Below are 72089 nucleotides of genomic sequence, written 5' to 3'. Positions count from 1 at the left end.
GGATTTGGATCTGATTTGGTACGAAAATACGAAGATTTGGAGACAAAATATGTCTCCCCCAAAGTCAGAAGCTTGGCACGGCCCGTGCTAGAATTGGCACGGCCCGTGCTAGAATTGGGACGGCCGTGCCACCCTCCAGAGTCACTTTTGCTGCTTTTGCTTAGATTTTAAGCTACTCTATTTTTAGCCCGCAGTTTCTTGTGGAACATTCTAGTAATGTAATTGCTTAGATTTTAAGTCGAATGTATGCTATAAATAGAGTAGCTAGCCATCACAAATATTCATCTTTACTTGGAATTCAATAAGTGACAGTTGCTTTTCTAATTAAAGTTCTTTTCATTTCCTTTATTTTCTTGTCATTTACTTTTATGCTTTCTCTCTTCTCCCCTATGTCTACGATGAACATGAGTGAGTAGACTTCTCCTTGTCTTGGGATTGTTGGATAAGTCTAAATGACATAATCCTAATCAAGCCAAGCTCTAAGCCTTAATCTTATGTAACCCTAATTTCTTATCTAAATTCACCGCTTTAACATGGATCAACCATTATCAAACTGTGGAAACGAAAGTGGAGGGTTTGATAATTGTTTATCCATTATTCCAAATATCAATTCATAAAACGAAAGTGGAGCTTTGATATTCGAACAAGTGAATTTAGACAAGGATTACAAAGGCAGCGAAATAGTCTTTGCAATCTTTGAGACATATAGTTTCGATCTTCAAGGGAACTAATAATAATCAAGTCAGCGAAATAGACTTGGTTGTTAGAGGAACCAGAATCTAATAGTAATCAAGTCAGCGAAATAGGCTTGGTTGCTAGAGGAACATAAGAGAAACTGTCTTGAGAAATTAGGTCTAACATAACATTATAAGCTTTTAGTTTGGTTTGTGAAGGACTTGTTATTTAGATGAAACCAACGATCCCAAGGCTCCTTTTATTATTATTATCTTTCAAACGCTTGAAAACCCCAACTTGCAATTCTTTTCTTCTCTAATCATTTCCAAAGGTTAATTGAATTAAACTATTCCTTGTCGGAACGATACTCTTTTCATACTACTTCGGTAAGACCGTGCACTTGCGGTTTTATCTCATCAAGTTTTTGGCGCCGCTGCCGGGGAGTAAACTAATTTAATTAACTCTTTCTTTGTGATTAGAACTCCTTCTTCTTCCTCTTTTCTTCTACTTCTTTCTTTGTATTACCACTAACTTCTTGGGTTCTCGATTTCTTATGCGAAGAAGTAAAAGTCTCGGAGAATTTATTCCTGAGATCGAAAGATATTTGCATAAGAAAAAGAGAGAGGCATAAAATAATACTGCTATGGATGAACGCACTCTCAAAGAGTATGCTACTCCTTCAACGGAAGAGCCACAAGCTATTATCGTGTACCCAACGGTTGAGGGTAACAACTTCGAGATCAAGCTTGCACTACTCAATTTGGTGCAGCAAAATCAGTTTTCTGGATCACCCACTGAGGATCCAAATATCCATATTTCTTCCTTCCTTAGACTCAGTGGCACTATAAAAGTGAACCAAGAGACTTCATCTCTTTCCCTTTTCCTTAAGGGATAGAGCTAGCGCTTGGTTCCATTCCCTAGAAGTCGGTTCCATCACTTCATGGATCAAATGAGGCGAGCATTCCTTGCCTGATTCTTTCCCCCTTCTAAAACCGCCAAACTAAGAGACCAGATCACGCGGTTCAACCAAAAAGATGGGGAGTCTCTCTATGATGCGTGGGAGCGTTTCAAGGAAATGCTTAGACTTTGTCCCCACCATGGTTTGGAAAAGTGGCTCATAGTCCACACTTTTTATAATGGCCTAACATATACCACTAAGATGTCTGTTGATGCAGCTGCAGGTGGAGCACTAATGAACAAGAATTATACGGAGGCTTACGCATTGATTGAAGATATGGCTCAGAATCACTACCAATGGACCAACGAAAGAGCCATTACCGCCTCTACTCCCTCCAAAAAGGAGGCAGGTATGTACGAGGTCTCCAATTATGATCACCTCGCTGCTAAGGTTGATGCCTTAACTCAAAAATTTGAAAAACTTAATGTTAATGCTGTCACACCTTCTCCTACATCTCCTCCTTGTGAAATATGTGGTATATTTGGTCATATTGGTGTTGATTGTCAGTTAGGTAGTGCTACTAACAGTATTGAGCAATTAAACTATGCTCAATACAACGAAGGAACGAGGCCAAATCAAAACTTTTATAAAAACCCTCAAGGTTCCTATGGGCAAGTAGCACCACCTGGCTATACAAACAACCAGAGGGTGGCTCAGAAGTATAGTTTGGAAATCCTGTTGGAAAATTGCATGATGAATCAAAATAAACAACTTCAAGAACTGAAAAACCAAACGGGATTTCTGAATGACTCTCTCTCCAAACTCACTACCAAGGTTGATTCTATCGCCACACACACTAAAATGCTTGAGACCCAAATCTCCCTAGTGGCCCAACAAGTAGCCACCTCTTCCCAAACTTCGGGAGTATTTCCCGGTCAACCCGAAACAAACCCCAAAGCTCATGTCAATGCTATTTCTCTTGGGGGTAGTAAGTTAGAAGAGACCGTTGCTAAAGCCAAAAGTGTCAAGGGAGAGAGTGTTAAGCTTCTAGGTGAGAAGGATGCGATAGAGAAACCACTTGACGAGAACAAAGCCCTTTCCCCATTAAGGCTCGTTAAGCTTAACTTGGAGGCTCGATTTAATAAATTCTTAAACATACTTAAAAAGATTTGCATTCAGATTCCCTTTGCTGAAGCTTTGTCTCGTATGCCTCTATATGCCAAGTTTTTAAAAGACATCTTTTCAAAGAAAAAGGCTATAGAGCAAAATGAGATAATAGCTTTAACAAGAGAAAAAAGTGCAATCATCAAGAAGCCACCTCCAAAGCTTAGAGATCCAGGAAGTTTTGCCATCCCTTGTGTGATAGGGAGTGAAACCTTAAACCGAGCCTTATGTGATTTAGGAGCTAATGTTAGTCTGTTGCCCTTACCCCTCTTTAAAAGGTTGGGGATGGGGGAGCTAAAGCCTACCGAAACAACATTGAAGTTAATTAGCCGATCGTTCTGATATCCAACCTGTCGGATATGTTGAGGACATCCCCGTTAAAATAGAAGGGATATACATCCCAACTGATTTCATGGTGCTTGACATAGATGAGGACAATGAGTGCCCTATAATTTTAGGACGACCCTTTCTCGCCACTGCGGGTGTTATAGTAGATGTTCAGAATGGTAGGATTGTTTTTCAAGTGAGTGATGAGCTGATAGGCTTTGAGTTGGAGAATTTTATGAAAGGTCCCGCTCTCTATTATTGTAACATGATTAAAGGTCATGATGTGAAAGAACGCTCATTAGCGTCATCTACACAATATGACCTCTTTGATCCATTCTAAGGACACTTTCTTAACGTCAAGCTAATGACTATAAAGAAGCGCTTCGTGGGAGGCAACCCACGCATTTAACTGCTTTTGTTTTGTTGTTTTGTTTTTTTTTATTGTTTTGTAGGTAATTGTCCAAGAACGATTCAAGAAAATGAAATTTTTTGAAGCCCCGGAGCTTAGAACCTTGGCACGGCCCGTGCTCACACTGGCACGGCCGTGCCAGACCTTGCCTCTCCAAAACCAAGCCAAACTCCAGGAACTTGGCACGGCCCGTGCCAACCTCAGCACGGCCGTGCCCGACCCCAGGTAAGGTTAAACCTCATTTTTCTTCCCTCATTTACCAAACCAAACATCTCTCATCCTTCCATCTTCTCTCTAAAACCTTCATAACCACAAAAATCATTCCAACCACAACCTTTCTTTCAAAAACAACTTTCATCCACCCAATCCAAAAATCATCCAAATTCATAGCCCCCATTAACCTCACCCAAAACCCAAAAATTCATCCCCAATTTCCACAACCCAACCCCTAAAACTCACTTAAACCTTCTCCCCATCACTAAACCAACCACTTCCACCAAAAACATTCACTAAACCCAACCTTCACCAAAACCACACCAAGTCCAACCAAGGTCAAGGCTATGGCTTCCAAAAGAAGTGGAAAAGAAGTTGCAACATCTTCAAGAGGACCTCCCCCAAAGAAGCAAGTACCGGCAAAGAATCATGGCATAATATTCAAGGATAACAAGCAAAGGGATAAGTATAAAAATCTCATCTCTAAACCTTTACATCCTTGCAGGTACCCTGATAATTATGACTTGGTTACACTAGGCCTTAGTGACAATGTGTTTAAATTTCTAGGACGATTAGGGTGGGTTGCTATGTTAAGACCTATGCGGGGTTATGAAAATTTCACCTATGAGTTTTTAAGTTCTATCGTTTTTACAAAGGATATGATGAATTTTGATAACCCTAATCATATAATCTCTTTCCGGCTTATAAACATTGATTATGAGATGTCTCTCCAACACTTTTGTGATGAAATGGGCTTCGCTAACGCGGGGTTAATCCACGACTCTTGGGATCAAAGTCTTAAGCCGGTTGACTATCAACCCGCCACCTTTTGGGAACATATCACCGGCCTTAGGCAATTTAACACACGTTCAAACAAAGCTAGCAATATTCACCACCCGGTGCTTAGGTACCTTCAAAGGGTAATGACTTGCACTATTTGGGGTAGGACCGAATTGGGGAACTCTAGGACGGATGAAATCTTCATGTCGTGGGCCATGCTTAACAACCACCCCGTTAACACTTGTTTTTACTTGCTTGATTACCTTTCCCATGTCGGTAATAGGTCTGATAGTAGGGGAGAGATAGTTGTGGGTGGTATCATCACATACATAGCTAGGCAATTGGGAGTAGGTGAGGACCAAGGGATTACCAAAATTGAGGGAAACAATAGGCTTAACATAGAGACCCTTATCTTTATGAACTTCATTAAGCCCCGTCCACCCATGTCCTACACACTTAAACTCAATGTGCCTATTTTGATTATAGTTTCTAACCCATCTCGAACTAACACCGAGGTGGAAGAAAATTTGTTGTATGTTGTTGATGATCCACAGGTACATGAGAACACGATGATGAAGGCTAGGAAGATGCACATTTGCACCAAGAAGAGGAAGGTGCACAATTGCACCATGATGAGGAGCACCATGACCATGAAAATGCAAGATGGACATGGATGCATACCGAGGTCGAGAGGATAAGCACCGAGCAACTAAGGCAAGGTGTTGAATTGTCGGGACTAAGGAATGATGTCCTAAGGGGCAACTGCATATCCGAAGAAAATAACAAAATGCTTCGGAACATGATGCACCATTTTCACCTCCAAGGTCCTCCCTATAGAACTCAATGAAAAATGTGAGCTTTCCTCTTCCTCTCTTCTCTTACTCCTCCTCCTTCTTCTTCTTCTTGTTCTTCTTCTTCTTCTTCTTCTTCTTCTTCTTCTTCTTCTTCTTCTTCTTTATTTCTCTTATTTTGAATCATTGAGGACAATGCTTCTCCTAAGTGTGGGGGGAGCCTAATAAAGTGTCTTTAGTCGTAGTGTTTCCAAACTCCCTTGAACTTTATTCTTTTGTTTTGTTTTATTGTAAAAGGCATGAATAAGCAACTTGTTTTTCTTCTTTTATTATGACATAAATTTTTTGTTGTCTCTTCAATGGTCGTTTCTTGTACATGAAAGTGATTTCTCGTGTTGTAAGTGTTCTTGCTATACCCACATCAAGTTTTATTGTGAAAATTCTCCAATGAGAAAAGCACCTAGTTGCAATCCTTGAGTAAGTGTATGAATAGGTATTTTAAGGAACACGTTCTAACTTTAATGGTAACTTGGACCCTTAAAAATCCTCAAAGTAAAAGTAGTATAAGTTTGTGTGGGAATAATTCTAATGTGCTGTAATGTGTAAATCAAAATGGGGCAGAAGAATATCACCAGCACGTGGAGGAAAGGATACCCCCTCACTGACTTCCTAAATGTGGTGATGACTTCTCAAACAAATTGTGCTTTAATTAAACCCTCTAAAAAGAGGAACTTCCTAAGTGAAGATGAATAAGTTGTAGCACTACTTAGGGTGATCATGGAAACTTGGAGGAAAGGATACCCCCTCGCGGACTTCCAATGTGAAATGATAGCCCCTAGGCATCTACAAGCCCCCAAGTATCTAAATTGACAAATCTATCTAAACTCTCCCATCTCTCTTATATGAAATGAAGAAAGGATTTTTCTCGGTCACTTTAGTGTTAAGGTTAGAACATGTTCCTCATAATATCTATCTTATACATGAGCAAGAAAAGGGTTGGACTACACACACACACTCACTTAAGACTTGTTGTTGGGTTGAATAAGTTCACAAGGAATACTTGAAGTTGTGATTAGTGTACATTGAAATGAAACCTCGAGAGAGACATAAGCTTTTATTTGAATTGTCATATATTAATCTTTTTGTGCTACCGTGTTTATGCCTTTTGCTTGAGGACAAGCAAAGATTCAAGTGTGGGGGAGTTTGATGAGTCATTTATTATCTATTTTAATATGTTATTTAGTTTCGTTTTAATTAGATTTAAGTTTATTTTATATTTATATTATTTCCTTTTTGAACTATTTTACTTTAATTCCATATTGTTATATTTCAGGAACGGATATTTGATAGATTGAGTCTTGGAGCAAAAGAAAGGAATTTGGATCTGATTTGGTACGAAAATACGAAGATTTGGAGACAAAATATGTCTCCCCCAAAGTCAGAAGCTTGGCACGGCCCGTGCTAGAATTGGCACGGCCGTGCCACCCTCCAGAGTCACTTTTGCTGCTTTTGCTTAGATTTTAAGCTACTCTATTTTTAGCCCGCAGTTTCTTAAGGAACATTCTAGTAATGTAATTGCTTAGATTTTAAGTTGAATGTATGCTATAAATAGAGTAGCTAGCCATCACAAATATTCATCTTTACTTGGAATTCAATAAGTGACAATTGCTTTTCTAATTAAAGTTCTTTTCGTTTCCTTTATTTTCTTGTCATTTACTTTTATGCTTTCTCTCTTCTCCCCCATGTCTACGATGAACATGAGTGAGTAGACTTCTCCTTGTCTTGGGATTTTTGGATAAGTCTAAATGACATAATCCTAATCAAGCCAAGCTCTAAGCCTTAATCTTATGTAACCCTAATTTCTTATCTAAATTCACCGCTTTAACATGGATCAACCATTATCAAACTGTGGAAACGAAAGTGGAGGGTTTGATAATTGTTTATCCATTATTCCAAATATCAATTCATAAAACAAAAGTGGAGCTTTGATATTCGAACAAGTGAATTTAGACAAGGATTGCAAAGGCAGCGAAATAGTCTTTGCAATCTTTGAGACATATAGTTTCGATCTTCAAGGGAACTAATAATAATCAAGTCAGCGAAATAGACTTGGTTGTTAGAGGAACCAGAATCTAATAGTAATCAAGTCAGCGAAATAGGCTTGGTTGCTAGAGGAACATAAGAGAAACTGTCTTGAGAAATTAGGTCTAACATAACATTATAAGCTTTTAGTTTGGTTTGTGAAGGACTTGTTATTTAGATGAAACCAACGATCCCAAGGCTCCTTTTATTATTATTATCTTTCAAACGCTTGAAAACCCCAACTTGCAATTCTTTTCTTCTCTAATCATTTCCAAAGGTTAATTGAATTAAACTACTCCTTGTCGGAACGATACTCTTTTCATACTACTTCGGTAAGACCGTGCACTTGCGTTTTTATCTCATCAACCTGTTGGTGTTTGATTAAATCTTTAAAGATATTTTATGTTTAGGACATGTGCCACAATTTATTGGAAGTTGTTTTAATGTTGAAAATATTCTGCTACAATGAATTATTATGTTTTTCCGAAGACTATTATTTAATAAATAGTATTTTATTCTATTTATGGATTTTTGAAAAGCAGTGTAACATTCCGTTTGTTGATTACTCTGATTATTTAAAAGAAATTTTTATGTTGGGAAAACGGGGTGTTACAACAGTGAGTGATAACCACTCACGACAGCAACTCCAGCTACATAAACTTGATCATCTGCAAGTTACTCATACGAAGAGCAACATTTCCAAGCAGAAGGAGTGAGATTTCACAAAACAATAATATGAAGCATATAATTCAACAATTATATTTAACAACATTAAACCATCATAATATTCATCATAGATAATAATGTATCATTTATCACTTGATTCATAGTTCATATAAACAATCACAACTTCACAACTTATCATCTTTGACTCGACAAATGCGACTATGCAACTTAGACCTCTTATATGCATGTGGTACCAATCCAGGGCATCAGCCCCTCAACGTAATAAGTATTAATATACTTCCAGGGCATCAAGCCCCCAACTTAATTTAGCTAAAGCTCTAGGGCATCAAGCCCCCGACGTGGTGAGCAAGGCTCCAAGGCATCAAGCCCCCAACAATGGATGCTAATGCATGGACACAACATCTTAACAACTTAGAACAACATCATCTTATAAGTCCAATAATTTGGAACAAGATCATCATCAACTTAGACCGACTCATGCAGCTTAGTTAAATAACAAACAACAACATAGGCAGTATGCAAATCATCATGATATAACAATATCGAATGCAATCAACAACATCTCAATTATCAACATAATCCATTTAATGTATATACAACATTATAAACAACATCAATTCATATGCATCAGTCTTACTGGAACAATGACAGCAAGATAAACAACTTAGTTTCTAACCTCTGAGATCAACTCACATCAACTCGTGCGACAAGGATCACATTTAACCTAACAAGGCAGTCTGTAAAACAAGTACTCGCGAGGCGAGAGCCTCTGCTCGCCATGGCGAGTTCAGGTTCAGTTCACAAAATTCATTCTAAAGTCTTCCCAGGTTCAATCTCTTTCTCCAATCTTTCCTAATCATTATTAGACATGTTCAGGCACTCAAAAACATCTAAGGATCAACTCAAAAGTCAAAAATACGAAATCTGGATAGCTCTCTAGTCATGCTCGCTATGGCGAGTGTAACGCCCTAGTCGTTATTTTATTTATTTATGATTTATTTAGAGTCTTTTATATGATTTTAAATAATTATTGTTGATTATGTGGTGTGTTATATTTTATTATATGATTTATTTTGATATTAATTAGAATAAGTGGGAATTATTATTATTTTGGAGTTTGGGGATTTAATTAGAATTAATAGAATTAAGAGGGAGTTAAGTGAAATAAAGGGGGGGGGGGGGGGGGGGGGGTTAAGTGTTTGGAGTTAGGAAAAGAGAAAGTCAGAAACTGTTTTACGTACAACAGAGTTTTGGGAGAAAAACCAAGAGCAAGGGAGAAGAGCCAAGAGAATCAGATTTTATGTAGAGATTGTTCATCCGAATTAAGGTAAGGGTGAGGTTTACTTTCAATATGTAGATTGTAATTCTGATTTTGGATTTAACACGTTTCTGGTAGAAAATTAGGAATTTGGGTCTAGATTTGATTCTTTTATTTTTGGGTGAATTGAGTGTAGGAATCATTGTTTTAGTGTTAGAAATATGTTCTGGTCGCATACAACATTTCATTGCACATCTGTAAACTGTTTTGGGGAGTGAAATTGAGAAAATTGGGATTTTTCGGAAAAACCTGCATTCTGCCCGTACAGACCTTCATCGCTCGCCCCCGCGAGTAACTTGTCTAGCCTCGCGAGCAGAACCACTCGCCATGGCGAGTTAGTGAGTGAGAACCTTGATTTTTAAATTGTTGTTATAAGGTGTAATTTGGTTAAGTCATATTTACATATATGCATTGATGAGTAGTGGTTATCGTTGTATGCATTGTCGAGTTGTATGTAGATATACACAGGTGGAGTGATTGCATAATCATATAAAGTGGGAGGGCTCATGCTCTGGAACGCTTTGTCGGTCAAAGCGGGAGGGCTCATGCCCTGGAACACCTTGTTGTTCAAATTGGTGAGGGCTTATGCCTTGTGAATGCTTTAACCATTCATATTCGGTGAGGGCTTCTGCCCTGTAAAATGGTACCACATGCATGTGTATAGTTGCATTTGTTGAGGAGTCTTAGTGGTGTCGTCATGTTAGTGCATGAGTCGTTGTTGGTGATTGAGTAATACTTCTTACTACTGATTGAAGACGGGTATGATGATAATGATGTGATCATGAAATATATATATATATTAATATATATATATATATATATATATATGTATAATGATGTATTGAGATATTTAGGGTGTTAGATTCAATTGATGGATTATTTATATATTAATATTGTTTGTGAATCTCACCCCTTCTGCTTGAAAATGTTGCCCTTCCTATGGGTAACTTGTAGGTGATCCTGAGTAGTAGATGGTGGCTCAAGTGTCTAGGGCTCTGATACGTAACGGGATGGAAAATAGTTGTTTAATTTTCATTCCTTATGTATCAATTTTGGAACATGATTGTGGAGCCTCTTTATGGTTGTTTGAAACATATGTTGAAGAATAATTATGTTAAGGCCTTTGTGCCAGAATTTATCATTGGAGAATTAGTTGTTGGATGTTGATGTTATTTATTATTGAAAAATATTCCGCTGCAAAGTTTTGGTGAAACTATTAAAGTTGATGTTTATTAAATAGTATTTTATTCTATTTAAGAAATTTTGAAAAGTAGTGTGACATGTCCGTTTGGTGATAAACTCTGATATTATATTTATTATTTAATTGTTTGGGATAACGGGGTGTTACAATTGGTATCAGAGCAGGTTGGTCCGTCCGGCCAAGTAGTAGAGTCGTGTTGAGCCACATAGGATAGAGTGTCAACTTTAAGTTGTCTTTTGTTGTTCTGATTGTTGTTTCTTATGTAGAATTTTGAGATGGCTGGGAGAAACGATGCTGCTGCACTTAAGGCTATTGCTCAAGCTGTAGGACAGCAACCGAATGCTGGTGCTGGTAATGATGGTGTGAGGATGTTGGAGACCTTTCTGAGGAACCATCCACCAACATTCAAAGGGAGGTATGACCCAGATGGAGCTCAGAAGTGGCTCAAAGAGGTTGAGAGGATTTTCAGAGTCATGCAATGCAGTGAGGTGCAGAAGGTGCGGTTCGGTACACACATGTTAGCTGAAGAGGCAGATGACTGGTGGGTGAGTCTGTTACCCATTCTTGAGCAGGATGGTGCTGCTGTGACTTGGGTTGTGTTCAGGAGGGAATTTCTGAACATGTACTTTCCGGAGGATGTCCGAGGTAAGAAAGAGATTGAGTTTCTGGAAATGAAACAAGGTGATATGTCGGTAACTGAGTATGCTGCTAAGTTTGTGGAGCTTGCAAAATTTTATCCACACTATACTACGGAGACAGCTGAGTTCTCTAAATGCATCAAGTTTGAAAATGGCCTGAGAGCTGATATCAAGAGGGCTATTGGTTATGAGAAGATAAGAATTTTCTCTGAGTTGGTGAGTAGCTGCAGGATATATGAAGAGGATACGAAAGCTCATTACAAGGTGATGAGTGAGCGCAGAGGTAAGGGACAGTAGAGTCGTCCGAAACCGTATAGTGCTCCTACTGACAAGGGTAAGCAGAGACTGAATGATGAGAGGAGGCCTAAGAGGAGAGATGCTCCTACTGAGATTATTTGCTTCAAGTGTGGTGAGAAAGGCCACAAGAGTAATGTATGTGACCGAGATGAGAAGAAGTGCTTTAGGTGTGGTCAGAAAGGACACACATTGGCTGATTGCAAGCGTGGGGATGTTGTTTGCTACAACTGTAATGAGGAAGGACATATTAGTTCGCAGTGTACGCAGCCTAAGAAGGTTAGGACAGGTGGCAAGGTATTTGCGTTGACTGGTACGCAAACAGTGAATGAGGACCGACTTATCAGAGGTACTTGTTTCTTTAATAGTACTCATTTAATTGCTATTATAGACACTGGTGCTACTCATTGTTTCATTGTTGTTGATTGTGCATATAAGTTGGGTCTGATTGTATCTGATATGAATGGAGAAATGGTTGTTGAAACTCCAGCTAAGGGTTCGGTAACTACGTCTCTTGTTTGTTTGAGTTGTCTGTTGTCTATGTTTGGTAGAGACTTTGAAGTCGATCTAGTATGTTTGCCGTTGTCGGGTGTGGATGTGATTTTTGGGATGAACTGGTTAGAGTATAACCATTTTCATATTAACTGCTTTAGTAAGACGGTGCATTTTTCTTCTGCTGAAGAAGAGAGTGAAGCTAAGTTCTTGACTACGAAACAGTTGAAGCAGTTGGAGCGTGATGGAATTATAATGTTTTCTTTGATGGCATAGTTGTCATTGGAGAATCAAGCTGTGATTGATAGATTTCCGGTTGTGAGTGAATTTCCAGAAGTTTTTCCTCATGAGATTCCAGATGTGCCACCAGAGAGAAAGGTTGAATTTTCAATCGATCTTATGCCCGGAACGAAGCCGGTGTCGATGGCACCTTACCGTATGTCGGCGTCCGAGTTAGCTGAATTGAAGAAATAGTTGGAGGACTTGCTTGATAATAAATTTGTAAGACCGAGTGTTTCACCGTGGGGAGCGCCGGTATTGTTGGTTAAGAAGAAGGATGGTAGCATGAGGTTGTGTATAGATTACCGTCAGCTGAATAAAGTGACGATAAAGAATAGGTATCCACTTCCGAGAATTGACGATTTGATGGATCAGTTAGTGGGTGCACGTGTGTTTAGTAAAATTGATTTGAGGTCAGGTTACCATCAGATTAAGGTGAAGAATGAGGATATGCAGAAGACGGCCTTTAGGACACGTTATGGTCACTATGAATATAAGGTGATGCCTTTCGGTGTTACTAATGCGCCTGGTGTGTTTATGGAGTATATGAACAGAATTTTCCATGCTTATCTGGATAAATTTGTGGTTGTGTTTATTGATCACATCTTAATTTATTCTAAGACTGAAGAAGAGCATGCAGAGCATCTGAAGATTGTATTGCAAGTGTTGAAAGAAAAGAAGTTGTATGCCAAGTTGTCCAAATGTGAGTTCTGGTTAAGTGAAGTAAGTCTTCTTGGCCACATTATTTCTGGTAGTGGTATTGCAGTTGATCCATCAAAAGTTGATGCAGTATCACAATGGGAGACTCCGAAATCAGTTACAGAGATTAGAAGTTTCTTGGGTTTGGCTGGTTATTACCGCAGGTTTATAGAAGGATTTTTGAAGTTAGCACTTCCATTGACTCAGTTGACCTGTAAGGGTAAATCTTTCGTGTGGGATGCTCAGTGTGAGAATAGTTTTAATGAATTGAAGCGAAGGTTGACGACTGCTCCTATTTTGATTTTACCGAAGCCGGAAGAACCTTTTGTTGTTTATTGTGATGCGTCCAAGTTGGGCTTAGGTGGTGTTTTGATGCAAGATGGCAAAGTGGTAGCGTATGCTTCTAGGCAGTTGAGGATTCATGAAAAGAATTATCCTACACATGATTTGGAGTTGGCTACGGTGGTTTTTGTTTTGAAAATTTGGAGACATTATTTGTAAGGTTCCAGATTTGAGGTGTTTAGTGATCATAAAAGTTTGAAATATCTGATTGATCAAAAAGAATTGAATATGAGGCAGAGAAGATGGCTTGAGTTGTTGAAGGATTATGATTTTGGGTTGAATTACCATCCGAGTAAAGCTAATGTGGTTGCAGATGCTTTGAGTAGGAAGACGTTGCACATGTCTGCTATGATGGTAAAGGAAAAGAGAAAGTCAGAAACTGTTTTACGTACAACAGAGTTTTGGGAGAAAAACCAAGAGCAAGGGAGAAGAGCCAAGAGAACCAGATTTAGTGTAGAGATTGTTCATCCGAATTAAGGTAAGGGTGAGGTTTACTTTCAATATGTAGATTGTAATTCTGATTTTGGATTTAACATGTTTCTGGTAGAAAATTGGGAATTTGGGTCTAGATTTGATTCTTTGATTTTTGGGTGAATTGAGTGTAGGAATCATTGTTTTAGTGTTAGAAATATGTTCTGGTCGCATACAGCATTTCATTGCACATCTGTAAACTGTTTTGGGGAGTGAAATTGAGAAAATTGGGATTTTTGGGAAAAACCTGCATTCTGCCTGTACAGACCTTCATCACTCGCCCCTGCGAGTAACTTGTCTCGCCTCGCGAGTGAGCAATCTTCATAGCTCGCCTCGCGAGCAGAACCACTCGCCATGGCGAGTTAGTGAGTGAGAACCTTGATTTTTAAATTGTTGTTATAAGGTGTAATTTGGATAGTTTTGAGTGCCTGGATGTTTTTAGAGAGGACTTGGACAATTTTTAGATTAAAAAGATGAATATGGAGCTTAAAAATGAAGTTTTAGTGAGAAAAATGTCAAAACTCCCGAGAGCACCTTTTTCTCGTTCGCCTCGTACTCGCCACGGTGAGTAACCCATTTCCTGAGTTCGCCCTAGCGAGCAGATGCACTCGTGAGGCGAGTTGCCCAGTATCTGAAGTTGTTTGCTACGTAATTGAATAATGTTGAATGAATTAGATGTAGGAGCATGATTATGATTAATTGTGTATTTTTTCTGGAATTGTTGGATTAATAATGATGGATTATTGTTGGCTGTGATGTATATTTATATTTAAATGAATTATACATGTTGTTGAATTCTTTTCAAAGGTTGAAGTATTATTAATTGGATTGTTGAGGTGAAGTCATATTTACATATATGCATTGATTAGTAGTGGTTGTCGTTGTATGCAATGTCGAGTTGTATGTAGATATACACAGGTGGAGTCATTGCATAATCATATAAATGGGAGGGCTCATGCCCTGGAACGCCTTGTCGTTCAAAGCGGGAGGGCTCATGCCCTGGAACACCTTGTTGTTCAAATTGGTGAGGGCATATGCCCTGTGAATGCTTGAACCATTCATATTCAGTGAGGGCTTCTGCCCTGTAAAATGGTACCACATGCATGTGTATAGTTGCATTTGTTGAGGAGTCTTAGTCGTGTCGTCATGTCAGTGCATGAGTCGTTGTTGGTGATTGAGTAATAATTCTTACTATTGATTGAAGACGAATATGGTGATAATGATGCGATCATGAAATATATATATATATATATATATATATATATATATATATATACATATATATGTATAATGATGTATTGATGATATTTAGGGTGTTAGATTCAATTGATGAATTATATATCTATTAATATTGTTTGTGAATCTCACCCCTTCTGCTTGAAAATATTGCCCTTCCTATGGGTAACTTGCAGGTGCTCCTGAGTAGTAGATGGTGCCTCAAGTGTCTAGGGCTCTGATACGTAACTGGATGGGAAATAGTTGTTTAATTTTCATTCCTTATGTATCAATTTTGGAACATGATTGTGGAGCCTCTTTATGGTTGTTTGAAACATATGTTGAAGAATAATTATGTTAAGGCCTTTGTGCCAGAATTTATCCTTGGAGAATTAATTGTTGGATGTTGATGTTATTTATTATTGAAAAATATTCCGCTGCAAAGTTTTGGTGAAACTATTAAAGTTGATGTTTATTAAAAAGTATTTTATTCTATTTAAGAAATTTTGAAAAGTAGTGTGACATGCCCGTTTGGTGATAAACTCTGATATTATATTTATTATTTAAATGGTTCGCGAGGCGAGCGATGAACTTCATCACTAGCGAGGTGAGGATCATCAATCGCGAGGGCGAGCGATGAATATTGGCTTGGGCAGAAGTGCAGTTTTTACGAAAATTCACTCTTTCTCATGGTTTTAAGCCTAACATTGATTCCAGAATTCATCCCACACATTATCTAAGGTCTATGAACTGTTTCTATATCAATCTAACAAGTTTCCACCGTTTAATCAATAATTCTACAATTTTGACCTAGTTTTCAAATCCTCTAAAACTCATCCTACATCATGTTAAATCTAACCATTGAATCACAGACTTAATAGAATTGCAAAGTTAGTCTCACCCTTACCTTAATAATCAAAATCGCAGCACTCCTAGGTCTCTTGCTCTTCTCTTGGCTTTTTCTCCCTTTTTCCAAAAACTGATCGTACGTTATGTTTTTTCTAAACTAGGTTTCCCTATTTATATCTCCTCCATCTATCTTATCTTATTTCTCTTTCTCCCCCAAAACTCTCTAAAATCTCAAAACAACCCCTAAACTCAATATTTATTTTCTTTTCAAATCTTATTTTATTAAACAATAAAATAAGTCACAACTCCTCATAAAATCACATATCATCACCTCAATCATATAAACCTCTTAAATCACACATATATCATATAAATATAATATAAACTCATCATAATAAATTCTAGACTCGATTAAATAATTAAATAATTAAATAATTCAAAGAGGGCGTTACAACTCTACCCAACTTATAAGATTTTCGTCCTCGAAAATTTACCTCATGCAAACAACTCTAGATAAGATTCCAGCATCTTACTTTCTAGCTCCCACGTTAAGCTTTCACCAGTCGCTCCGTCCCAAACGACTCTCACAAGAGGTATCTCTTTGCCTCTCAACGTCTTCACTTTTCGATCATCAATCCTTACCGGTAAAGTCTCAACTGTAAGGTTATCTCTAACTTGCACATCATCACTTTGGATTACATGGGATGGATCCGGAACATACTTCCGAAGTTGCGACACATGAAACACATCGTGCAAATTCGAAAGATGTGGTGGTAAACCCACTCGGTACGCCACCGTTCCAACTCTTTCCGATATCTGATACGAACCAATAAATCTCGGATTCAACTTCTTTGACTTCAATGCACGTCCAACACCAGTCACAGGAGTGACTCTCAAACATATGTGGTCTCCTTCTAGAAACTCAAGATCTTTCTACGCTTATTATGGTAACTCTTTTGTCGACTCTGCGACGCTTTCATCTTTTCTTGAATCATCTTAACCTTCTCAGTAGTTTGTTGAACAATCTCTGGTCCTAAGACCACTCTTTCGCCTAACTCAAACCAACACAACGGAGTTCTGCATCTCCGAGCATACAAAGCCTCATAAGGTGCCATTCCAATACTAGAATGATAATTATTAGGGTTAATAGGCTTTTACCCCCCTGCCATTTGGGGGTCTTTTGGTTTACCCCCCTATGAAAAAAAAACTTGGAGATTCCCCCCTATAAAAATAAAGATTTTTTGATATACCCCCCCACATCCAACAGTCAGCATCTGACTGGATAAATTTGATGATTTGGCATGCTGACTGTGTAACGATGGATGACATGGCACTAACACGTCATATTTTTTTATTTTTAAATTTTTAAAAAATGTTAAAAAAAAATAAAATACCAAAAATACCTTGAATGATTTTAAATTTTTTTATTTACAATTAAAAAAAAACTTCATAAAAAATAAAAAATAAACCCTTCTTCTTCTCTCTTCTCTCCACCGTATCCTTCTTTTCCTCCTTCCTTTTCTTCTTCTTGTTGTTCTTCTTCCTCAACAACTTCCCTTTACCTTCATCTTCTCATCAATTTCCATCATCTCTCATCATCAACACAGCACAGCACAGCAGCAACAACACCAACAACAACCCACAACAATAACAACAAGAACACGACAACACAGCTAGGATTTCACAGATCCAATGAAGATTTCAAACTCAAAAAACTCATTATTTCTTTTCCCCTTCATCATCAAATTCGATTTTGAGAAATTTGAGAAAGGGAAAATTCGATGTCTCTCCCTCAGATTCGTTTTCCTGTTTCTAAATCCAGCAGTAATCCAACAACAATTACAAAACCAAGAAACATAGCAACCTTTGTCATTGATTTTCTTGTTTCTAAATCCAGCAACAATATATATTTTTTCAAACCCATAATTCTTTCAAACCCTCCAACAGCAACAACAATTTTCAACAGTTTCTCTCTTCCCCTTCATCACCAATGAACAAATCACAACCGCCGTAGCACCACCGTCACAATCACAACCGCCGCCGTTACAGAACCATCACATGAAAATGAAACCTAATCCTTCCCTTAAACCACCACAAAACAAATGAAAAAGGGCCAGGTCTGAGTTTGGGTTTGAAGGTGATATCAGTGAAAACATAAGCAAACTTGAGAGTTTTGTAGATAAGATAATGGTGGAAGAATTCATGATGAGAAGGGAAAGCGATGGACAAGAGGAAGGAAGGATCCCATGAAGAAGATGAAGATTATGCTCTTTTATTTTTTTTTAACGCAAAAAAAAAAAAAAGTTTATGCTCTTTTTATTCCTTTTAATAAAATAATTCCACATGTAATAAAAAAAATTGGACAGCAATAAAAAAATCCAACTCAGCGTGCCAAATCATCCAAAATACACAGTCAGATGTGTTTGGGGTCCAAAATCAAAGAATCTTCTAATGGCAAGGGGGAATCTCCAAGTTTTTTTTTGTTAGGGGGGTAAACCAAAAGACGCACATATGGTAGGGGGTAAAAGCCTATTAACCCTAACTATTATTATACGTGAACTTTATCAATGGAAGATGACTATCCCAAGTTCCTCCTTGCTCAAGTACACAAACTCTCAACAAATCTTCTAACGACTGAATCGTCCTCTCCGACTGACCATCTGTCTGCGGATGATACGCCGAACTCAACCTCAACTTAGAACCTAAAGCCTCTTGCAAACTTTTCCAAAATCTAGAAGTAAATCTTGGATCTCTATCTGATACAATGCTCGAAGGAACACCATGCAACTTCACAATATCACGAATATAAATCTCTGCCAACTGAGAAACAGGAAAACTGATATTAATCGGAAGAAAATGAGCCGACTTCGTCAATCTATCAACAATCACCCAAATCGCGTCATTCCCTTTAGGAGTATTCGGCAAACTTGTCACAAAATCCATGGATATACTATCCCATTTCCACTCTGGCACATCTAGAGACACCATCATACCAGCAGGTTTCTGATGCTCAACCTTCGACTTCTGACAAATCAAACAAGAATACACAAATTGTGCCACATCACGTTTCAATCCAGACCACCAAAACATCTTCTTTAGATCATGATACATCTTCGTAGCTCCCGGATGAATACTCAAGTTACTTCTATGACTCTCTTCAAGAATCATTTTCTTCATCTCATATCATCTGGAATACAAATCCTACCTCGAAATCTCAACACACCTTGATCATCGATTTTAAAATCTCTGTCTTCAGTCTAATCACTAGCCACCAACAAGTCCACAAACTTAACATCAACTTTTTGTGCTTCTTTAATACTCTTCAGAAATTCATTATCAATCTTCAGCATCCCTAACTTCACACTCTCAGATGACATTTCACATACTAAACTCAAATCTCTGAACTGTTCAAGCAACTCGAACTCTTTTACCATCATGGCCGACATATGCAATGTCTTCCTACTCAAAGCATCTGCAACAACATTAGCTTTACCCGGATGATAGCTCAACTCAAAATCATAGTTCTTCAGCAATTCAAGCCACCTACGCTGCCTCATATTCAATTCCTTTTGATCGAACAGATACTTCAAACTCTTATGTTCACTAAACACCTCAAATCTCGAACCATACAAGTAATTTTTCCATATCTTCAATACAAAGACCACAGCAGCCAACTCTAAATCGTGCGTAGGGTAATTCTTCTCATGTATTCTCAACTGTCTCGAAGCATAAGCTACTACTTTTCCATTTTGCATAAGCACACCACCTAAACCCAACTTGGACGCATCACAATATACCACAAAATGTTCTTCTGACTTTGGCAGAATCAAAATCGGAGCTGTCGTCAACCGCTTCTTCAATTCACTAAAGTTGTTCTCACATTAAACATCCCACACAAAGGCTTTACCTTTACAAGTCAAATGTGTTAACGGAAGTGCTAACTTGGAAAATCCTTCTATAAATCTTCTGTAATAACCAGCCAATCCCAAAAAGCTTCTAATCTCTGTAACCGACTTACGAGTCTCCCATTGCGATACAGCATCAACTTTAGACGGATCTACTGCAATACCATTGCCAGAAATAACATGTCCAAGAAAAATTACTTCTTTTAACCAGAATTCACACTTAGACAATTTAGCATAAAGCTTCTTCTTTTTCAACACTTGCAAAACCAACTTCAAATGCTCAGCATGTTCTTCTTCAGACTTGGAGTAAATTAAAATATCATCAATGAAAACAACCACGAAACGATCCAAAAATGCATGAAAGATGCGATTCATGTACTCCATAAATACTCCAAGAGCATTAGTAACACCAAAAGGCATAACTTTATACTCATAATGTCCATACCGCGTCCTAAAAGTTGTCTTCTACATATCTTCATCTTTCACTTTAATCTGGTGATGACCCGATCTCAAATCTATCTTGTTGAAAACACTTGCACCTACTAACTGATCCATCAAATCATCAATCCTCGGAAGTGGATACCTATTCTTTATTGTTACTTTGTTCAACTGTCGATAATAAATACACAACCTCATGCTACCATCCTTCTTCTTTACTAACAACACAGGCGCTCCCCAAAGTGAAACACTTGGTCTAACAAACTTTTTCTCAAGCAAATCTTTCAACTGTTTCTTCAACTCCAACTCAGAAGCTGACATACGATAAGGTGTCATAGACACAAGCTTCGTTCCAGGAACAAGATCAATAGAAAATTCAACTTCTCTTTCTGGAGGCACATCAAGAATTTCATCAGGAAAAACTTCTGGAAAATCGCATACCACTTGTAGTTTATCAATCACCGCTTGATTCTCAATAGATAAGGAAGCCATCAAAGAAAACATTAAGATTCCATCACGTTCTAACTGCTTCAGCTGTTTAGTAGACAAAAACTCTGCGCCACTTTCCTCTTCAGTAGAAGAGAAATACACCGATTTACTAAAACAATTAATGTGAACATGGTTGTACTCTAACGAGTTGATGCCAAGAATCACATCCATACCACTCAAAGGTAAACAAACCATATCAATCTCAAAATTACGATCAAACATAGACAAAGGACATCTTAAACATCCAAACTTTATCTCTAAGATTCCTTAATCAAAAAGATTTCTTCTAACATGTAAATTTTAGTTTAGACCACCAAGTATATTGGTTCAACTTGGACCACTTCAATATAAGTCACAAGAGAAGTAGTCACCGAACCCTTAGCTGGAGTTTCGACAACCATCTCTTCATTCATATTAGACATAGCAAGACCCAACTTAGTAGCACAATCAATAGCAATAAAACAATGCGTAGCACCAATATCAATAATAGCAACTAAAGGTGTACTATCAAAATAACAAGTACCTCTGATCAAGTGATCCTCGTTCTCAGTCTGAGTACTAGTCAATGCAAAAACTCTACCAGTAGTCTGCACCTTCTTAGGCTTCTTGCACTGTGAACCAATGTGACCTTCCTCGTTGCAATTGAAACACACAATATCATCATGTTTGCACTCAGCTAGTGCATGACCCTTCTTACCACAGCGAAAACACCTCTTAACATCCCCAGTACAAGCATTGCTCTTTTGGCCTTTCTCACCACAAGTATAGCAGACAATCTCATCAGGAGCATCTTTCTTTCTCGGGTGCCTATCTTCAACCACTCTCTGTTTTCCCTTATCAGCAGTGGCACTGTAAGGCTTAGGACGACTCTGCTGACCCTTAGCTTTTCGCTCATTCACAATCTTGTAATGAGTCTTGGTATCTTCCTCATAAATCCTGCAACTGCTCACCAGCTCAGAGAAGACTCGGATCTTCTAGTAACCAATTGCTCTCTTGATCTCAGCACGTAAACCGTTCTCGAATTTGATGCATTTCGAAAACTCAGCAGTCTCTGCAGTATAATGCGGATAAAACTTTGCCAACTCCACAAACTTGGCAGCATACTCTGTCACAGACATGTTTCCTTGCTTCAGCTCAAGGAACTCGATCTCTTTCTTCCCGCGAACATCTTCCGGGAAGTATCTGTTTAGGAACTCCCTCCTAAACACAGCCCAAGTAACTACAGCACCATCTTGCTCTAAAGTAGGTAGAAGACTAATCCACCAATCATCAGCTTCTTCAGCTAGCATGTGCGTACCAAAACGCACCTTCTGAACCTCTATCTCTTTGAGCCAAGTCTGAGTTCCATCAGGGTCATATCTTCCCTTGAAAGTAGGAGGATGATTCCTCAGAAAAGTCTCTAGCATCCTCGCTTCAACACTTGCTCCAGCATTCGCATTAGGCTGTTGTCCCGCAGCGTCGTTTCTTCCAGCCATTCTTAATCTTTACAACAAGCAACAACAACATAAGACAATCATACAACTATTACTAAAACTCGACACGACTCTTCTAATTGGCCGGACGGACCGACCTGCTCTGATACTAATTGTAACACCCCGTTTTCCCAACTTAAAAATTTCAAACATATAATCAGAGTATTCATCATATAAACGGAATGCTACACTTCAAAAATCATAAATAAGATAATTAACTAATTATCCTTCAACGTAAAACAAATTCCAAAAAATTTCAGCGGATAAATTCATCATCATAAATAAAGTTTTGGCACGCAGGCCTCGTCAAAACATGTCATGAATTCAGTCAAACAACTTAATCATAAATCAAATACGTAAAGGAACAAAAAATAGCCACAAAAGATCCCATCCCGTTACGTATCAGAGCACCTAAAAGGACACAGTGAGGGATAACCACTCACGACAGCAACTCCAGCTACTTAAACTTGATCACCTGCAAGTTCCTCATACGAAGAGCAACATTTCCAAGCAGAAGGGGTGAGATTTCACAAAACAATAATATTAAGCATATAATTCAACAATTATATTTAACAACATTACACCATCATAATATTCATCATAGATAATAATGTATCATTTATCACTTCATTCATAGTTCATATAAACAATCACAACTTCACAACTTATCATCTTTGACTCCACAAATGCGACTATGCAACTTAGACCTCTTATATGCATGTGGTACCAATCCAGGGCATCAACCCCTCAACGTAATAAGTATTAATATACTTCCAGGGCATCAAGCCCCCAACTTAATTGAGCTAAAGCTCCAGGGCATCAAGCCCCCAACGTGGTGAGCAAGGCTCTAGGGCATCAAGCCCCCAACAATGGATGCTAATGCATGGACACAACATCTTAACAACTTAGAACAACATCATCTTATAAGTCCAATAATTTGGAACAACATCATCATCAACTTAGACCGACTCATGCAGCTTAGTTAAATAACAAACAACAACATAGGCAGTATGCAAATCATCATGATATAACAATATCAAATGCAATCAACAACATCTCAATTATCAACATAATCCATTTAATGTATATACAACATTATAAACAACATCAATTCATATGCATCAGTCTTACTGGAACAATGACAGCAAGATAAACAACTTAGTTTCTAACCTCTGAGATCAACTCACATCAACTCGTGCGACAAGGATCACATTTAACCTAACAAGGCAGTCTGTAAAACAAGTACTCGCGAGGCGAGAGCCTCTGCTCGCCATGGCGAGTTCAGGTTCAGTTCACAAAATTCATTCTAAAGTCTTCCCAGGTTCAATCTCTTTCTCCAATCTTTCCTAATCATTATTAGACATGTTCAGGCACTCAAAAACATCTAAGGATCAACTCAAAAGTCAAAAATACGAAATCTGGATAGCTCTCTGGTCATGCTCGCTATGGTGAGTTCATCTGTTGACTATTCGCTATGGCGAGCTGCGACGTGCAACTCGCGAGGCGAGGGAAAATGGTTTGCGAGTCGAGCGATGAACTTCATCACGCGCGAGGCGAGGATCATCGTTCGCGAGGCGAGCGATGAATGTTGGCTCGGGCAGAAGTGCAGTTTTTACAAAAATTCACTATTTCTCATGGTTTTAAGCCTAACATTGATTCCAGAATTCATCCTACACATTATCTAAGGTCTAGGAACAGTTTCTATATCAATCTAACAAGTTTCCACCGTTTAATCAATAATTCTACAATTTTGACCTAGTTTTCAAATCCTCTAAAACTCATCCTACATCATGTTAAATCTAACCATTGAATCACAGACTTAATAGAATTGCAAAGTTAGTCTCACCCTTACCTTAATAATCAAAATCGCAACACTCCTAGGTCTCTTGCTCTTCTCTTGGCTTTTTCTCCCTTTTTCCAAAAACTGATCGTACGTTATGTTTTTTCTAAACTAGGTTTCCCTATTTATATCTCCTCCATCTATCTTATCTTATTTCTCTTTCTCCCCCAAAACTCTCTAAAATCTCAAAATAACCCCTAAACTCAATATTTATTTTCTTTTCAAATCTTATTTTATTAAACAATAAAATAAGTCACAACTCCTCATAAAATCACATATTATCACCTCAATCATATAAACCTCTTAAATCACACATATATCATATAAATATAATATAAACTCATCATAATAAATTCTAGACTCGATTAAATAATTAAATAATTAAATAATTCAAAGAAGGCGTTAAAGGAAGCAATTATTGATGAATCATGGATCAAAGCAATGAAAGAATAACTACATCAATTTGAAAAGAATCAAGTTTGGACTCTTGTACCTGATCCTCAAACTCAATCTATCATTGGTACAAGATGGGTATTCATAAACAAATTAGATGAAGAAGGAAAAGTAACACGCAACAAAGCCAGACTGGTAGCTCAAGGTTACGATCAACAAGAAGGAATAGACTACGATGAAACCTACGCTCCTGTGGCTAGACTTGAAGCCATAAGAATTCTTCTTGCATATGCATCTCATAAATGCATAAAACTTTTTCAAATGGACGTAAAAAGTGCTTTTTTAAATGAAGAGGTTTATGTCCATCAACCTCCTGGTTTTAAAAATTTAGAAAAACCAAATCATGTGTTCAAACTAACCAAAGCTCTATATGGACTAAAACAAGCTCTAAGAGCCTGGTATGAAAGATTGAGCATTTTTTTTTATCAAAAATAGTTTTTCACGAGGAAAAATTGACACCACACTTTTTAGAAAATTGACAAAAATGATTTATTAATTGTACAAGTGTACGTCGATGATATCATTTTTGGAACCACAAATGAAAAAATGTGTGATGATTTTTCAAAACTCATGGAAAATGAATTTGATGGGAGAACTTAAATTCTTTTTGGGATTACAAGTCAAACAGCACGAAGATGGTATTTTCATTTGTCAAGAAAAATATATCAAAGATCTTCTTAAAAAATATAAGATGAATGAAGCCAAAATTATGACTACTCTCATGCATCCTTTATCAAATCTTGACAAAGATGAAAATGGAAAAGATTTTCCTGAAAAAGAATATAGAGGAATGATTGGATCACTTTTATATTTAAATGCTAGTAGACCTGACATTGTTTTTGCAGTTGGCCTATGTGCTAGATTTCAAACTGCACCAAAAGAGTCACATTGCATTGCAGTTAAAAGAATTTTCAGATACCTTGTAGGCACTCCAAGTGTAGGCCTATGGTATAAAAAGGGAACACACTTTGATCTTATGGCATATTGTGACGCTGACTACGCCGGAGATAAAATAGAAAGAAAGAGTACAAGTGGCGCATGTCAACTGCTCGGAGAAGCTTTAGTTAGCTGGTGTTGTCGAAAGCAAAACACTATAGCATTATCCACCACAGAGGTTGAATACATTTTCGCTGCAAACTACTGCTCTCAAGTATTATGGATTAGAAATCTATTAGAAGATTTCTAATTAAACTATCAGTTTAAATCAAATCCTAGCCATTCATCTCTTGATCTTCCATCTGCAAAATAAAGGCTAATCTAAAATAATCATTCCTTTGTCTGATTACGTAGCCATTAACTCTGCACAAACCATCAACTCACTATCACTCTTGTTTACTCTTCAATCCTCTTCTTCTTCATATAGTTCCTTCCTTTCATAATCTAGTTCAAACCATTCTCAAACTAACACCAAAAACGGAAGAATCAAAACAAACTTTCTCTGAACTCCTCTCCTATGTCGATCAACAAAACCTACATTCACCCCCACAAACTCCTCCTGCTACATTTCCATATTCCCCACAAAACATCACCACTTCCTCAAGTCTAAATCTTCTCTCACAAATCGAACCTTACTCTTGCTCCCCTCCTAAAAGCTTTTAACCTCTGCTCCTATGAAAGCTCAAACCTTTGATGAACTAATCAACATCAAACCTAAACAATCCATTACAAATGAACTAAGAAAATCCATTAGACTCTCCTCTAAACCCTCGAAAGTCTCTTACATTGACCTTGAGAATGAATCTGATTCCTTTATACAAGCTCAAAACCCTGCCAAACGACTCAAACAATCCTCATCAGCTTTTTCACCGTACGATCGCAAGGAAGCTAAGAAGGAAAAAATGCTGGAAGATATCGTCTCAAAATCTGTTAACATTAAGGAAAAACTAATCTTGAATCCATATCAAAGACACTAAAGGGAACGACGGTCTTCCCTACGCTATGGCTCTTACCAAAATCTTCAAAGAATTCAAACTCTCCTTCATAGGAGAAAAAGCCTTAAAAAATCTGCAGCCATTTAACTCAAAGAACATATCTCACATCAAACTGAATGATGGAATTAACAAACGAGGTTTGCATCAGATTCCTCTTCCTCAAGAAGAATTTCTCAAAGAGGAAGATGAAGAGAATCCACTCTTTAACCTTGTGAATGCAATCATAGAGGAAAATCACTTGTCTTCTCAATCTACTCCATCCAACTCTCGTGATTCTCCAAAGAATCATGAACTTGCTAACTTTTTTGATCTCAATATCTCAACTGACGTTAAACTCTCAACTGGCGTTGGTAACGTCTCTGTTCCAAACATCTCCGCTCCTTTGCCAAATCTTGAAAGTTCTGCTCTGTTTGGCACTACTTGGTTGGATGGGTTCATTCATTCTCCAAAAAATGACAATCCTCCTCTGAAAATCCACTGGAACAGGGAAAGTTTTAAATCCACTGGAACATCTCCTAAGAATGATCCTCCACAAGAACCTGAGAACTCAGTTATCCCAAATGAAATGTTGTTTGCTGAAGTTACCTATCTTCGAGGAGATGTGAACAATCTGCATTGATGTTTCGTTTCATTCATGTTTCAATATCTTGGTATGATGGCACCTGCTCCAAGCGGTGATCCTGGTTCCTCATCCAACCCACCTCCAAATCCTCTGTAGCTTTCTCTGTTTCAATAACTTGCTCTTTTTGAAGAAGACAAAAGGGGAAGAAAGCATGTGTTACAACACTGCATGAACGGATTTGAAAAATGCCCCTTTTATATCTTTTGGGTGTAGACTATTAAGCACATGGGTGAACTTTGTTTAGTATTTATGTCTTTATGTTTTTAGTCTTCTTTTTTTTAGCCAATCATCCTAAAAATGGACTTTTGAACTTTAGCAATTTATTGCTAAAAATGGAACTTCAAGGTTATATGTATTTTAGTCCTTTATCTATGATAAAAACTAGTTAATTTGTTCTATGCTTTTGTTGCCTCTTTAATGAACACAAGTAAATATGATAAGAAATGCATGACTATGTTAAAAAAGCTTCCATCAACATTACAAGTAACTTATCATATCTTATTATCAAATACCTGGAATGTCAAATTAAGGGGGAGCCTATTTTAAATGAGTCATCCTCTTCCTTTAGGCCTTCAAAAGATACATATCAAATTGAGGGGGAATTTTAAATCGGAACACATTTATAAATCAAATTCTAATATATTTTGTCATCGTCAAAAAGGGGGAGAATGTTGAGAAAATATTCATAAATCCCTATTTTAGTTTTAAAGATGAAAAAATATATTTCGATTTTATTTCATAAATGGATTATGATATTATTGTATTTAACATCTTTGTATGAGTATTTTTAGTTGCAGGAACTTAAGCTCAAAAGGTTGATATAACTAGTTCCCTAAAAAGTATTTGAGTATCTCATACAATAAACAAAGCAAGAAATTAATGGATAAGAATGCAATGGATGAAATTGGATATACTTGCCCAAAATTGCGCAACACGTTGGCACATACACATACTACAAGTGGTTTTAGTTTTGGTTTTGCTATGTCTCCAAAACCACTACACATCCAATCAAAAGAGGAAAGCAAGTACAAACAAACTTGCTCTTTTAGCTGTAAATGGAAAGAAGGAAAAAGAGTAGCAAGCAATATAAATTGGATATTTTCTTTTGTAACTACACAAGCTACTACACGTGGAATTGAATGATACATAGTGAGCTGTTTTGCTCAAATAATTCTACACGTGAGAAGGAGCAAAGCAAGGATGAATAATATCTTTTGGCAAGCACACGTGGAAGAAAATGAATGGATAGAAACTAAAACAAGGTTCTTTCTTGTTGGCTAATTGTGCACATGTGGGACCATGGAAAATTTGCAAACGTAAAGAAAGAAAGAACAGGAATGAGACACACGCTCCTCATGCAATATGTGGCAAGCAAGATGCAATTTTATTTGCCTATAAATACCAAGCTCTTGGCATAAGCTCAATCACCGAATTTTTGAGAAAGAATTCAAGCATACATCAAAGCAAAAGCTCTCTCATTTTCAGTTTGTTCCAGTGTTCTAAAAATTGCTCTTTCTGTTGAGCTCTTTTTAGTTTTTACTGCAAATATTTTATTTTGGTCCAAGTAAGAAATTATTTCTTATTGGATTGTAAAGCTTGTAGGTGACAAGTGTGTAAAAAGACAAAGGTAAGATCACTCATTTGTAGGAAAAGATCTAAAGGATCTAGCAAGGGTGATTTGTACTCGTTTGATCTTTTAGGAGAAAAAAAACAAAGGTAGATTTACTCGTTTGCAGGAAAGATTAGTCGGATCTAGCAAGGGCAAAAGTTACTCATTTGTGAACAAGGAAAAGAGAAGTTGTGGTTAACGTTATTTAACGCAACTACCTAGTGGATAATCTCACACTTGTGTGGGGAGTGGAAGTAGCCGACGTTTGGCGAACCACGATAACTTTTGTGTGTCATTTCTCTCTCTTTACTTACTTTTAATTTATTGTTCAAAATCACACACCTCACAATTATAATTGTCATTATTTACTAATAACAAACTAATTGTGATTCTAAATTAAAAGAAAAATTTTATTAGACAAATTTTAAACAGATCACAATTCAAACCCCTCTTTCTTGTGAAAATATTTTACTTCATAAGGATGTAAAGGAATGCATTCCAAGAGGTTGATTTGAACTTAATCTTATTGCCCTGCCAACTGACAAGTTTCAATTGACAGAGGGGCATGATCAAGTACAAAACAACATCTTAGAGGTGCATTCCCTTATCCCCACTTATCTTATACGAAGGAATCTGATGAAAATTTTTGTACAACCATGCATAGGTAGAATACAACATATGTTTTATCAATTCTTTTGACTTTTCAAAGAGGCTTGCAAATCTTTACATTCAATATAAGACACTTCAATACCAACATCTTCAACAAACTAATAAGAATTAAACTTAAATTCCAATAAAATAAAGACACTACATAATAATGATGCTACCTAAACATAATTATATGGTAGAATCAAACTGTTGAGAATATCTTCAGACGATCTCATCAACGTGGTTTCCATCTCAATCCTCGGGAACATGTGTTCCTTATAATATCTAGAGAACATGTTCCTCACGTAGTCATCATTTTTCAGCATTAGTTTTTCGCTCTGCAAATAATCGGGACGTGCATACTGAAGGTCCTCAACCCTTCTTGTGTTTCCGGGGTTGAGGCCTTGATTGATTTCGTTCAGTTGATCCTTCAGATCCTTTAGCGTGACATCGACCCTGACCTTGAACAAATTAGGGTTTCCACCGTTGAATCGTACTTGAGCTTTGAACAAATTGTCCATTGTTTCATATCTCCACCATAATCAATGAAAAACTCATTCAAACATTTCATCAAACACTTGAAGTGCAAATTATACATAAACCTTAAAACTCATAACTACAATATAAACATGCAAACATCTAAACAATTAAGCAATATAAGTCATTTACATATAAACATTGTATCATTTCTTGCAAAAAAAAAAAAAAACAAAAATTTAAACAAACCCTAAAATTAAAAATATTCTAATTTAAGAGGAAAAATCTAACATATAAACATAAAAGGTTAATGGTGTTTGATTATGAAAACTTACTTGTTATTGGAGTGTTGTTTGATTTGAACTTGAAGGAATTTTGGATTTGGGTGATTTGAGAGAATTTTTGGAGATTTGAGATGAGAAATGAGGAAATGAGTTGCTGTTGAGCTTTAAAAGGACACGCAATGTGAGTTAACTCACGCTGGTTTAACACATGCGTGAGTTAACTCACGCTGGGGGCATTTTTAGAAGTTTGGCTGTAAGTGAACAAAACTTGTTGGAAGAAGAGCATTTTTCTAGTATTTTTGATGTGGAAAATTGCTTTTTTGACATAAAAAACTTCACATTGACAAAAGTAAAATATCTAAATGCCCCTAGCGGTAGTTAACTACCGTTGAGGACCCGACATCAGTTAACTACCGCTGGCCCCAGTGGTGGTTATCTACCGCTGAAATCTTTTCTTCAATTCACACTACACAACACTTCTTCTTCTCCATCTTCGTTGCTTTTCTTCACTACCCAAATAAAATTCTTACCTGATGCTTGAAGTCTTATAACAATTTCTTGAAGCTAGGAGCTAGAGCAGATTAACAACTTCCAAAACAACTAGATTACTCATGAATTTCTCAATTTCTCAAAAATGTTTTTCATCTTTGTTGATTTGTTGAAAAACAATCATAAATTAATCACTCAAAAACTTATGTTATTTACTTGTCAAAACTTGGAGGATATGAATTGTTGCAACATACAAATAAAAAGAGGAATTCAAAACAAAAGTCGAATGTTTCTGTTATTTATGGATATGAAGAAAAAAAATCAAAAGCTTGGCCATGGAGAAAGAGGCAATTCTTCAACAGGATGAGGAAAAAAAATTCGTAAAGCTGTATAATTGGTGAAACAAGAGTATTGTAGTGAAAGTATGATGTATAATTGATGCTAACAGTTGGTAGTGTGAATTGAAGAGAAGAAACAAAGATGGAGAAGAAGAAATGCTTTGTAGTGTGAATTGAAGAAAAGATTTCAGCGGCAGTTAACTACCGCTGACATCAGCGACAGTTAACTGTTGTCAGTATTTCCAACGGTAGTTAACTACCGCTAGGGACATTTAGGTATTTTACTTATGTCAATGTGAACTTATGAATGTCAGAAAAACAATTTTCTTTGATATGTACTTTCTTGTTAAACAATCCATGAGGTAATTCGATAGGGCCTTTTAAGCCCATATGATTACAAACCTCAAATAAAGTTTGATAACTAGTCATTAGTTAAGAAAACAAATACAATAATAAAAATATGAAAATAAAAATGTAAGGCAACATCGTAATTGAAGAGTCAAATAGTCAAATACTAAATGCGTTAAAAAAAAAGTAGTCAATACTATAAAAAGTAAAAAGTCAAAATATTAATAATATACTAATTGATATTAATTTTGGTCAAGCAATCAATCGATTCTCGGTTGGTGGTGGATCAAGTTTAAAATTCAAGTCGTAATGTTTCAGGAGGTAGGGATATTACAATACTAGATCTTGGTCTAATATTTTAAATTATTTTTCAAACTTTACTGTATGTTTCGTTAGACTTTTATACTTAAACCTCAGAAATTTCCGACTACACCCAAATTTCATTAAAATTTGTTGCTAATGGTGAAATTGCCCTTGTGTATCTAAACTTGTCAAAAACCTTCTTTTATATCTCATTCTACATCTTCACATCCTCTCTCTCACAGGTAACCATGGATGTGTGCTTAATCTAAATGAAAAATTAAAGATTGTATTACAAGGTCTTTCGTTAACACTCTATTGCATAGGTAAGTGAAAGTTCAACTTTGATGATGATTTTATGTGTTTTCATGTTTTTTATTTTATTTTTGTGGATTGTGTTTGGAACTGTTCACGAGTTCTTATTGTTTAAGTTTATAATTTTAGAGGTTTACCTGAATTGAGTTTATGAAGTGTACATATAATAAGTTTACATAAACTCAGTTCACACAACTTATGCAAATACAATTTACGTACACTCTAGTAAACTCAATTTGCATGATTTGCGTAAACTAAGTATACAAACACCACCACATAACTTACATGAATACGTGAACTAGATTTCAATGTTTTAAAGTAGATTAAGGGTGCATTTGACCTGCTAAAAAAAATAAGGGACTATACTTGACAACTCCAGATGAAATTTGTTTGATTTTAAAACTGGGTTGGACAAAAGCTGAAATTCTTGTCCCTCACCAAACTACATCACAACTTTTTAGCCAAAATACGAATTGTCTAAAATACCAAAATAACTTTTGGTCCATCAAACATGTACAAGACAACAAGTTGTTAGATACCTTAAAAGTGTGTCTAGCGATGTGCAATCCAATACTCATATTTTAGCGGATCAAACATATCATGCGATTGAAAACATTTTAGATATATTCAAAATTTTATTTCATTTACAGGTATTTTAGTCATTTTGGGGAAGTAATCAATTTTTTTTTTGAAATTTGACTAGAAGTTTTCATTTCGTTAATCAAGCCGATTTCCAGTTATTATTATTATTATATTTTTTTTATCATATGTCACTCAAGTGATTGATTAACCAAACAATTAACCAGTAAAAAAAGATTAATATAATTAAACTCAACTGATTAATAAAACTCACTAAAGACAAATTACTTAGACGAATCTAAATTTGATTTTTTTAGGACAATTTTTAATCAAACTTTACTTATCTTCCGATTAAGCTCAAGCTCCAATTGAACTCAAGATTAACATGGTTCATTTTTCAAAAAAAAAAAAAAAACGAACTAATTGATTTTCTTTTGTAAGTTTTGTTATAATGAGAGAAAAGGTAAACACGTGTAACTTTTTAATTAAAAACAGCACCAACGTTATTTTATTTTACCTAAGGTTACCCCTATATATAACACATTAAATAAAATAATGATTTAATTGGTTTTGATTTGTAGATCCACAGATTCGAACCCTCATCTTCTACTTCCATCATCTCATCTTTCTTTGAACAGTTACCGCTACGCTACAGAAGATGGGCAGTCAACCGAGTCCGTTACAGCCAGCTATGTTAATGGGTTCACCTTCTTTTCCAAACGCACTTGCTTGGTCTCATGATAATCTCATTGCTGCTGCTTCTGGTCATTTCGTTACCATTCTCGTAAGTACTCTCTCTCTCTCTCTCTCTCTCTCTCTCTCTCTCTCAGTTCTTCAGTTAACTGTTTTTGTACTTGTTTTTATTTTTTCAGAGACCAGACTTACCTAACGGTCCACGTGGCTTGATTAAAGTCATCCCAAACGAGCCTCTTATTTTAGGGTTTATAGATAGAAAAGGTACCTTCAAATTCTGCAAATTATTTTCTTACAATTGATTTAAATAATTGGCGGGAAATAATTATGTGAATTTCTGTTCTGTCACATTTCATTAGTAGTAGAAGAAATTCCAAAGATTGTGTGTAAAAATTGGCGGCTGGCTAATATTCTGCCACGTGTCATTTAGATACTCAGATTTGTTCATTTCTAATTTGTTGGTTTTAAAGTGAGTATATACTGAAAGTAAACCTGTAAAGAGTCAGACAAGTTGGTTGGCTCAGTTGGTAACAAGTTGATTCATTCGCAAGGTTGTGGGTTCAACTCCCGCTGTCATGTCAATGTGACGACTTCTTTGAGCCTTGAAACGTGCCAGGACTTTGGTGAAACTTGAAGCTCAACATACATAAACTTTTTGTAACAAACAAAAAAAAATACAGTAAAAATCCTGTGCAAGAATGTGGGAAAAAGGGTGGGAATTGTGTCATTAGGGATTTTGGATTTGGATTTGGATTGGTTCCCTGTAGTCATAAAAGCCCGCATTCAAGTAGAGTGATTCTTGGATTTAGATTGGTGGTACAGATTTCAAGGTTGGAATTTTAGTTTTTTTTACAAATTAAAAAAATCTGCTTGAGATCTTAATCGTTTGGTCTTGATCCAACGGTTACTGACATGGTGACTGCATGAATGCGAGATTTTGTGTGACTGTAGTGAACCAGTGCTCGTGTCATTATGGAGAAGGCTTTTCCTAAAATTGATAGAAGAATGATATCACAACATTGATCATTGGAGTAGTATTTCAAATTGAATTAACACCAACATTAAGAGTCTCACATTGGATGTGATATGACCTGATCAAGTGTTTATAAGTGGGGCAGTCCTCACCTTACAAGCCAGTTTTGTTAGGCTGAGTTAGGCTCAACTCGAATTCTAATAGCCAACATCTTTTACATTGATTTCTTCAAAAAAAACATCTTTTACATTGAACTCTAGTATGGTCATGTTTGATTTGTTTGTGTTAATGAAGCTACATTGGCATATATGAACTGTTTCATGAAGCATCTCTATGATAATAGAACTCTGTTGTATTTACGAAACGTTGTTTTTATGATGATTACAATGTGATATGTGGTAATGTAAAACTAGAGTTTGAATTTTTCTCTTGTTCTGATGCTAAATAGAGTATTAACATGTTGGAATTGGGTAATGGACAGATTTACACTCTGGGTGCCTCCTGCCTACAGCTTTGTATCGGGATGATAAACCAGTTGTTCGATCAATATCATGGTCTCCACTTGGCATGGCTCCCAACTCAGGGTATGAGTTCTTATGTTCCCTAAATCATGACCCAATTTTCTGTTGGTGCATATTGAATTGTTCAAACTAGACAAAATGACATTAAGAAATATAATCACTAGCGAGAAAATTGGGCTAGCTTCCACAGTAGAAAAGGGTGTCGATTCTTACCTTAAAGATTTGAACATGTGTGCAAAAGACCAATTGAAGTATGAGTGAGAAGGAGACCAAGAAAAATTATAGGTCAAACCAGTAAGAGAAATTTAGAGGTAAACGGTCTATCTATATGGAATTAAGGTGTCTTCTAATCCTATGGCCAACCCCATATAATGAGACAAGGTTTCATTGTTGTTTATCAAATAGTTTACACCGTTTTGGATTGGTGATGATGGTTAGCTTGCTTTTTCTTATTACAACATGTTGAATCTAGGTTGTATACAATTGAAATTGAAGATATATTTTTCTTGGAGTCATAGTATAACTTCGCTTGGAAGTCATAGTTTATTCATTCATGTGTAAAGTTAGGTTTTTACTTTTTATTCATTTAAATATTATTTTGAGATTTAATTTTGCTACAGGTGCTTGATTGCTGTTTGCACCTCTGATGGACACGTTAAAGTTTATCGTCCGCCCTTTTGTGATTTTTGTGCTGAATGGATTGAGGTATGTGCAATAGAAGTGATTAATTTTGTTGAATTTAATTTGATGCTATCTGTTCTGGCTTATAATTGAACATGATGCTGAAACTTTAAACTAGGGGGCTATACTGTGCTTCAAAACAATTTTTTTTATTTATAACTGGTTTAATTTGTAGCATCTATGGACTAAAGTTAGTAGGTATTGTACCAAAAATCGCCAGAAAGAAATGTTATTTCAAATTGTCACAATGTCACTAGTTCCCATTTATGGATTTGTGCAATATGAAGAATTTAAGAGTTTTAATATTGTATCCATACATTGTTGCTAGTATAATATGCTATTTGTATCCTGTTTAGGTTGTGGACATAACTCAAAGGCTGTATGAATATTTCCGATGTACTGAGTTTCAAGGCACAGGAGGGAGTAATTCATTAGATTTTTCCGAAGTAAGTTATCTCATTCATCCATTTTCTTTGTTGATTTTGTTTAATTAATAATTCTCCATGGGGTATGATCCATTTACTCTTTATCCTCACTGATCAACTTCTGGTATCATCCGTTGGATAACAGTTGGAAAGCTAACATGCAGAAATAGCATGCAATAAACTGTTTTAAGGAAGGGATTTCATATGTGTGGACTAATGTTATGATACCATTATTTCATATGTAACTAGTTTAATATAGATATACATGTATAAAGGCAACAACAACCAAAAAATTTCCCATTAGGTGGGGTGAGTTACATGGATCAAATGAGGTCATATCATAAACCATGTCTGTGTATAGATCAATGAAATGTCGATAATAGTTTGGTCTATAGTTAGTTTGGTTTTTCTTTCCCTCTAACTACTTTTCTATCGTCCATTTGGTCCACTCTCCTTATTAGTGCTTCTTTGGGTCGTGGCTGCACATGTCCAAACCACCTAAGCGATATTCTACCGTATTTTCTTACAATGGAAGCTTCCCTAACTTTCTGTGTCCACTCATCCATCTTAAGTCATAACATTCTCACTTTGCAATGTCTAGCTTTTTTGATGGTTTCGGTTCAAATTCAATCCCATTACTTTCATATAACATTGCAACTGGATGTCTCAAAGCCCCGAATTAAAAGTTTGCTTTAAATGCAAGTGATATTTCTCCACGTGCCTTTGTAACAATCGGCAAGTGTTTAAATTTCATGGTACACGTATACAAGCATCTGCTTGATATATTTGTAGAAGTTTTTTGTTTCCTCCTTGTAAGCAATCAACTTTTGTATGTATTTTAATATTTTTGCAATGACATTTACTTTTTCTAGAGATAAGTTTGAGTATCAATTGTGATGTAGTTTTTTAATTGAAGTTAAGAATAAAAAGATTCTTTGTTGTTTCTTATTTGTTTCATGAAAAGTGAAACACACCATTTTACCTGGTGTTACAGTAAACTGAGTTTTACCTACAGTTAGTTGTACTTTAACCACTATAGCATTACTCTCTTGCAAATCATGGTTAAATTCTACATGAAACAATTGTGTTTGAGTTGCTTCTAAGACCACCATTATTTGTGTTTATTTGATTTTTAGGTTCCTAGCAATAGACCGTGTCTGCTGAAAAATGCGTCAGGCCAAGTGGATTCTGTCACACCAAATGATGAAGTGTCAGAGAAAATGCCTGAGAGCCAATTATTGTCATTGATAAGCGCTGATGAATATGCTTCCCGCAGTGCAATGCTATATTCGCTTGTTGTTTCTTGGTCTCCCTTGCTGCATGTAGCATCTGAATTTTATCCCGATCCTAATAGAAATGCCTCTGTCAGTCTTCTTGCTGTTGGTGGGAAGTCTGGTAAAATTTCTTTATGGAGATTTCACCAACCAGATTGCTTTACTATTGAGGACAGAAAAGTCCCAGCTGTTGTGAAGTTTATTGGTCTCCTTCACGCACACAATTCATGGATCACAACAATGAGCTGGCTGTTGTTTGCTTTTGATTCCTTAAATCCTCAAATTATACTAGTTACTGGAAGCTCTGATGGGAGGTGAGTTGGGTATGCATATGAAATTGTGCTGTATTCTAACTTCATTATTTTATGTTGCTAAGCTACCAAAACACACTTTAAGAGTTGTGCTCCATTATTTATTATTTGTGCTTTAATAAAGTAGTTATATATGGATTTCGAGTTTCTATTTGCTTATTATACTAAAGTAAATGAAGAACACTTGGACATTAATATCAAACCTCAATTTGTAATTGGAGGAACATTAGCAATGCATGTCAGAACCACCATTTTTTAAGACAAATTATTTGGTGAAATTCATGTCAGAACCACCATGTAGGGGGTGGGTACCACTATGTAGAGAATGTGATTCACATATATAGTGAGACTTTATGAATTTCAAGAGTACAATGTTATCATTCCTCATGTAATTGTTGGATATAAATACCCAAGGTGTGTGTAAGATGCACTACTTTTGGTTGAGAACCTAAAAAGATTTATGGAATGTTTGATTTTATTCTTTACATGGCACCTTATCTATGTGTACTAAGTAGTCAAAGGTTTGATCATCACTTCCCTCACAATTATTTATAGATTAACTTTGTATGATATTATTCTTTTTCACCTATTTTCTGATCTAAGCTGAAATATATGTGTTTGTAGTGTGAAGGTTTGGTTGGGTGACAATGACAAATTGCTCAAATCATCAGAAGTTGATCCAAATTCCTTTTTATTATTGAAGGAGGTACATCTCACTTATTTTTTGCATTTCTTTTCATTTCTATCCCTTCTCTGTGAATAATTCCTTTATGCAACTTTCAATGTCTAATTAGGTTATAACTGCAAATGCTGTCCCAGTTTCAGTACTTTCAGTAACTGTGCATGTTCAGTACCCCTCCAAGATGCTTTTAGCCATAGGCAAAGTTTCTGGTTCCATTGAGATATGGCTATGTGACATATCCTCTAGGGAATTTGATAAGCTTGGCTCATATGATGCACATTATTATGCTGTAAGTTTAGTCTTTCCGTGTTTTTTTCTGGAGTTGGTTGAAGACTTCAGAATGTATTCCTCTATTGATTTCTGCATTTTTACATCCTTCAGGTTACCAGTTTGACTTGGGCGTTTGATGGAAGATTTTTGTGCAGCTGTAGCCAGGTTTTATTTTCCCTCAAGTGATTTGGTCAATTTTCTATGAAATATCATTAAATTTATAATAATAATATTCCAAAAAATTATAATTATGCGGACAAATACATTCCTTAATCCATACCAAGTTTTCTATCTTCCACCAGTTGCATTCTGTATTTTCATTTCTCTAGCGAATTAAAATTGTCTTGTTTTAATCATGGATTACAGATGGGTCCTTTCATGTAATTGCTTGAATATTTGCAGTTTAGAGTGTCGTTTGCTTTTGTCATTATTTAGGTTTTATATCGGACTGATTCTCTTAACTTCTATGCATGCATGAATCCAAAAAATGATGAATCTAAATAGAACTGGAAAGTCCAAGCTGCTTTCAGGACTGATTCCATACAACAACAACCAAGCCTTATCACACTAAGTGGGGTCGGCTACATGGATCAAATTACGCCATAATGTTCTATCACAAACCATATTTAGATCAATCTCAAAATTGAAGTTATCACTAAAGACTGGTTCCATAATGTGGGAAAAAAACTACAGTAACTTTTTTTTTGTTAACCTTAACTGAAGAGTTCTAATGCAAGATTAGCTAGTTAAAATAAACATCAAACTCCTAACAGTTCAAAGACTTTGATCTCACGTCTTAGTTAAAAGAGTGAATGTTAGACAAAAAAAAAAGGACTTAGGGAGGAATTAATAGCTACAGCATTTTTGCAAGTCGTATAGTGTGGGAGAGAAAAGGGCTCTTGAATGCCTTAGGAAATTTGTACGCATCTTGTACTCGGGTTTAGTTCTTGCTGTATTAGCCGGATCTCAACCATTTCTTTGTGAATAATATAAATGAACCTTTAAGTGGATCCCCAACCTAACATAATTCAAGCATGGTGTTGCATGTCCCTCTTCCTTTTTTTTTCTTTTTCTTTTTTTCATATGGTTGTGATGATGTCCATTAAATAATTTTCCATGCTTCCTATGAGTATTTGAAGATGTTTTTATGATTGATGGATGATTGCTCAATTGTTGGTAGGATAATATATTGCGTGGCTGGATTTTGCACGAGCGCCTCCTTGATGAAATACCAATTTTTTCTGACATGCCCCGTAGCAATGATTCAACCTGTGTATGGTCTTATCATCCTGTATAGTTTCTATCTTGTTTTCGGTTTGTCTTTGTTTTCCCTACTATATCAAATATGCATTTTTTCCTTGCAGCCTTCAAGAGATACATTTGAATCATGTTTTGGCGTAGCTGTGTCCCCTGGAAATCTTGTCATTGCAACTGTATGGTATTTCTTTACCATTTTAATTTTAATTTTAATCTTTGCATATATGTTTCGATTTGGTAACCCCCCAAATGTGGAAGAATCATCGGTGTAGCCCTGAATACAAAGAGTAGATGACATTAGTAATCATTATCTGGATGTTATATTTTAGGGTTAATAGTGTTTTACCCCCCTGTAATATAGGTCGATTCCGGTTTTACCCCCTGTAAAATAATTTTTTTGGATTTCGTCCTTGTAATTTGAAGATTTTTGGTTTTGTGCCTTCATGAATTTTGACTGTACAAAATCGAAGATATGGCAGAGGGTAAACCGAAATTTGCTCAAATTAACGGGGGGGTAAACCTAAATTTTCTCAAATTACATGGAGCGAAATTTTCCATGAAGGTCCAAAACCAAAAAATCTTCAAATTACAAGGATGAAATTCAAAAAAAATATTTTACAGGGGGGAAACCGGAAATGACCTATATTACAGGGGGTAAAGCACTATTAACCCTATATTTTATGATTTTTGGCTATCCAGTACTTATTGAGTACAAAGAGTTGTTTTGTAATGAGAAGAGCAAATGCACAATAGGTGAAAAAGTCAACAAACCTAATTTGCATTTGAATATCTCACAATATTTGCAATTCCCTGGTTTTCTTGCAACAACTCTTGACCGAGCATTCTTAATATATCGTAAAATTCGAACAATTGCATCCCAAATTTCAACACATGGAAATTGCATGAATTGACTCTTCATACCAATTACAAAGGAAATATCTAGTCTATTTTTCCTGGATCTGAATAGATACTTTCCAACAATTGTATAAACTCAAGCCGTGTTAGTTTCATGTTGAGATTTTAAATATGAGAACCACAATAGGTCAGGACTTGAGTTTCTATTGTCCTAAAATTTGTTGTCTGAATCACAAATATTTATTTCTTACAGTAACTTCCTATATCACATCTTTTTATTGAATGATCTTCCTAATGGTAATATTGTTTATAGATGTTTGATTGTTACTTTACTATTTATTCCACCTTAGTAGTTCAGCATCAATTCCTTCACTCTAATCATTTGAGGTTCACCAATTTATGTTAACCTCAAGCTTCAAACATGCTTTTTTTTTCTTTTCTTTTCAAAGGGAATATGTTGAATGGATTCTATGCACTTTTGACCATCAGTTGTAAATTTTCTCCCTTGCTTTTTTCTTTGAACATGTTATTATGATAGCTTAGTAGACCTCCTATTAATCATGTTTATGTTAGACCTAAGCCCAAGTAGTTGGGCCCTAGTTATGTAATTATGTGTTTATGTCTTTATATTGAATAAGGATGGGGAACCAAAGTCCCATTCGGTTGTTTTGCGTGGTTTAGGTTGGGAGACTAAATTCTAATATCTAGAGGGCATGTTGGTTTTCTGCAGTCAACTACTGCATTTTAATATTTTGAATTTCCCCTGTTTTCTGTAACCACCTCTGTCGGGAAGTTACTGCCAACAATAATAATAAATCAGCAGCACATTCAATATCAATATTACTACCAAATACTATCATCTTATTTCTGAGTTTTTTTGGTTGTCTATTGCAGGTTCATTGCTTTGATATTGATAAACTGAATCGAATGTATGAAGGAAGGTATAAACATGATTAGAAAGACAATCTTGTATTTTGCCATATATCTTGAAAGTATAAACAAGAAGCAAAAATGGTAGCTTCATGTTTACACACCTTAGCTAATCTTTTATTTTCTTTTTGTCCCTTGTATTTTTTTTCTAAATAGAGATCTTATTGTGAGTTAAAAATTGACAAATTTTGACAGGATTCTGAGGGCAGCCATTGAATACTTCTGGATTGGTGGGCTACAAGTTGATGTTTTGTTGAAATCTCCCTTTTCATGCAACATTGAAGAACTTCCCACTTTTCCAGAGAAAGAATTAACTTATTGGGGGGCCAATATCATATGGTCTTTAAACCATTATCAATGTGTCGATAAGCCTCTGGTTTTTTGGGATATAATTGCAGCATTATTGGCTTTCAAGGAAAACAAGTCAAAATATGTAGAACATTTAGTGGTCAAATGGCTCTCATTATCATTTCTGGGATCTCATATGAATCTTCCTCCTGAGGAAGTGTTATCACGTCTCATTTCAAGGTTGTCGGACATTCCTTCTCGACTGCTGCACTTGCTCAATATAATTTGTAGACGTGTAATGTTGGCACAGCTGGATGCTGATCAGTTAACCATAATAAATAGCAAATTTCAAAACATGGATGGGGTATGTCCTGTCATTGAAGAGGAAATGACTAAGTGGGTAGAAGTTCTTTTAGGCAGTGAAAGAGAGCTTCGTGAAAGGAACGTGGGTCTTAGTTTCTCTGCTCTCCAAACTAGCATGTTCAATCAAGAAGCAACTCCATCCCTGCCTGGCCGTTGGTATCCTGTTGGATTAGCACAGATGGAACAATGGGTTGCTTTAAATCAGGAAGACATACATGACCAGTTAAAATCCATTGCATCAAAAGTTACTCATGAGAAAAGGTACTGCTTGCATTAACCTGTATATTTTAGACAGCTTTCCTTTTTCCTATTGCTCAGTGTATAGTTACTAGTTAGTCATGAGATAAGGTGCTTTGTTTATACATAAACTCTGTCGTGGAATTAAGGCTAACCAGATTTTAATACGAGTAATTTACACAAATATTTTCCCAAAAAAGGTGGAGAATGACTATCTGATTGCATTAAAAAACTGTATATAATTACTTCTACCAAAAAAAAAAACTAAATATAATTGCAATTTCAGTGCAATTCTTTTTTTTTTTTTGGTCAAGTATTTCAGTGCAATTCTTTTCCTCCTATTTTTTTTTTTTTTGTAGAAATTGGAATGCAATACTGAAAATTGCCAAATGGCTTAATGGAGTATATTACCATAATTGGTATACTGGAAAAAAAAAATGATGTTTTTTAAAAAAAATAAAATAAAAATTCCGCTTTACTCATCCAACCTACATTACAGCTCATTGTCATTCATGATGATCCATTGACATTTTTCTTTAAAAAGGGCAACCCGGTGCACCAAAGCTCCCACATATGCAAGATCCATCAACATTTTCCTTTGTTTTTTTGTGCTTATCTTTTCCTTAACTTGGATGAGTAAATTCTTGTAGATAAAAAAATTCCTCAGAGTTAGTAGAAAGCTTTTTACATGAATTTGAGTATTAACAACCGTGAACTTGTTTCTATGCTTGAAGGATGAAGTCAGAAAATGTTGCGGATTCAGTTAGAACTTAAAGTATGCTAATCAGAATAATTTGTATTCTCTTAAATAGCAGGTTTGTGCCCAAAAAATGTTCAGCAATGGAGTCATGCAATTATTGTTCAGCACCTGTTCCATTTGAATCACCAGAGTTTGGTTTTTGTCAAAGTGAAAATTGCAGTAGTGGTAATGTTAAACGTCGCAAGTTATTGAGATGTGCGGTTTGTATGGAGGTTTGTCCTAGCACCCCACTATGGTTTTGTGTATGTTGTCATAGGTTTGTGTTTAGGTTGGCGCCGGAACCACTTTTTAGAATGTCTTCATTTTGTATAGATTCAGACTCTTCAAATAGTTCTTCTCAAGCAGTTTCCTCAAAACCGCTGTGTCCCTTCTGTGGGATACTGCTACAGAGAAAACAGCCAGACTTTCTACTTTCTTCCTCACCTGTATAAGAATATTGAACTGTTTTGTATTTATTATTAAAGTGTATTTATTACTGTAGTAGAAATAAATTGTAGTTTGCATATCTAATATAGCATTTGCTGCATGGTACATAGTTGTCTGTGGATTCACATGCCCTCTACCCCGGCAATCAAGTGAAGGGGGGGTAACAAAGTGATCTCTTCTAAGTTGCTGCTCGAAAGGTAAATTTGCTGAAAATATAGAGTATTTTGAATTGAAATTAAAAAAAAAATTAAATGAATTTAAAGAATGATAGAAGGTATACTTAAAGTTTTGAAAAGCTGCCCAAAAACGCTTAGATGAGATGCACATGTCTCTTCTAGCTTAATCAAGGTTTTGGGTTCGAATCCAGTCTTGGACATGCAGCAGCGATGCTCGAGGGATTAGTCTCCGCAGTTGTGCGTTTACACCAACAAAACAAAAAAAGTTTAGAAAAGCTAGAATCCGTTTCTAGTTTGGAGTTGGATTTAGAAATTATGATTCTGAGCGATTCTTAGCAAATCATTTGTCGAATTGAAGTCTTTGTACATCAGGTGTTTAAAAATTCAGTCGTGCCTTGTAAGCCATCTTATTTGTTGAATTCTCAATTTTCGTCAAAACCTTCTTCAAAAAGTTTGACTTTATGTTGAACAAGCTGAAATTTCGTGACTAACATTTCGTTCAATATTCATGCATCTCTCAAAGGATTGCATACAAAATTGTCTTATAACGTTTTATCTTATATAGTTCTTAAAGAGCCAAAAAGAAATTCAATATCTATTCCCTTATTCAATATTTATTTCTATGAATTCTAGGACTGTCTTATTGATTTTGTTTTGATGGTTTTGGCAATTTGCAAGATATTTTTCTTCAACTTTGGTTTTGTTTTTATTTATTCTTTTTTATTGTTGGTTCGGTGAACTTCCACGTTGAAGTTTCGACATGATATGAATGAATACAAGGTTTATTTATTCTATTCTTTCCGTCATCCTATTGAATTATGATTGAGATATGTTGAAATCATGTTTTGTGACTATGTGTCAGTGTCACTTGACCTTATTTTTCAATTTTCTGTGTAAGATTATTAATCCATTCGTTGGGGAACTTTTTAGGTAGGGTTCATCCATATGGTGCACTTTAAATTATTCTGAGAATCATTGTACTTCAAATTAATGTGTGTGGAAATTTTTTATACAATGTTTTAAACATTCTTGCAAAATATCTCAGAACATTTGTCGACTCGATAGAGACGAAAATTCTTTGCTCGACAAGTGAAGAAAACTCACTTCAAGCTAGAAGTTTAATAGATACACCGGTAGAAATAATTTTTTTGGTGGTTGCCGGGATTCGAACACCACATCTTGCATATATTATATATTGTCCTCTAAGCTCACGGGAACACTGATAAAAATAATTGAAACAACGATCAAGAAAAGAGCAGATTTTGACTTTATTTTTTCTTTTCCAGTTTTAGAGACAGCAATATTTAATGACCATTTTATTTTCTCTAATTCTAATTTTCGTCATTGTTTTAAACTTTTCTCGCAGTGGTGTGTTTATGACTATTACAATGTTACAAGAGGTACTTTAACGGTAATTTATTAGTGCGATGTGGAAATTGACATTAATGTATGTCATTATCATATGATACATTTTAGTGGGTATTGAAATTTTTGAAAGTGGTAGTGGGTGGTGGAAATGGAGTCAATCATATTCTTGTACACTTTACTTGTTGGTCGTGGAAAAAATGGTATTACTGCAGAGAAATCATCCCTTATTTTTTAGTAGATAGACTGCAATGACAATAATCATTAAAAATTCACACACAGGTTGATGAGTTGGAGTTCGAATCTCGATCATCATATTTGATTTAACAATTTTAACATTTTTATCGGTTGAGCTATGACTTGTGAACTCATCCATCACTTTTGTTATTATTTATAGCTAACTAGAAAAGTGGTATTACTAGTAGTAGTAGTAGTTAAGCTGTAAGCTATCTTGTAAGAAGCAAGACTGAAAAAAAAAATGGTATTTTCAGGAAAGCAACATGGATGGGAAAAAACCAAAGACTACACCCTCCAAATCCTAACAGGAAGATGGTTTATGATGTTTTCATCATTTATGATCATGTCTGTATCTGGAGCAAGCTACATGTTTGGTCTATACTCAAGAGAAATGAAATCAGTTTTGGGTTATGACCAATCCACTCTCACTCTCTTAAGCTTCTACAAGGACTTAGGTTCTTGCATAGGAATTCTCTCAGGTCTACTCAATGAAATCACACCTCCATGGGTTGTCTTAACAATTGGTGGTGTTCTCAACTTTTTTGGCTATTTCATGATTTGGCTTGCAGTCACAAGAAAAATCTCGAAACCGCAAATATGGAATATGTGCTTATACACATTCATTGGAGCCAATTCGCATTGTTCAACCAACACTGGAGTTGTAGTCACCAGTGTAAGGAATTTCCCTGGTAGTAGAGGTATTGTCATAGGTCTTTTGAGTGGTTATCTTGGTTTGAGTGGAGCTATCATTACTCAACTATACTACGCCTTTTATGGAAATGACTCAAAATCTTTAATTTTGCTTATGGCTTGGTTACCAACTGTTGTAACTTTTGTTTTTACGCCGGTTATTAAGCATCACATGAGAGTTGAACAACCGAATGATTCCAAAGCTTTCTATAATTTTCTTTACATGACTTTAATCCTTGCAGGGTACCTCATGATAATGATCATAGTACAAAAATGTTTCAACTTTACTAAGAGTGAGTATTATGTCACTTCTATTCTAATGCTTCTCTTGCTCATCCTCCCTCTTTTTGTTGTTATTGTCGAAGAACAAAGAATTTGGAAGAACAAAAAAGAGCACATCAATGGCGAAGATTCTTCTCCTAAGCCTTTGAATATAATCACAAATATGCCACAAACTCGCCATGCTAGAAGAGAAAGTACTCAAAATGAAAAGCAAGTTTCGGCCTTTTGGGGAAACATACTATTTCCTCCAAGTAGAGGTGAAGATCATACAATATTTCAAGCCATTTTGAGCCTTGACATGATGACTCTTTTTGTATCCACAATATGTGGACTTGGTGGAACTCTTACTGTGGTAAATAACTTGAGTCAGATTGGATTATCTTTAGGATATCCTTCACATAGTATAACCACATTTGTTTCCCTTATGGCAATTTGGATCTATCTAGGTAAAGTTGCACAAGGGGTTATCTCAGAATTTATCATAACAAAGTTAAAACTCCCTAGACCTCTCATTCTAACATCAATCCTTACAGTATCTTGTTTTGGTCATCTTCTAATTGCATTTAATATCCCAAATGGTCTCTATGTAGCATCAATTATTATTGGTTTCTGCTTTGGAGCAAACTTGCCAGTACTATTTTCAATCATATCTGAACTATTTGGTCTTAAATATTACTCAACATTGTACAATGTTGGGTTAATAGCAAGTCCAATAGGGTCATACTTGTTAAGTGTTAGGGTTGCTGGTCATCTCTATGACAAAGAAGCCATAAAGCAAATGGCAGCATTAGGGTTAATGAGGAAGCCAGGGGAAGAGTTGAATTGCAATGGAAGTCAGTGCTACAAATTGGCTTTCATTATAATCACTGTTGTTAGCCTTTTTGGGGCACTTGTGTCTTTAACTTTGGTGATAAGGACTAGAGAGTTTTATAAAGGGGACATATACAAGAAGTTCAAAGAGGAAGCAAATACTGTTGAAAATGAATTGGTTGTTACTCAGAACAAGGTTGGACCTGTTTCAAATGATGGTTAGGTTCTTGCAATCTTATGGTTTCTTATCAATAAATCACCAAATGTAGAAGTAGGTAAATACTTTATTATATATTTTACATATTTGGATGCTATATGTGAAATTAATAAATAAGAATTATTGTATTTGGCCTGTAATAACGGTCATTTTTAGTTTTCAATGTAATTTTAATTATTTTTTTCTTCAATTATATCATCTACTTATTATCCTGTGCATCAAGGTAGCCAAAACAAGTGCTGGGTCGTAGGATCGTCCGATCTTACGTGCCACGGCCACTCAATCGTGCTCCGGATCGTTTTTGGTTGATTTTGTGGGCAGATCGATTTTTTTTTTTTGTTGCCAAAAATGCATATAAAACGAGATATAAACGGAGAATAGAAAGAGAAAGAGAGAAAAGATGAGGAATGAAGATGAAATCAAGGATTTTGGTTGCTGGTAATGTCAGATCTAAAAGAAGAAGACTGTCAAGCTGTGCAGCTGGAAGAAGAAGATTGTCAAACTAGGTTAAAGTTGTAGAAACTTATCTGGGCCCTAGGGGCTAAGGCCCAATACTAAATATTTTCCTTTTATAAAACACTTTACTCTTTTACTAACACACACCTATCTTTTAAAAAGAAAAATAGTATTGGTACTCTTATTCTCTAAACAAGATAAAATAATAATAATGCACATGACAATATTTTATAAATTATAAATAATAATACCTTGCCTTTTATCCAAAAATTTTCCTTTCAATCCAATCACTCTCCAACCCCTTTTTTTTCCTTCAAATCTGGGGTCATCCTTCATATTCTTCAATTCCTCTTCTTCAACCATTCAAAGAACAATGACATGCATTCATTCCAATTAAGAATGGCTTTACAAAAATCATTAAAAATAAAAATATCACCCCTAGGAATTGACCAGGGCACCCACACTAAAGAACATATAACTACATAACCACTTGACCAATAATTCTTTGATGACATAATTTGGAATGCAAAATATATGTTATCTGTGAGAAATATTTTTTTTTTTTTTTTGCAGCCTTTTATAATCAAAGTTTTAGCAAAGAAAAAATCAATTTATATGTGTATATCTTTTTTGTAGGGAATATGTGTGTGTGTATATATATATTTCTAAAATAAAACAATATGAATTCATTCATTTGATTTTTTTATATTTTAAATATTATTCTTTTATATAAATTCATACTATTTATCTAGATTCGATGAACTACAACAATGTTTTATTTATGATCAACCGAACTATGATTTATTTTAGGTCCAACATATCTTTTGAATCAGATGAACTATTTAAAGGTATTAAATAAAAATTGTCAAGATAAATGTAATGTTTCTATTAAATATTTTTTCCTTTAATATGTAAAAAAATCTGTTAAATATTTGCATTGCGCTCGTTGAGGATTTTATTTGCTTATACCTGCCGATGTAAATTTTTATGTATTCATATGAGAAATTTTTATTTTTATTTTTAGCAAAAGAGTAGCTAGCATTAGCAAAGAATTAGACTACCAAAAGATATATTAAAAACAAAAGGAAAACAAAACAAAACAAAACAAAAGGAGGGGGACAAGAACCAAAACCTCCTTAAAATTTTGGGTAAAATAATGGGTGTTAAAAAATATTTTGGTTATAAATTTATAATATATTAGATAATTTATTGACATTACATAGCTTAATTGATTATAAAAAAAGGGTCAAGTACTCTTGGTCATAGATTCAAATCTCGATCAACACCTTAGTCAATACAAAATCAATTTCTTTTAATGTCTTTTTATAAGTACTTGGTTAAAAAAAAAATTAAAAGGCCTAAATAAAAAATTTCTTTAGGCCTATTATTCTATGGAAAATTCTAACAACTGCCATTAGAGCATTGTTTAAGCATCAAAAGTATAAAATTTTACCATGACTTTTACATGTGTTTGACTTGTATTTTCAAGACAAAGTTTCTTCTTGTAGATTTCTTAAACAATGCCATTAGGGAACTTGTTAGCAAAACCCTCTATCTATTAGGCCGGACCTGTTTTAAGGGTAACACCTTTTGTATAAAACAAATAAAATTGCACTGAGAATGAAACTTATTATACCAAAATAAATGATAAAAAAAATATGAGGAAGAAAGGAAGACCAAATTCATAATTCTTGCGATCAATATATGATAATTTACTAAAAAAAATATGATGATTTATTATAACAAAATTTATAATAAGGCGCTACATCCTTATTTTTTTATTCAATCAACATATATTGAGGTACAAGTTAAGAGTATTATTCTCATCAATAATTTTTTTTTTCTTCTTTTCAAGTAGATGTTGCATGTGCTACATAACAACTTTTCGATTACAAGTAAAACATTCTAAAGATGCCTCCTTAATCCTACATGGAGGAAATTGGAGGAGTGTTCCCTCCTATTGGAGGAACAATCGGAGGAATGACCTCACCTATTGGAGGAACAATCGGAGGGATGATCCCGCCTACTGGAGGAACAATTGGAGGAATGACCCCGCCTACTGGAGGAACAATCGGAGGAATGACTGGAGGAACAATCGGAGGAATGATCCCGCCTACTGGAGGAATGATTGGAGAGAAAATCGGAGGAATGACCCCGCCTACTGGAGGAACAATCGGAGGAATGATTGGAGGAAAAATCGGAGGAAGAATTTGACCATTTGTAAACTGCAAAGCAACAAAAATAATTAGTAACATTGGAATTGAGAAAGCAATTTTGGAGATTGAAACCATCGTACTTGAGAAATAGAGAAATGATATTTTTATATTGAAACATATACGATCTACTTCTTGTTATATATAGCGACGAATAAGATGAAGAAGAATTTTTTTTCCATTAAAAATTACAAATAATAATTAGTTTTTTTTCTTCTTCATATTAATTATCTATTTGACCATATAGGTGCTATACAAATTAGCTATTTGACCGTATAGGTGGTATAGTAAATAAGAATATTGTTGTTAATAATAAAAATAATAATAATAATAAAACGGAAGTCTTGAGTTGGTCAAAAACAACTTTGTATATATATATATATATATATATATATATATATATATATATATATATATATATATATAAAGAGTTTAATGGTGGTGGTTTGACGGTTCAAAACAACTTTGTAGACACAACTAATCAAAACATTTCAAATTGCCACGTAAATTAAAAATATTATTTGATGTTACGATTCTAAATGTTTTGATCGGTTGGTATGCAAAGTTTTTATGGTCCTCCTTAAAAAAAAACAAAATTAGACCGTCAACTCACCACCATTTAACTCAGATATATATATAGAGACACACACACTAGCGTTAAGACAGACACTTCATCCTCGTCTGTCCGCTCTTATTGCATTAATGCGCATAAATTATAAAAGGTGGTTTTTATGAAATTTTGATTAAAATTATAGTATAGATAATATATATTTTGTACTTTTATCATATTAAGCATGTCTCCATTTTGCTTTAATTGGTGCTGCCTTTCTTCCATTTCGAATTTCTTAAGCTGACTTTGATGCTTTTTATGTAATGCTAGCTTCTCTTCGTATTGTGATACTCTAGCGTACCTTTTTCCCCTGGTATTTCCCAAACAAAGAAAAAGTGGTCGGGCCTAGCCTTGTCTCTCTCATGGTAGCCTCCAACTCTGGATCACCTTCAAATTGATTCATAGGTACATACGTAGCTTTGCTCATATCAACTATGGAAATAGCCATCCTCAATGCCAGTTTGTCATACCTTTCACAAGGTTGATGTTGTTCCACTCCTTGCTGGTGTCTCCTAGGCACTAAATGTGGTGCCCATGGTGTGCCAGTTGAACTATCCCACATCCATAACATTTGCTTTCCTTTCTGTTAGATCGTTACTTGTGCCTTTAACACATGCTCCTTCACTCAGAGCATTTATAATGGTACAATGACCGAAGGTGAAAAGTGTTCCTTCCTTCATTAACTATGTTGAGGAAAAATCCCTAATTAATTTTAAAGATAATAAACTTTAATGATTAAGGACTAAATGGACTTTGATTAATTCCTTGGTATTTAACTTGTGCTCTTGAGTGTTTTACTAAGACAGGAACAAGGTTTAAATCAGACCAAGATAGAAGAAATCAAAGGACGTTGAATTCATGAACTAATTATGAAGTTCAGAAAGTTAGTTCAGAATGTTGATCAGTGAGTTGATCAAAACGTTCTGATGAAAGTTTAGAAGGTTGTTCATAAGCAAACCCAGAATCATCAAGAACATGCAAAGTACACGTGACATGAATAAAATGTCCAGTAAAGTACATCTACATGGATCAATCAAGCAATAAAGGCATTTACAAGAATAATGTCAAAAAGGTCTTCAAGGTTCATTCAAGACTATAAACACTTGAAGTACTAGGAATATTCCAAAGAGGATATTGTCCTAGAAATTACAATTACTGCACTTTAGTTGTGTCTTTACTATTTGGATTGATTACATCAAAAGTAAGTCTCACAAATCATTCTAAAGTAAGAAAAAAAAAGGAACATTCTGAAGGTCAGAATGTTCATCTCTGCATAAGCTTCTAACTATGAGCAATGTAGTTGGTGAAAAGTTAGCAAGCAAAGCAAAAGGAGCTCTTGCTCAGAGATAGACATGTCCTTTGATCAGAATCAACCAAATCTCTTATAAGCATGGGCATGAAGCTGCAGATCCACTATTCTCTCTCCTGCAGGGGAAAGAATTGGGAAAGGAATGCCTTCCTCATTTGGTCCCATGAAGTGATAGAACCAATTTGTAATGAATGAAACCAAGCACTAGCTCTAACCCTCAAAGAGAAAGGAAAGAGGTGCAGCCTTACGGCCTCTTGGTTTGCCTTCAAAGTTCCACCGAGTCTTAAAAAAATTAAAACATGAAGATTCGGATCCTCAGTGGGTGATCCGAAAAATTGATTTTGCTGCACTAGGTAAATAAGTGCAGGTTTTATTTCAACTTTAATACTCTCAACCGTTGGGTACACAATAGCATCATACGGCTCATCTGAAGATGTGATTGCATACTCTTTAAGAGCACGTTTCTCAGCCACATCGTTATTATTGTGTGTTTTTCATCTTCTTTGAGTCATGCCTGAAATCAAAACGGTTAAAGATAAAAAATAAAAAATAAAAAATAAAATAAAATAAGGAGAAAGGGAGGGAGATATATATATATATATATATATATATATATATATATATATATATAGGGGGCATATCACATGAGAATGGCTTTTGTATGTGAGAATGGTGAGAGGGAGATATAAATATATAAAAAAACAAAAAATAAAAAGATAAGAAAAAGAAATAAAAAATATATATATATATATATTATTTACTTGTAATTTTTTTTTATATTTTTTTTTAGACAAACCAATATTAAAAAGTTAATCAAATTACAATAACTCTCCGGCAGCGGCGCCAAAAATTTGATGGGATAAAACCGCAAGTGCACGGTCTTACCGAAGTAGTAATAAAAGTATCGTTCCGACAGGGAGTTATGAATTCAGTTAACTTTTAACAATGATTTGATTGAAAGTTTAGAAGGTAGAAAGTTGTATTTTTGTGAAAAAGAAAATAAAAATAAAAATAAAAGAGGTGCTTGGGATTATTGGTTCATCTAATTGACAAGTCCTTCACTAACCAAACTATTAAACTTATAACCTTATGTTAGACCTAGTTTCTAAAGACGAGATTCTCTTAAGCCTATCACATCTCCTATCGGTCTCAGTGAGTGTGTTCCTCTAGCAAGCACGCCTATTTTCATGGTTGATTACTATTAGAATCCTTGAAGTTCGAAACTCTATAAGCCTCAAGGTTTACTAGACTATTTTCATGTTTCAGAATCCTTGTCTAAATTCACTTGATCGAATATTAAAGCTCCACTTTCGTTTTATGAATTAACATTTGGAATAATGGATTAACGATTATCAAACTCTCCACTTTCGTTTCCACAGTTTGATAATATTTAATCCATGTTAAAACGGTGAATTTAGAAGAGAAACTAGGGTTACATAATATTAAAGTTTAAGGTTTGGTTTGATTTAGGATTATGTCATTTAGACTTATCCAACAATCCCAAGACAAGAAAAGTCTACTCATTAACGTTCATTGTAGACATAGAAAAGAAGAGAGAAAACATAAAAGTAAATAACAAGAAAGTAAAGGTGAACTTTTATTCAAAGAAACAATTGTCACTTATTATTTTAGAGAACAAAAGATGAATATTTGTGATGGCTAGCTACTCTATTCATCAATCCAATATTCATTCCTGAAATATAATAAAATGCAATTGAAGTAAAATAGCTCAAAAAGGAAATAATATTAAAATAAAATAAACTAAAATCTAATTAAAACGAAACTAAATATTAAACTAAAATATCTAATTATTGACTCATCAAACTCCCCCACACTTGAATATTTGCTTGTCCTCAAGCAAAAGGCATAGACATAGCAGCAACAAAAAGATTAATATATGACAATTTAAATAAAAGCTTATGTCCATTTCAAGGTTTCATTTCAATGTACACTAATCACAACTTCAAGTATTTCTTGTGAACTTTATTCAACCCAACAACAAGTCTTAAGTGAGTGTGTGTGTTGTCCAACCCTTTTCTTGCTCTTGTATAAGATAGATATTATGAGGAAAAGGTTCTATCCTTAACACTAAAGTGACCGAGAAAAATCCTTTCTTCATTTCATATAAGAGAGATGGGAGTTAGTTCAGATAAATTTGACAATTTAGATACTTGGGGGCTTGTAGATGCCTAGGGGATATCATCTCACGTTGGAAGTCCGCGAGGGGGTATCCTTTCCTCCAAGTTTCCATGATCACCCTAAGTAGTGCTACAACTTAATCATCTTCACTTAGGAAGTTCCTCCTTTTTAGAGGCTTTTATTTAAGCACAATTTAATTGAGAAGTCATCACCACATTTAGGAAGTCAGTGAGGGGGTGTCCTTTCCTCCACGTGTTGTGATATTCTTCCGCCCCATTTGGTTTATCACATTATAGCACATTAGAATTATTCCCACACAAACTTATACTACTTTTACTCTGAAGATTTTTAAGGGTCCAAGTTACCATTAAAGTTAGAACGTGTTCCTTAAAATACCTACTCATACATTTACTCAAGGATTGCAACTAGGTGCTTTTCTCATTGGAGAATTTTCACAATAAAACTTGATGTGGGTATATCAAGAACACTTACAACACAAGAAATCACTTTCATGTACAAGAAACGACCATTGAAGAGACAACAATAAAAAAAATTATGTCATAATAATACAATAAAAACAAGCTGCTTATTCATGCCTTTCACAATAAAACAAAACAAAAAGAGTAAAGTTCAAGGGAGTTTGGAAACACTAGGACTAAAGACACTTTATTAAGCTTCCCCCCATACTTAGGAGAAGCATTGTCCTCAATGATTTAAAAGAAGAAGAAGAAAAAGAAGAAGAAGAAGATGATGATGAAGAAAGAAGAGAAGTAGAGAAGAGTAGAGGAAGATGAGAGCTCACAATTTTATTGTAGTCCATAAGGTGGATCTTGGAGGTGAAGGTGTTGCATCATGTATCGGAACATTTGATTGCCCCTTAGGACATCGTTTCTTAACCCGATCATTTCAACACCTTGTCTTTGTTGCTCGGTGCATGTTCTTTGAACTTCGGTTTGCATCCATGCCCACCGTTCATCATTATAGTTTCCACCGACTTCTTGTTAATGGTGCAAGTTTGCACCTACCTCCTCTTCATCACCACCATCATCACCATTATTGTGTACCTGTGGGTTAGTGCCAACATAAAAGTTTTCTACCACCTTCGGATTAGTAATATCTGAATTAGGTAGAAAAATCAAGAAATTAGCATTATTGACTCTCCACTCATGTTGGTACTTGTTAGAAGGGCCATGAATTCTAAAAAAAAAAACATCGTAGTGAGGGTTTCTAAATCTAGATAGTAGTTTCCCTCAATCCTATTTATCCATTCGTTCACATTTACCTCAAATTTTTTTAATAATGAAAGTGATGATTCCACCTACCATTATATCACCCTTATCATCTAGTTTCTTTTTAGCAATTGAAACAAGATAATCAAGCAAATAATAGCAAATGTTAATAAGATGGTTATAAAGCATAGCCCACAACATAAACAGCTTATCGATCCTCATTATTCCTACCTCTTTCCTAGTCTATCCATAACATTATTATCAGTGTATCTACAAGCATAAATAGATTGAGAGATAAGAGCTTTATACCTACTCCTTTGCTTGTCATCTTTAAAATTGATGCCATGGTTCTTGACTGTTGCTTTCTTTTACTTTGCACCACTTCTAGAGCTTTCAATCTCCTTGCCTTTCATTTTTTATACCATTGACCTAGTTGACTTGGTTTGGGTTTTAGGGAAGGTTAGAATTTGGTAAGGTTTTGGTTTGGAAAGGTTGGTTTAGTGATGGGTTGGGGCTTAAGTGAGGTTGATGAGTTTAATGATGGGGATTGGTGAAGAATTTTTTTTGGTTTTTGGGTTAGGTTTAATGGTGTAGAATTTGGTGTTTGGATGGATGAATGTTGGTTTTGATTGGTAGTAAATGTTTGGAATGATGAATGGAGATAGATATGAAGGTTTAAAGGTTGATGTTATGGAGGTTTAGAGAGAGAAGTTGAAGGATGAGGGAAGTTTGTGTTTGAGAATGAAGGAAGAAGAAGAAAAGTGAAAAAAAATGGTAAAAGAGGGTCTGGGACCATGGCACGGCCGTGCCACCACAGGCACGAGCCGTGCCTGTAACGCACACTTTATTTAATTGAGTCTAGACGAGTTATGTTATATTTATATAATATATATATGTGATTTATGGTGATTTAGGTGATTTATGATGATTTACGATGATTTTAGATGATTTATGTGATGTGACGATTTTTATGAGGAGATGAGACTTACTTTGTTGTTTAATAAAATAAGATTTGAAAATAAAATAAAATATTTAGTTAGGGGCTGTTTTGAGATTTTAGAGAGTTTTGGGGGAGAAAGAGAGATAAGATATTATGAAGAGATATAAAAAGGAAAGACCTAGGTTTTTAGAAACACTTTGTACGTACGACTGTTTTGGACAAAAAGGGAGAAAAAGCAAAGAGAAGAGCAAGAGAGACCTAGGGCTGCGATTTCTTCAAATTAAGGTAAGGGTGAGACTAACTCTGCAATTTTATTAATCATGTAATCCATCTGTTTGTAATTAGCAAGAAATAGGATTGAATTGGAGAAGTCGAGAGTTAGGTCAAATCCTTAGAATTGATGTTTAAACGGTGAAAATTGGTTAGATTGATGTAGGAACTGTCCTTTGACCTTAGAATATGAATAGGATGAATTTTGGAATTGAAATTAGGCTTAAAACCATGTGAGTTGATGAATTTTCGTAAAAAACTACATTCTGCCCGAGCCTATATTCATCGCTCGCCCTCGCGAACGATGATCCTCGCCTCGCGAGTGATGAAGTTCATCGCTCACCACGCGAGCCATTTCCCTTCGCCTCGCGAGTTGCATGTCGCAGCTCGCCACAACGAACAACCTTACTCGCCGTCGCGAGCATGACCAGTGAGCATGTTGAATTCTGTATTTTTGACTTGTGAGTTGAACCTTAGATGTTTTTGAGTGCCTAAAGATGTTTAATAAAGATTATATGATAACTTAGAATGAGATTGAACCTGGTTTAGCTTATAACAACATTAGTTGGGAATCTGGCTCGTACTCGCCATGGCGAGCAGATGCTCTCGCCTCGCGAGCACTTTCAGAACTGAGTGCAAGTGAGAAATTTGCGACCTGTGTCGCATAACTTGTTTAGAGATGGACCCTTGGGTAGTAATGTAACCTATATAAGAAGTTAACTGCAATCTATGCAGCTGTTATGAAATGTTGATGTTGATTATGATGTTATATAATGTTATGTGCATTACTTAAGATATTATTGAATGATTAAGATGTTGTTGAAATGAAATTGATATTACGAAGTCATGCTGTTGTTGTGATCTGCCTATGCTGCTATGGTTATTTAACTAAGTTGCATGAGTCAATATAAGATGAATAAGATGATGTTGAACCTCCAAATTATTGGATACATAAGAGATGATGATTAAGATGTTTTTAAGAGATCGAGTCTATGCATTAGCATACATATGTTGGGGGCTCATACCCTGGAGCTTAGTACTCACCACGATGGAGCATTAGCTCAAAATAACGATGGGGGCTTATGCCCTGGAAGTATATTAATACTCAAATAACGATGGGGGCTCATGCCCTGTATTGGTACCACATGCATATAAGAGGTCTAAGTTGCATTGTCTCATAGTCGAGTCAAATAATGAAAGATGTTAAGATGTTATGTGAATTACGATGCTTTAATGAAGTGCTTACTTGATATAAATTATTATCAACGATGCTATGATGTTTAAGATGCTATGTTGAAGATGTTTATGTTGTTGATTACGATTGTTGAATTATATTGATTAATATTATTGTTTTGTGAAATCTCACCCCTTCTGCTTGGAAACGTTTCTCTTCGTATGAGTAACTTGCAGGTGATCGAGCGTAGGTTGCTGTTGTGCTGTCGTGAGTGGCCTTGCCTCACTGAGTCTTAGGTTGCTCTGATACATAACGGGATGGGGTTTTTGATATGCATGCTTCATTTCCTTTACGTATTTGACTATGATATTTATGACTTGATTTGTCTAACTGAATTTATTTGAGATATTATGATGGGGCCTGCGTGCCAAGACTTTTATGACATTGAATTTAATTCCGCTGCTACTACGTTGATGTTTTAAGTTGAAAGTTAAATTGTTATTTAACTATTTTTGATTATGTGCAATGTGATATTCCATTTATGTTGTTTACTCTGATAATTGTTAAGAAATTTTTATGTTGGGAAAACGGGGTGTTACAGTGCCAACTCCCTGGAAGTTGGTGGATGTTGGCTAGGTTATAGGCACGGCCGTGCCACCACTGGCACTGGCCGTGCCAAGCTTCTGGACATGCAAGGCTCAGTTTTCTTCATTTTTTCGCACCATATTTGGACAAATACCTACAAAATAAATTAAAACAACACAAAACAAACAAAATAAAAGCAATTAAACTCGTGGGTTGCCTCCCACGAAGCGCTCTTTTAGAGTCATTAGATTGACGATTAGAAGGTTTCTCTACCCAATACCCAATCTTTCCCAAAGGGATAGTGGCATCAAACTGACATTCTCTCCCAAATCACACATGGCTTTCTCAATGGTTTCACTCTGAATCACACAAGGGGTGGAAAAACTCTCAATCACTACGAGGTTAGGCTTAACAAGCCTTTGTGGGACATGGATTTTGAGTTTATAAGGTGGTGAAACGATTGGCTTATCACTCTCTCCTATGACTTCCTCACCTTGTTGCTTTTGACTCTATCTCACCCTCAATTGTCTTAGTTTTCATAATGGGGTCCTCTAACTGCTTACCGTCCCTAAGTTGAATAGCATTTATAAGGCCTTTGGGGTTGGCTTCAGTTTGACTTGGAAAGACTTCGGGGGTTTGAGATGAAGTAGCTACTTGTTGGGCTACTTGAGAGATTTGAGTTTCTAGCATTCTAGTGTGAGTAGAAATGGAGTCCACTTTAGATGTAAGCTTGACAAAAGAGTCATTCAAAAATCCAGTTTAATTTTTAAGTTCTTGAAATTGCTTGGATTTCTCCATAGCATGTTTTTCTAGTAAAATTTCCAAGCTGGATTTCTGAGGGACTCTTTGGTTGTTTGCATAAACGGGTGGTGTTGTTTGTTGTACAAAATGATAAAATTTTTGCTCGGGACTTTTAGCAACACTACCTAGTTGGCATTCAACACCAGTATGATCAAGTATTCCACAAAATTCACAAGGTGGTGAAACAAGAGCAGGTGTGACGACACTTACACTTAATTTATCAAAATTTTGAAGAAGTGTGTCCACCTTAGCAGATAGATGATCAAGGGTAGAAACCTGGTACATACCTGCATCTTTTTTAAAGGGTGGAGGAGTAACATCAGTGACAACTCTCTCACTTGTCCACTGATAGTAGTTTTGTGCCATGTCCTCGATCAAATCATATGCTCCTGTGTAAGTTTTATTCATCAAAGCTCCACCTGCAGCTGCCAACATTCATTTTTGTGGTGAACAAAAGACCATTATAAAAAGTGTGGATAATAAGCCAATTCTCAATACCATGATGGGGGCAAAGCCTAAGCATTTCTTTGAAACGCTCCCACGCATCGTAAAGAGATTCACCATCTTTTTGAGTGAATTGTGTGATTGGACTCCTCAATTGAGCAGTTTTACTATGGGAAAAGAATTGGGAAATGAATGTCTTCCTCATTTGGTCCCATGAAGTGATAGAACCAATTTGCAATGAATGAAACCAAGCACTAGCTCTATCCCTCAAAGAGAAAGGAAAGAGGTGCAGCCTTAAGGAAAGAGGTGCAGCCTTACGGTAAAAAATAAAATAAAAATAAAATAAAATAAAGAGAAAGGGAGGGAGAGAGAGAGATTATATATATATATATATATATATATATATATATATATATATATATATTTTATTTATAGAGAGAGGGAGATATAAATATATAAAAAAACAAAAAATAAAAAGATAAGAAAAAGAAATAAAAAATATATATATATAGGGATAGGATCAAATGACACCAAGGTGTCAAATTAAATTTGACACCAAATCATAACCATTAATCCAACTTTAATCTAACGTCTCTCATCAATTCATTAAATTCTCACATGCTTGATCAAATGAGCCAAATTTTAATTTTAGAAATAATTAATTCTTTCTTCTCTTGGTTAATTACTTACCATTTTCGTTATATTTTGCACCAATGATTGCCATTTGATTTCTCCCACTATTTTTTTAGAGATTCTATTTACTAATTTTTGTTGGATTATCTTTGTATTTTGTATTAACTACTCTTTCATTTGATGGATCATATAATTCTCGAGTTCATGCTGCTATTTTTTTTTTGTTGACAAAATGCTGTTAATATTCTTGTATCGGGTGTTTTAGGATTTGTGTTTTGCTTTTGTTTAGTAGCATATGTTCTTTATAATTTTGGGTGCAATCGTTCATTCATTGCTCTTTATAAATTAATTTTCTTTGGGTTCTTCTACGAAAAATAAAAATAAAAAAGGTTAATAGAAATAAAAATATAAGGATGAGAATACCTTAAAAAAAAAGTATAATAGTGAATAGTGTAAAGAAATCGTAATAATAGCATCATATAATTTTTGGTGAATAATTAATCAACACAAGAAAGAATAAATTATTTCTAAAATTAAATTTTGGATTATTTGAAAGCATGTGAACATTTAATGAATTGACGGGAGACGTCGGATTAAGGTTGAATTAATGGTTAAGATTTGGTGTCAAATTTAATTTGACACCATGGTGTCATTTGATCCTATCCCATATATATATTCTTTACTTGTAATTTTTTTAGACTAACCACTATTAAAAAGTTAATCAAATTACAATAACTCCTCGGCAGCGGCGCCAAAAACTTGATGGGATAAAACCGCAAGTGCGCGGTCTTACCGAAGTAGTAATAAAAGTATCGTTCCGACAGGGAGTTATGAATTCAGTTAACTTTTAACAATGATTAGATTGAAAGTTTAGAAGGTAGAAAGTTGTATTTTTTGTTTGAAAGAAAATAACAATAAAAATAAAAGAGGTGTCTTGGGATTATTGGTTCATCTAATTGACAAGTCCTTCACTAACCAAACTATTAAACTTATAACCTTATGTTAGACCTAGTTTCTAAAGACGAGATTCTCTTAAGCCTATCACATCTCCTATCGGTCTCAGTGAGTGCGTTCCTCTAGCAAGCACGCCTATTTTCATGGTTGATTACTATTAGAATCCTTGAAGTTCGAAACTCTATAAGCCTCAAGGTTCACTAGACTATTTCATGTTTCGCAATCCTTGTCTAAATTCACTTGATCGAATATTAAAGCTCCACTTTCGTTTTATGAATTAACATTTGGAATAATGGATTAACGATTATCAAACTCTCCACTTTCGTTTCCACAATTTGATAATATTTAATCCATGTTAAAACGTTGAATTTAGAAGAGAAACTAGGGTTACATAATATTAAGGTTTAAGGTTTGGTTTGATTTAGGATTATGTCATTTAGACTTATCCAACAATCCCAAGACAAGAGAAGTCTACTCTCTAACGTTCATTGTAGACATAGAGAAGAAGAGAGAAAGCATAAAAGTAAATAACAAGAAAGTAAAGGTGAACTTTTATTCAAAGAAACAATTGTCACTTATTATTTCAGAGAACAAAAGATGAATATTTGTCATGGCTAGCTACTCTATTTATAGGTACATTCGACTTAAAATCTAAACAATTACATAACTAGAATGTTCCACAAGCAAAGGGCTTTGTGGTAAAACCAAATAGAGTAGCTTAGAATCTAAATAAAAGCAGAAAAAGTTGTCCTGGGAGGTGGCACGGCCGTGCCAACCTTAGCACGGGCCGTGCCAAGTTTTTGACTTGAGGAAGATATATTTTTGTCTCCGAATCTTCGTATTTTCGTACCGAATCAGCTCCAAAACCCCTTTCTTTTGCTCCAAGACTCAATCCATCAAATATTCATTCCTGAAATATAATAAAATGCAATTGAAGTAAAATAGCTCAAAAAGAAAATAATATTAAAATAAAATTAAACTAAAATCTATTTAAAACGAAACTAAATATTAAACTAAATTATCTAATTATTGACTCATCAATAGAGAAGTAACTTTTTATGTATAAAGGCCAAAAAATCATATGGCACGCATTGAAGAAACCCAGAAACTCATCATACATTCATCAATGATGAACCCAGATGAAGAACATCATAAACATCAACATTCTTATGAAGAACACAACAACATTCTGATGTTCATCCTTGAAAACACAATGACATTCTGATGGTCCGAATGTTCACCCATATTTTCAAGTAAAAGCTAGTGGGGCACAGGACACGTGGCAAAATACCATTGGTCAACCTACAACGACTATTTGAGCCCAAACATTCTATAAATAGAGATCAAGGCTTCATCTTAACTTGCACCTTTTCAAAGCATACAAGAAAAAAAAAACAAAGATTGTTTTGAAGCTTTAGCAAAAATTGATCAATGCAAAGATTTCAAGAAGTCTTAAATGTATATCAATTCTCTCTTATCTTTCATAAAAGATAAACTTCCCTTCTTTCTTCCCTTGTCTAATTTCAATCATTCAGACTCACAAACAAATTTTAAGGTCTCATCTACCTATAGGGGGTACTAAAGTGTTAGTTTGAGCAAAAGGTGTAAAAGTCTAAGTGTGTAACTTAATAAGAAAAGTGCAAGCCTGCTGAGGCTTAGAGAATACAGGTTTTGTAAATTGTTCAGGTGAACAAAGATTGTAAGGTGTAGGATTTGAGAGGTTATCTAAAGCATCATAGTGGAAACTCCCACAAGATTGTGAGGAGTGGACTAAACCACATTGGGTGAACCACTATAACTTTTTGTGTGTTCTTTCTCTTTCCTTTACTCTTTTAATTACTGTAAACACTATACACACACAACACAATTATTTAATTAAAATAGCTTCTGCATAAATCTGTGCATGAACGTCAGAACGTTCCGAAGCAATTTTCACTAACTTTACTTTTCCAAGTAAACCACTTCAGATTTAATTTTAAGTTGCAGGTTATTTTTAAAGGGTCAGAATTCAAACCCCCCCTTTTTAGTGACTATTTTATTTACTTCAAACTATTCTTCTCAAACTCTCATTTATAAACCGCCTCAGATGAATGTCATCCTCGTTTAGAGTTGCATGTACTGCAACAATCCTTATCAGTCCAAACTCGGATGAATTTCCAGTATATTTTAATATTTTCACAAGAAACGTAGCCTCCACCCTTGGCAATGATTTCATATACTTCAAACTAAAATTATTTGGTAACATACCATCAGTGTGCTGCAACCATGGTGCTCCTTCTACACACAACTCCTAACTTATGTCCTCCAACTTCTCAATATCATCCAGACTCTTAATTGCATAAAGAAAAACAAAATAAATAATAAATAAAATAATAATAAGAAAATAATAAATGATAAAAAACAGAAAGAAAATATTAATAATAATAATAATAATAATAATAATAATAATAATAATAATAATAATAAAGGTTAGATATATTTTTGGTCCCGATAAAATTGGGGCCTTTTAAGTTTAGTCCTTACTTAATTTTAATAGTTCTTTTAATCCCTAAAAGATTTTTCTGCACTTAGTATTAGTCATTCCTTGATTCAAATTTGTTTAATTTATGCTTAAACTCTTGAGTTTTTGAACAATTTTTTGCACACGTGTTAAGAACATTAATAAAAGTTCCTCTACAAAAAATTTAATTCGTTTTATGGTAAAAAATTCTAAATTTTAGTTAATGAACCTTTCTTAATATTCTAAACTTGTCTCAAAAAATTCGTACAAAAATTTAAGAGTTTAAGGATAATTAAGCAAACTTTGTTGTAATAGGGACTAATATTAGAAGTAATTTTTTTTGTAAGGACTTAAAAACCTATTAAAATTAAGTAAGGACTAAACTTATAAGTTCCCAATTTTATAGGGACCAAAAACATATTTAACCCTAATAATAATAATAATAATAAAAATGGTTAATTATGTTTAAGGTCCCTATAAATAGCCGTGTTTCCAACATTAACCCCTACTTAAATTTTATTAAATTTTTGGTCCCCAATGTTTTTTCCGTTATCAAGATTGGTCCTTACCGTCAAACGTTTGTTGACTGGACAAACGATTGAAACCACATAGACGCCACATGGAAAAAAACAACTTAATTTTTTATGTTTATTTCACTTTAATTATTAAATTAAACATTAAAAAAAATAAAATTTTAAAAAAAAAAACTAATCCCCTTTAACCCCCTTCTCCCTCACGTTCAGCCACCACTCATAACTTCTTCTATCTCCTCCCAATCCTCTAGGTTTCAACTTCGTTTTCCAGTTTCAACAACTTCTCTCCAAATTTGAAAATTCACACTCTCATTAAATCTCCTTCTCTCCATTACCTCTTCTCCATCTCAAACACCATCGTCACCTCTTCTCTTTCTCTGTATCTAATCATTTGGGTTCTAGTTCGTTCATGAACGGATCTAGGATGAAGGATTTTTGAAATACATTGAGTTGAGGCAGAATTTTGGTTTCATCTTCTTCATTGAGATATGAATTAGGTTTCATGAATTTTTTCTCCTTTTATTTTTGTTTAGTTTAGTTTTGAGTAGTATACTAGTATGTTTTTTGAGAGAAGTTATAGGTTTGTATTTTGCTAAACCGAAGGAAGGAGAAGCAAGGGAAAGGTGGTTGGTGGTGGTTTTTCAAACGGAGGTCTATGGGATTCATGTGATGTTTAGGTTGATGGGTGTCTTGTGTTTGATTGTTGTTGTTAGTGATGTGTTGGTAGTGAGGAGATGGAAGAAGGATAAGGATATGGTGGTGTTGGATGAAGAGATGATGAACAAGAAGAAGAGGAGGAGAAGAAGAAGATTCATGGTGGTGTAGTGAGTGTCTACAACATTTTTTAATTTTTGATTAATAAGTAAAACAAATATTAATTTTTTAAATTTAATAATATTAGTTTTTATAAAAAATTATTCACATGTGGCATGCCATGTTATTCTAATGAGTCTAAGTGGCATCCAAGTGGCGTCCACGTATTCATTACCGTTAGTGCAATCAGCAAAAAATAACGGTAGGGATGAAATACACTAACAGATAAAAACATTGGGGACCAAAAATTTAATAAAATTTAAGTAGGGACTGATGTTGTAAACACGTCTATTTATAGGGACCTTAAACATAATTTACCCTAATAATAATAATAATAATAATAATAAGAATAAAAATAAAAGGACTAAAAATAAATAAATTAGATTAAATAAAAATTAAATAAAAAGTTGACCCAATAACAAACCAAAAATGAGGTAATTTAAAAGGGTTAATATGTCTTTACCCTCCTGTAATTTGGGCGAGTTCCGGTTTACCCCCCTGTAAAAAAATGAGGTAATTTTTAAAATTTTAATTTAATTTGGATTTTTTTAAAATTTTTCGAAAGTTTCAAAATATAGTAAGTGTATGAACTTTTTTTACATAATATTTTTGGAAATATATATATATATATATATATATATATATATATATATATATATATATATATATATATATATATATATATATATATATATATATATAAAGAAAACAACCCCTTTCAGCTTTTGAACTGGCTGTTTCTTTTCAAAAATGCCCACAATTTTCAATACAAATAACACATGTAACAAATAGATAAGAATAAGAATATGAGAGTTAATATAGTAAAAAGAGTAGAAAGGAATCAGCCGATTTCTTCCTGCTAGGGTTTCGGTCTCAGTTTTCCGGCAAGGATCTTCGGCAACGATACAGAATTCTTACGATCATTGAGTTTCTTACAAGTTCGAACGCGCAATCGTGATGACACCTCCTGGTGTTGCAAAGGTTGGTCAACGTGTTTCCCATGATTAGAAACATCTATGATTTTTTCATCTGTATCGTTTTCCTTGCTTGTACCCTGCTGTTTTTGTTTCCCTTCGTTTGGCATCTCTGCTAGCTGATTTGGCCCTAATTTTAACTTCACATTATCGCACTGTCCAGCACTTCCCTGAACTTGATTTTTCAGTTTGAGGTCGCGCAACCGCACTAATGCCGTTGTGCATTACAAAGGTTGAGTTACGCGTGCATCATTACTAAAATCGTTCTGGTGAATTGTTTCCGGTACACCTCTGTCATACACGTGCCATTGGCCGTGTGTGTCTGATGCTGCACCCTCCTCAGCCTTGGTGCAGCCTGTAACAGCGGTTCAGAATGCTATTTCCGCTCCGAAGTCGTTTGCTGCAGCTTTAACCGGTGTTACAATATCTGATGACACTCCCTTTCCCTCACCGTGTATTAAAGGGGATGCCTTGAGCATCAAAATTTGTCAGGAGGAATACCGTAAGGGCTTGGAAGATTGTAAGCACGCTTTAAGGGCTCGTCTGACCCTTAGCAAAGGGGATAAGCCGTACTCAGCAAGGGACTTAAGTTCTAAAATTTATAAAATATGGAAGACAACGGCTGGTTGGAAAATGGTACCTCTTGGTAAGGGGTATTATGATTTTCTCTTTGAATCGGCGGATGATTATAGGAAAATATGGGCAGTAGGTACAATTAACCTCAAGCCGGGTTTGCTACGCTTCTCACAGTGGACTAAAGATTTCAAGTATCAGACGCAGAAACAGACTGATGAGATAAAACCGCAAGTGCACGGTCTTACCGAAGTAGTATAAAAGAGTATCGTTCCGACAGGGAGTAGTTCAATTTAATTAACCTTTAGAGATGATTAGAAGAGAGAAGAGATTGTAGATTGGGGGTTTTTAAACGGTTAAAAGCAATATAATAAAAGAGCCTTGGGATCGTTGGTTTCATCTAAATAACAAGTCCTTCTCAAACCGAAACCATAAGCTTATAATGTTATGTTAGACCTAATTTCTCAAGACAGTTTCTCTTAAGTTCCTCTAGCAACCAAGCCTATTTCGCTGACTTGATTACTATTGGATTTTGGTTCCTCTAACAACCAAGCCTATTTCGCTGACTTGATTGTTATTAGTTCCCTTGAAGATCGAAACTATATGTCTCAAAGATTGCAAAGCCTATTTCGCTGACTTTGCAATCCTTGTCTGAATTCACTTGTTCGAATATCAAAGCTCCACTTTCGTTTTATGAATTGATATTTGGAATAATGGACGAACAATTATCAAACCCTCCACTTTCGTTTCCACAGTTTGATAATGGTTAATCCATGTTAAGACGGTGAATTCAGATAAGAAACTAGGGTTACATAAGATTAAGGCTTAGGGCTTGGTTTGATTAGGATTATGTCATTTAGACTTATCCAACAATCCCAAGACAAGAAGAAGTCTACTCACTCATGTTCATCGTAGACATGGGGGAGAAGAGAGAAAGCATGAAAGTAAAAGACAGGAAAATAAAGGAAAGGAAAAGAACTTTATTGAAAAGCAATTGTCACTTATTGTATTCCAAGTAAAGATGAATATTTAGTGATGGCTAGCTACTCTATTTATAGTACACAATTGACTTAAAATCTAAGCAAGTATATTCCTAGAATATTCCTCGGTAGATTGTGCGCCAAAATAGAATAGCTTGGAGTCAAAGCAAAAGCAGCAAAAGGCATCTGGAGGGTGGCACGGCCGTGCCAAGGCTAGCACGGGCCGTGCCAAGCTTCTGACTTGTGGGAGATATATTTTGTTTCCCAATCTTCATATTTTTGTGTCCAATCTGCTCCAAATCCCTTTCTTTTGCTCCAAGACTCTCTCCATCCAATATTCTTCCCTGAAATATAATAAATTGCATTTTAAAGTAAACTATTCTAAAAAGGAAATAATACTAATATAAAACTAAATAAAATCTAAATAAAACTAAACTAAAAAGCATATTAAAATAACATATAATTGACTCATCAAACTCCCCCATACTTGAATCTTTGCTTGTCCTCAAGCAAAAGGCATAAACATAGTAGCATCAACAGTTAAATCAAATGACAATTAAATTTAAAGCACATGTCTCCTCAAGGGCTTAAATCCCAAATGTACACTAATCACAAACTCAAGTATTTCTTGAAATTTTTATTCTACCCAACGATCAAGTTTTAAGTGAGTGTGTGTGTGAAGTCCAACCCTTTTCTTGCTCCTGTATAAGATAGGCATAATGAGGAAACATGGTCTAATCCTAGCACTAAACTAACCAAGAAAAATTCCTTCTACAATTCATATAAGAGAGATGGGAGTTTTTGAGAATCTTTGTTCTTTTGCCATATGCACATTTTAAGTTCTTTATTTAAGGAACAACATTTTCACGTAGGAGGTCGGAGGGCCTACCCCCTTCCCCAATCTAGATTCAATGGTATTCCTTAAAACATCGTCTTCACGTAGGAAGTCGGAGGGCCTACCTCCTTCCCCAATCTAGTTTCAACAATGCTTTTTAAAGTTTTTTCTCAAGATAACAATCACCTTCACGTAGGAAGTCGGAGGGCCTACCTCCTTCCCCAATCTAGATTCAGTGATGAGATCTTGGAATTATTTGGCTTTTTGGCTTTTTATGGTCTCCCTTATACTCACTTATACTACTGGCGCTTTGAGAATTTTTAAAGGTTAATGCACCACTAAGATTAAAACGTGTTTCCTTAAATTACCTATTCATACACTTACTCAAGGGAAGCAACTTTGTGTTTTTCTCATTGAAGAACTTTATTCACTTTAAAACAAGATGTGGGTATATCAAGAAGGCTTAAAACACAAGAGTTTGCTTTCATGTACAAGAATCAACAAAATAAGAGGAGACAATGAAAATTTTTGTGTCATGATGTTTTCAATAAAAATTAGCTACTTAATCATGCCTTTTTCAATAAAACAAAACAAAAGAGTAAAGTTCAAGGGAGTTTGGAAACACTACGACTAAAGACACTTTATTAGGCTCCCCCCACACTTAGGAGAAGCATTGTCCTCAATGATTCAAGAGAAAAGAAAAATAAAAGAGAAGTAGAGGTAGAAGAAGAAGAAGCAGAAGAAGAAGGAGAAGGATAAGAAGGGAAGAGTGGAAGAGGAAAGCTCACATTTTTATCATTGAGGTCCATATGGAGGACCTTGGAGGTGAAAGTGGTGCATCATGTTCCGAAGCATTTGGTTATTTTCTTCGGATATGCGGTTGCCCCTTTGGACATCATGCCTTATGCTCATGAGTTCAACACCTTGCCTTTGTTGCTCGGTGTTTATTCTTTCAACCTCGGTAGTCATCCATGCCCATCTTGCATCCTCATTTGTTTCATCTTCATTAGGGTCATGGTATGCCTCATCATGGTGCAGTTGTGCACCTTCCTCTTCCTGATGCAAGTGTGCATCCTCTGTTTCTTCATTAGGCTGCTCTATGTGCACCTGTGGGTCATCAGCAACATACAACAAATTTGCTTCCACCTCGGTGTTAGTTCGAGATGGGTTAGGCAATAAAATCAAGATGGGCACATTGAGTTGGAGTGTATAGACAAAGGGGACTCGAGTTTTGATGAAATTCATAGAGATGAGAGTTTCTATGTTTAGTCTATTGTTACCCTCGATCTTGTTTATCCCTAGGTCTTCACTCACACCGAATCGCCCAGCTATGTATGTTATGATACCACCAACTACTATTTCTCCCCTACTATCGGACCTATTTCCTATAAGGGAAAGGTAGTCAAGCAAGTAAAAACAAGTGTTAATGGGTTGGTTGTGCAACATAGCCCAAATCATGAAGAGTTCATCATTCCTAGTGTTCCCTAATTCTTTCCGTCCCCTAATGGTACAAGCTATAACCCTTTGAAGGTACCTAAGTACGGGGTTGTGAATGTTGCTAGCTTTGTTGGCACGTGTGTTAAATTGGTCAAGACCGGTGATTTGCTCCCAAAAGGCGGCGGGTTGATAGTTAACCGGTTTTAAATTTTGATCCCAAGAGTCGTGGATGAACCCCGCATTTGCGAAGCCCATCTCATCACAGAAGTGCTGAAGAGACATCTCATAATCAATATTCAAAAGCCGGAAAGAAACTCTATGGTTGGGGTTATCAAAGTTCAACCTATCTTTTGTAAAAACAATAGAACTTAAAAATTCATAGGTGAAGTTTTCATACCCTCTCATAGGTTTCAACATATCAACCCATCCTAGCCTTTCTAGCAAATTTAACACATTATCTTTAATACCTAGCTTATTCATATCATGGTTATCAGGGTACCTGCAAGGTTGTAGAGGTTTAGAGATTAGAAGTTTGTACCTATCCCTTTGCTTGTTGTCCCGGAAGATGATGCCATGATTTTTGGCTTGTGCTTTCTTCTTTGGGGGAGGTCCTCCGGATGAGCTTGCAACTTCCTTTCCACTTCTCTTTGAAGTCATTGCCTTGACCTTGCCTTTGGTGTGGTGGTTTGGGTAAGGGTTGTTTTGGTGGAAAAGGTTGGATTAGTGTTGTGGTGAAGGTTTAAGTGAGTTTTGGGGGTTGGGTTATGAGATTGGTGAAGAATTTTAGGTTTTTGGGTTAGGTTTAGGAGGGTTACGAATTTGGGGATGTTGTTTGAATGGATGAAATTGGTTTTTGAATGGTGGGTTAGGATTGGAATGGTGTTTGTGATTGATTGGGTGGAGAAAATTTGTGAATAGGTGTGAGTTGGGGGTAGTTGTGAAGGTTTGTAGTTGTATGGTTATGGAGGTTTGAGAGAGAAGGTGTGAAGTAGAGAGAAGTTTGTGTTGGAGAGTGAGGGAAGAAGAAGTCCAAAAGGTAGGGTTATATTTACCTGTGGTCGGGCACGGCCGTGCCAAGCTTGGCATGGGCCGTGCCAACATTCTGGACCTTGGCCATTTGTTTGGTCTATGAGGGTCTGGCACGGCCGTGCCAGTGTGAGCACGGGCCGTGCCAAGGTTCTGGAAGGCTAGGCATCAAAATTTTCTGTTTTCTTGAATTTTTCTCGGACAATAACCTACAAAATAATTAAAAGAAACAAAAAACAAAAACAAAAGCAGTTAAATGCGTGGGTTGCCTCCCACGAAGCGCTCGTTTATTGTCATTAGCTTGACGTTAGGAAAGTGTCCTTAGAAAGGATCAAAGAGGTCATATTGTGTAGTTGACGCTAGAAAGCGTTCTTTCACATTATGTACTTCAATCATGTTACAAGAATAAAGAGCGGGACCTTTCATAACATTTTCCAGCTCGAACCCAATCATTGCATCACTTGCTTGAAAAACTATCCTTCCACTCTGAACATCTATTATAGCACCTACAGTAGCTAGGAAGGGTCGTCCTAAGATTATCGGGACATCAAGGTCCTCTTCTATGTCGACCACTACAAAATCAGTCGGGATATATATCCCTTCTATTTTAACGGGTATGTCCTCGATGTAGCCAGCTAGGGGGATAGTAGAACGGTCTGCTAGTTTTAAGATCATCTCGGTCGGTTTAAGCTCTCCTATTCCCATCCTTTTAAAGAGGGATAAAGGCAACAAACTTACACTAGCTCCTAAGTCACACAAGGCCTTGTCAACGGTTTCTTTTCCTATCACACAAGGGATGGCAAAACTACCTGGATCTCTAAGCTTTTGGGGTTGCTTCTTGATGATTGCACTACTTTCCCTAGTTAAAGCTACTGTCTCCTTATGATCTATAGCCTTTTTCTTTGAAAAAATTTCTTTTAAAAATTTGGCGTATAGAGGCATACGAGATAGGGCTTCAACAAAGGGGATCTTAATGCAAATCTTTTTAAGTATGTTTAAGAATTTAGCAAACTGGGCCTCCAAGTTGAGCTTAGTGAGCCTTAATGGATTAAGAGTCTTGTTCTTATCAAGTGGTGTTTTTATCGCATCCTTCTCACCTAAAAGCTTAACACTCTCTCCCTTGACACCTTTGGCTTTGGTAATGGTCTCTTCTAACTTATTGCCCCCAAGAGAAATGGCATTGACATGGGCTTTGGGGTTTGTTTCAGTTTGACCAGGAAAGACTCCTGGTGTTTGAGAAGAGATGGCCACTTGTTGGGCCACTTGGGAGATTTGGGTCTCAAGCATTTTGGTGTGTGTGGCGATGGAATCAACCTTGGTATTGAGCTTGGAGAGAGAGTTGTTCAGAGATCCTGTTTGGTTTTTTAACTCCTGAAGTTGTTTATTTTGATTCATCATGCAATTTTCCAACAGTATTTCCAAACTAGATTTCTGAGCTACTCTCTGGTTGTTTGTATAGCCAGGTGGTGCTGTTTGCCCATAGGAACCTTGAGGATTTTTGTAAAAATTTTGATTTGGCCTCATTCCTTGGTTGTATTGAGCGTAATTCAGTTGCTCAATGTTGGCAGCACTACCTA

At 35.5% G+C, this 72089-nt stretch overlaps 3 protein-coding genes and 2 non-coding genes across 6 annotated transcripts; 4 read left to right on the top strand and 1 right to left on the bottom strand.

Moving 5' to 3' along the window:
* Nucleotides 1–1672: 1672 nt before the first annotated feature.
* On the bottom strand, nucleotides 1673–1779 carry LOC120577976 (small nucleolar RNA R71). Its single transcript, XR_005643952.1, has one exon. It is a non-coding gene; the product is annotated as a small nucleolar RNA R71 (small nucleolar RNA).
* Nucleotides 1780–25112: 23333 nt separating this feature from the next.
* Nucleotides 25113–25607, top strand: LOC120578176 (secreted RxLR effector protein 161-like). Its single transcript, XM_039830498.1, has one exon. It carries the CDS (start codon nucleotides 25113–25115, stop codon nucleotides 25605–25607), a length of 495 nt encoding a protein of 164 aa, XP_039686432.1.
* Nucleotides 25608–32919: 7312 nt separating this feature from the next.
* Nucleotides 32920–43386, top strand: LOC11420781 (uncharacterized). 2 transcript variants are annotated; one of them, XM_003590318.4, is made up of 14 exons: nucleotides 32920–33145; nucleotides 33234–33318; nucleotides 34509–34611; nucleotides 35169–35253; nucleotides 35586–35675; nucleotides 36791–37242; nucleotides 37864–37945; nucleotides 38034–38210; nucleotides 38303–38356; nucleotides 39372–39464; nucleotides 39556–39624; nucleotides 41198–41244; nucleotides 41429–42145; nucleotides 42937–43386. In XM_003590318.4, the coding sequence occupies exons 1-14, from the start codon at nucleotides 33020–33022 to the stop codon at nucleotides 43310–43312; spliced, it is 2556 nt and encodes an 851-aa protein (XP_003590366.2). In that variant the 5' UTR covers nucleotides 32920–33019; the 3' UTR covers nucleotides 43313–43386. The 2 variants fall into 2 exon arrangements, with proteins under 2 accessions (XP_003590366.2, XP_013467575.1); XM_013612121.3 differs by having other exon boundaries at nucleotides 42934–43386.
* A 1877-nt stretch (nucleotides 43387–45263) lies between these two features.
* LOC11425040 (protein NUCLEAR FUSION DEFECTIVE 4) lies at nucleotides 45264–47247 on the top strand. Its single transcript, XM_003590317.4, has one exon. The coding sequence runs from the start codon at nucleotides 45327–45329 to the stop codon at nucleotides 47088–47090; it is 1764 nt and encodes a 587-aa protein (XP_003590365.1). The 5' UTR covers nucleotides 45264–45326; the 3' UTR covers nucleotides 47091–47247.
* A 12057-nt stretch (nucleotides 47248–59304) lies between these two features.
* On the top strand, nucleotides 59305–59411 carry LOC112418759 (small nucleolar RNA R71). Its single transcript, XR_003008849.1, has one exon. It is a non-coding gene; the product is annotated as a small nucleolar RNA R71 (small nucleolar RNA).
* The last annotated feature ends 12678 nt before the right edge of the window (nucleotides 59412–72089 follow it).

This window comes from Medicago truncatula, chromosome 1 (genome assembly GCF_003473485.1).
Source record: "Medicago truncatula cultivar Jemalong A17 chromosome 1, MtrunA17r5.0-ANR, whole genome shotgun sequence".
Classification (NCBI taxonomy): Eukaryota; Viridiplantae; Streptophyta; class Magnoliopsida; order Fabales; family Fabaceae; genus Medicago; species Medicago truncatula.
The sequence above is the reverse complement of the archived record's forward strand: the minus strand, read 5'-3'. Positions and strand labels throughout refer to the sequence as shown.

Coding starts and splice junctions, on each gene's coding strand:
- LOC120578176 (XM_039830498.1), top strand. CDS start 25,113: ATGAATGAAGCCAAAATTATGACTACTCTCATGCATCCTTTATCAAAT.
- LOC11420781 (XM_013612121.3), top strand. CDS start 33,020: ATGGGCAGTCAACCGAGTCCGTTACAGCCAGCTATGTTAATGGGTTCA. Junction 33,146..33,233: donor GTCATTTCGTTACCATTCTC/GTAAGTACTCTC, acceptor TTATTTTTTCAG/AGACCAGACTTACCTAACGG. Junction 33,319..34,508: donor AGGGTTTATAGATAGAAAAG/GTACCTTCAAAT, acceptor GGTAATGGACAG/ATTTACACTCTGGGTGCCTC.
- LOC11425040 (XM_003590317.4), top strand. CDS start 45,327: ATGGTATTTTCAGGAAAGCAACATGGATGGGAAAAAACCAAAGACTAC.